The sequence below is a fragment of the Manacus vitellinus genome, unplaced genomic scaffold (assembly GCF_001715985.3).
Source record: "Manacus vitellinus isolate BGI_N305 unplaced genomic scaffold, ASM171598v3 scaffold_16_pilon, whole genome shotgun sequence".
NCBI lineage: Eukaryota > Metazoa > Chordata > Aves > Passeriformes > Pipridae > Manacus > Manacus vitellinus.
Genome location: NW_021939189.1, coordinates 10438871 through 10508939, shown reverse-complemented (window position 1 = coordinate 10508939; position 70069 = coordinate 10438871). Strand labels below are relative to the sequence as shown.

At 37.8% G+C, this 70069-nt stretch overlaps 4 protein-coding genes across 8 annotated transcripts; 3 read left to right on the top strand and 1 right to left on the bottom strand.

Annotated features, from left to right (window-relative positions):
• The first annotated feature begins 6356 nt into the window (after nt 1–6356).
• Nucleotides 6357–12750, top strand: LOC103759091 (transient receptor potential cation channel subfamily M member 7). Its single transcript, XM_008925417.2, has 7 exons — nt 6357–6431; nt 7675–7713; nt 8180–8378; nt 10006–10219; nt 10786–10910; nt 11534–11705; nt 12572–12750. The coding sequence occupies exons 3-7, from the start codon at nt 8235–8237 to the stop codon at nt 12748–12750; spliced, it is 834 nt and encodes a 277-aa protein (XP_008923665.1). The 5' UTR covers nt 6357–6431; nt 7675–7713; nt 8180–8234.
• Nucleotides 12751–15445: 2695 nt separating this feature from the next.
• TRPM7 (transient receptor potential cation channel subfamily M member 7) lies at nt 15446–40148 on the top strand. Its single transcript, XM_029958787.1, has 30 exons — nt 15446–15541; nt 16744–16797; nt 17378–17518; nt 17989–18123; nt 18737–19017; nt 19492–19720; nt 20899–21054; nt 21185–21328; nt 21987–22115; nt 22981–23265; nt 24342–24516; nt 25048–25180; nt 25984–26168; nt 26845–26977; nt 27453–28168; nt 30270–30346; nt 31178–31237; nt 31569–31598; nt 32531–32612; nt 33013–33083; nt 33555–33592; nt 34945–34970; nt 35312–35362; nt 35451–35516; nt 36138–36421; nt 36752–36834; nt 37164–37369; nt 38337–38388; nt 38479–38585; nt 38880–40148. The coding sequence occupies exons 1-30, from the start codon at nt 15446–15448 to the stop codon at nt 39008–39010; spliced, it is 4356 nt and encodes a 1451-aa protein (XP_029814647.1). The 3' UTR covers nt 39011–40148.
• Nucleotides 40149–42871: 2723 nt separating this feature from the next.
• USP50 (ubiquitin specific peptidase 50) lies at nt 42872–47760 on the top strand. Of its 2 annotated transcripts, none has more exons than XM_018069718.2 (7): nt 42872–43091; nt 43654–43849; nt 44240–44435; nt 45034–45222; nt 45712–45854; nt 46780–46909; nt 47493–47760. In XM_018069718.2, exons 2-7 carry the CDS (start codon nt 43662–43664, stop codon nt 47655–47657), a joined length of 1011 nt encoding a protein of 336 aa, XP_017925207.1. In that variant the 5' UTR covers nt 42872–43091; nt 43654–43661; the 3' UTR covers nt 47658–47760. The 2 variants fall into 2 exon arrangements, with proteins under 2 accessions (XP_017925207.1, XP_017925206.1); XM_018069717.2 differs by having other exon boundaries at nt 42877–43091; nt 43651–43849.
• Nucleotides 47761–48483: 723 nt separating this feature from the next.
• Nucleotides 48484–69307, bottom strand: USP8 (ubiquitin specific peptidase 8). 4 transcript variants are annotated; one of them, XM_029958681.1, is made up of 20 exons: nt 69179–69307; nt 64622–64786; nt 63813–63957; nt 63291–63376; nt 60661–60805; nt 59984–60041; nt 59119–59263; nt 58696–58858; nt 57566–57710; nt 57152–57372; nt 55415–56023; nt 54239–54328; nt 53577–53657; nt 52922–53184; nt 52087–52299; nt 51429–51639; nt 50888–51124; nt 50185–50327; nt 49677–49809; nt 48484–49443 (listed from the first exon to the last, which is right to left on the bottom strand). In XM_029958681.1, the coding sequence occupies exons 2-20, from the start codon at nt 64723–64725 to the stop codon at nt 49258–49260; spliced, it is 3378 nt and encodes a 1125-aa protein (XP_029814541.1). In that variant the 5' UTR covers nt 64726–64786; nt 69179–69307; the 3' UTR covers nt 48484–49257. The 4 variants fall into 4 exon arrangements, with proteins under 4 accessions (XP_029814541.1, XP_017925203.1, XP_017925204.1 ...); XM_018069714.2 differs by lacking the exon at nt 69179–69307 and adding an exon at nt 68942–69026; XM_018069715.2 differs by lacking the exon at nt 69179–69307 and adding an exon at nt 68811–68830.
• Between the last annotated feature and the right edge of the window lie 762 nt (nt 69308–70069).

Here is a 70069-nt window from a genome sequence, read left to right as displayed (position 1 = left end):
TAGGGTATTCTGAATTAAATGGATCTGCAAAAAAAAATCCTAAACTACTGAATTATATGTTTTGTAATTATACAGTGAAATAATTCTCGCAGAATCAGCCTGTTCTTCAAATAGCAGGTTGGAATAATTTTCATAAAGTTTAAGAGAACTTTAAAAATCCCTTTTGACAAATCCCAGTTACTCTTTGCATCCAGAACTGCACGAGGGTTCGGTGAGTTCTGTGGTGGCTTTTTTACGTCAGAGAAGAACGTGATGAAACAATAACTACTCTGTTAGAGACCTGGATTGCTGTGAAATCTGTTCAGAGCAAATCTCCTGAACTGTTTAATAAAGAATAGGATTGTTGAAGGTTTGTTTTTGGCACCAGGGGAGCCATTGAGATGAAGATTCCTATCGTTGCTTGCCGCTCATTTGAGGTTTGCTTCCCGTGAGCAGGAGAATTGACAGAAGGCTTTCTCTGACTGCCCTTTTTCCTTCCCTGCTTCAACAGTTTTTTATTTAAATAAAACTAGGACTTTTTTTGCTGTCAAGCAGTGTATTTTCAGGGCTGTGGCAATATTTTCACTAGAGAAGTCTTTCAATCCAGAAAATTGGAGCTGTTTGGTTTCTTATGGGTCAAGTGAAGCCGAGTGAGCTGCTCTGCTCAGAACAGGATCTTCAACATAGCAGAGACACCTTTTCATGCATGATGGGTCTGTCTGAGTTGGTGACATTCTGTGACAAAATTCCCAATGCATTTGGGAAAAAGAGATAAATGAACCAATTTTTTCTTGTAGATGAGGCAAGTAGTTGTTTCAGAATAATAATGAAGTAGTCCTGATGGAGGCAGCAGGTAAAATATCCTCACACAAATATTTTCATTTGTGCTGGATTAAACAACAATTAAGATTAAAGCACAGTCCTTCTCATTTAGAGTGACATTCTTCACAGGGATACATTAAAGCACTGTATAAATATCTTTTGGCATTGTGGCAATATCTGAACCTATTTGTCTTTCTAGTACTGCACGTATCCATACTTTTTGTAGAAGTTAGTACAAAAAATTGATGAGGTTGACTTGTAGTGTACTTAGTGATTGAGGAACAAATTCTGTGGGTGTTTTGTGCATTCTGTGGACATACAACACTGTTGTTCTTCGTCAGAGAGTCTTTTAAATATAGTTCGTAATACTAGCTGGCTAAATGCCTTGTTTCCCCTCCCCCTTTAAAAAATAAAAGAAAACAAAAAACCCCAAACAGAAATTATAGAAATATGTAATTCTAAATTGAAGGGAAAACAAGTAAATTAAATGCCTGGGGTTTGCTGGAACCAAGAGTTTAAAACAAACATTAGTGAATACATGGCATCAAACTACCTAACTTTTTCTTTTTTCTTCCCATCTGCTTATTTACTTAAAGCTAGCTGAAGTTTTGAAGACTTTACTCAAATGATAAATGTTTCCTTGAGGAACTAAGTTTTGTGCTCTGCTGTTTTTTTAATACAAAATTGGGAGAATTTTCTTTGATAGAGAGACATAACTGTCTTTCAGTGGCCATACACAATGGCTTAGTTACTCAGCTCATCCTGTGATGCACATTTTCAGTGTCATTCAGTTAATTTGTGCTAAGGACAAGTCCAGGTGCTTTGCCTGGAGTGTGGTGCTCAGTGCCTTAAAGGTTTGAAGTGCCTGCTGGAGATCTTTGCAGTAAGAACTAGCATGCGTTTTATTTATGGCGCCTCTTCCCACAGGAAGCTTTATGAATTCTAAACTCCTTAATAAGCGTTAACTTAACTGGATGTTGTATTTATCACGGTTGCTTGGCTTTATTTGGTTTTATTCAATGTATCGAGCATAAAAGTGTGAGGCTTTATGAGGTTTGTCTGGAATTTGTGCCTTTCAGCTATAGCTGCAGGAGCCCAGTGCTTGGCCAGGGTTAGTTGTCTGGGCAGGGATCACAGGTCAGTCCCATGGTGTAGCACGTGTTTGGCTGATGGAGTGAGTTCCTCAGATAAGAGATCCTCTGGTAAATCATGAAAAGAGTGTGTGCAGCATGTATAGTTATATAAGAAGCAGTAACTTCGAGTTGGAACATTGTCAGTGGACATTTCCTTGACTAGACAAGCTAAAGGACGCTCTTAGTACAGAATGTCTCTTAGAAATGTTTTGAAATTCATCTTGTTGGCTGTGACCTAGACAGATAGGACTCCTCTGCGGCCATGCTAGCACAGCTATTCCTGCTGCAGAGTTTTCACTGTGTCTTCTTGTTTTCAGGCTTGCTGAAACCTTCCATGTATTTCCTTTTGCTCAGATGGAAAATAAACTTTTTGGAAAATTCGAGGCTGTGGGGAAAGAATATAGAGTCTGTATTGATTTTTACGTAAAGGACAAATAAAATTGGAAGATCTATTCCTTTAAAAACTATTGCGTGTATCAAACTGCTGTATGGTGTAAGCAAAGATTTGAAAGAGGAAATATGAGATTGTGTAGAAAAGTGATATGACTTCTAAATTTGAAACTCAGGTCTGTGCAGTCAGTAACTGAAATCTCCACTGTCAACCTTCCACAGAAGTCACAGTTTGCAAAATTATTTTTTAATCCAGGTTGGTTTCCTGGTTCGGCAGGTCAGGTTTGTTGATAAACTGTCAACAGACCTGTGGGTTGGGGTGCACTGTTGCAGGCTGCAGAGTGATATATTTGGGGTAAGTTAGGTTTTAGTTTTGTAACAAATATTGTTACGATATTGTAACTTACTGTAAATATTGGAACTAATGAGCTACCAACAGTATACAGCATCACAAAAAATAGAAAGAATAAACTGGGATCCCTTTGTACCTGAAAAAGTTCAGGATGGTCAGCTACACAATATATTTATAGCTGCCATATTTTTGTTAATTGAAAACCATGTGAGTCATTTTGAGATCTTGCTGAGCAGACAGGCTTACTTTCTGTAGAGAAAACAGTTCAGACCAAGTTTGTTAGGTAAACTTGGCAAATTTCACAATAGCTTGATAAGGTTTTGCCATACTATTGTGCACCCATTGCTGCCCTGCTAAACTTAGTTGTCTTCTTATTTTTAGTGTGTTGAATGAGAGGCTCTTACAAACACTTAAGTGAGCTGAAGGGGGGAGTGGTTGTTTGGTTTTTTTCCTGAGACCTGATCTCATACTGTACTTTGATTGTTTCCTTTTTTTTTTTTTTTTTGTGAAACCTGCTATATGCAAAACCTTAAATTATAATTTGTGGTAAAAGTTTCATTTTACGAAGAGCCTTGCTAAAGTTATCCATTATGAGTTTCAGCAAAGGTGACATCTGCATCTGGAGCAGGTACACTTAGGTAATTTCTGTTACTGGAGAGCTAAAGCTATTGCTGAATCAAAACCAGCTAATACTAAAATGGCTGTGGTCAAACTTCCAGCTGTTGTAAAAGGCCGTGGGATTATCTTGACATTTATACACTTCCAGAACTCGGAAGTAGTTGGGCACGTTCTCTTGAGCTTGTAGTTCAGCAAATGTTTGTGTAAATTGTGTTTCAAACGGCAATTAAAATTATTTCAGCATTTGTGAAACTGTTTAAGAAAGGACTTATTTATTTGAAATAGTGTAAAGTATTTCCTTTAATCATGATCCCAGGGTGACCATATCTCTTCTAGATTATTGAATCAAATCTATGTGCTTTTTGCTTCTTGGAGTTCTTTCAGAAGTACTGAAAGACACAGTGTCTGCTCAGAAGTCAGTACAACCAGAATGAGATCTCTTGCATAACCAGCTACAGCTTAAAGTCTGAGCCACTTGGGGATGAGGAGTTAGTAGAAACTGTAGCAAACCTTCCAAAAAGTAAAAGTTAAGGATTATTTTGTGTGTAGATGAGGTCCTGCCAACACTGATTGTTAAGAAGTCTTAATGTGGTGAAATTTCTGTAGGTAGCTCACCTGTAGGAAAAAGTGAAGGTAGTTCTGGATGATATTAATTGTATTAAAATTTTTCTTGTACGTCTTAACTTTTATTTAGCTTGAGAGATTGAAAATGCACAGGAGAGAATTTGGAAAGCTAAGGTTTTTTCTACAAGTGCAATTTTGAAAGAAAAGAAAGTAAACAGTTGTAAAATAGCTCACTATATGCTGATATTACTTGTGCTTTTTGCTAGAAGGCCAATGACCTATGTTGCCCATAACTATGGTGTAAAGTACACCTTCTAAAAATACACTGGGAAAACAGGGCACTCATCAGGGGTCACCCATTACTGGAAGCAGAGTTTGAGAGGTGCAGTTGTGTGTCCTGTACAGATGATGAAAAGCTTTAATAAGAGTAGGCAATTTTTCTGAAACAGTCTGATAACTCCTATTGATTTTGGACTTCTGCCTTGATCTCCTATTTTAACTTAATCTTTTGCTGATAAGGAAGTATTTCTTTGAGGTAATTGCTGCAACTGATTTATCCTTAACAGTGTCCTCATGTCATCTTCCTGTTTCTGATCTTCACAGGAACGTTATGTAATAATAGTTCTTATTTACATGGAGGGCAGCACAGCCCGTATTTTTAATGTGATTTTTACGTGTTTATGAGAAGTGTCTCTCACTTACTCTCTTCTTTTCTTGGTTTGTATTTTCTTTTTTTCCTTTTTCCCTCTCAACAGAAAACAAGACCCTGTAATTAGCAAATCCTGTATAAAATCTCCTGCAATAAAGATTAATTAACATACAGGCATGCTTCTGCAGAGAGTTTAATTTTACCAAATGACAAGCTCCCAAGTATGTTTTAATAACATTTTAGAGCCTCCTCTACATAAATAGCACAGTGCTGTACTGAAAATATATTCACTGCTGAAGAATAGAGAGAAATCCTTGACAAGTGGTTAAAACTACATTCTTTAAGAGGAAAATTAACGAATCGTTGGTTGTTTTGTGGGTTTTTAATTTTTTTTTTATTTTCAGAACTGTTTATTATGAAAAGTGGTGTTGCACATTGTGAACCAGAGTTCCTTGTCCCCAGCTTTGATCACCACTTAATAATAAAACAATATTGTGTGGAGCAATTGACGCAATTGCTTGTGGTTTATATTCTTTGGATTTTAACATCTGGCATGTTATGCTGTGATAGCTTGCTTGAAGGTATAGTTTTAGCCAGCTGCCTAAAACATCTAAGTATTAAATTACTCTTTATCTTTTTATATTCTGGAGGATCTGCAGAGTTCATATATGAGCTTGAACTACTGCAACTTTAAAGCAAAGCTTGGTTTTAAGAAATGAAGTACAAAACCACCCATTTAAACCGGGGGGACTCAGCAGAAAGCAGCTTCCAGAACTGGGATTCCCATCACAAGGGCTAAGGCTTAATAGTGTTAAGAAAAATTATGAGAGGAGGCAGCTAAAAATTTGGACCTGTGAATAGTATCTGTCAGGTTTTTTTCCCCTTGTTGTAAAATAAAACAGGTATGAAATTTATCAAATTTTTCTAAAAGTAAAATGTAAATGTAGAACGTTGCTGTTAGCAATGAAGTAATTTTAACGTATTCTTAATAAGGATTTAAAGCAATATTGCATAACATGCAAATTAGCATTCCAAGATTTTTCATGTTTTTAATTACTAAAAATCACGTCTGAGTTCCTTTCCCAATGTATTGCTGAAACTTGACGTAGATGTTGTACATTATGATATTGTTTAGCATGTAATCTTAAGATTATCATGTAAGATAATGTTAATGTGGTTGTTTAAAGCAACTGAAATGAAATTCATGTCCAGTCATTTGAATAGGGAAGCATTTGAAATAGTGAACATCCTTGATTTCATGTTTCAGAGCATGTTTCAAGTCCAAGCTTAAAATGCAGTTCAGAGATGCCAATTAATTTTGTTTACTGAAATGAAAAGTATTTTGATGAAGAAAGAAGTTTATGACTTATTTATTGCTACTAGAAAAGATTGCCAGTGTTGTTAGAAAGCTTCCTTACCCACAATTTCAAGATTAAAATTCTACTTTATTAAAGAGGGAAAAAGATCAAATTACTGTTATCTCAGTGTAGTGCAATTAATTTAAAAAAATTAACTGATTATTTTTCTTAGCAAGATAGGTCACCAGTGTATGGGGGTTTTTTTTGTGCATCTTTATTTGCATATTAAAAGTTTTTGCTATTTGAATGTTAGCATTGAAAAATATTGCTTTGGATTTTAAGGGACTTGTGTATAAGTTACATAATGATTCTGGTTGACTCAGCTTCTGGAGAGATATGTGTGATGTTCTTATAGGGTCATATGTGGTTTAAAGGTTTTTGAGGCAGCAAACCCCTCATTCTAACTCTTGTTACCTTAAGAAGCATTTTTCATTGCAAAGGCTTATGATTTGTATTTTATAACACTGTTATGCTTTTCTTTTTCAGTCCCAGAAATCCTGGATAGAAAATACTTTCACGAAGAGGGAGTGTGTGTACATTATACCAAGTTCAAAAGACCCCCACAGGTAAAAGTGAAATGATGCAAGAACCCATTGCTGCTCTTTAAAATTAAAAAAGTCAATATTGTAAAGAGTGTTGGACTAACTGCTTTGTCTGTAAGAAATACTGTCATGAATCCTCATGCTTTCTCGACCAGGATTTTTAAGCTTCATATATTTGAGAACAGCTTAGAAACCTTTTCTTCTGAGGCTGGGAGAATTTTTGTTTCAGTCTTTTCCATAAAAAAACCCTTATGAATCTCTTTTGTTCTGTTGGGACAGAGTATTATTTTTCATTTAAGAACTTTGTTTTTAAACAGAAAAAGAACTAAGGAAATGCTGTAGAAATTTTAAGTTTTTGTAAATAATTCACCTTGTTCCTTGAAACCATGTGACATGAGAAGCTTTTAGAATTTATAGCCAGGATTGTGGAACATGGAAAATTTGCAAATACAAACCAAGTAATTAGGAAGCTGTTAAAATTTCCAGAGCGTTTAACAAGGAACAAAATGGTCTTCAACACTTGCCCTTTTACTTTAACCTGTTTGTAGCTTACAAGGGACTTTAAAACTTTCCCACCAGGTTCTGCCCTTCAGCTTCTAAAAATCGCCTCCTGTTGTTGGTGAATTGCTCACTGCTGTTTCTGAGTTAGGCATAAATTAATCAAATGTAGACAGGATTATTTGGTCTGCATTGATGATATTTAGCTTTTAGTATAGACAGTTATAATTTAGTAATTTTTAGAGAAGATCTAAAGCTACAGGTCAGTGTTAAAAGCATAAATGATTAATAGCAGTGTAACTTTGACAGCGGGCAAAATTTAAAAATTGTTTATGCACAACGTCTGAGTAAAACTGAAGACTTCTGTCTGACATCTCTTTTGCATGCTGGCTCTTAACCATAATTGGTTAACAGCTGCTTATGAAAGCAGTGATACAAATTTATCTGCTATGCTAATTTTAGATGTTAAGAAAGCTGTTAGCAGGAAAACATGGGAAATGTTTAATATGGAAGATGAGAGAAATTACATAATGAACTGTATGGAAAGACACTACTGTATAAAATACAGACAAGTTACCATGTTGAAAATGGACAAATTTAGGCATCATGTTTTCCGTTTATTGGAGTTCTCTTTTGTTCTGCAATCTTTCTGTAAGCACACAGTGGTCTAAGTGGTCGTGTGTCCTGTCCCATCCCATCCGTGGCCCTCCTTCCCCTGCCCTTGAAATTGAAACTGAACTTAACTCATGTCTTTCAATATTTCTTACAGATGCCTTCCAGGATGTCAGATTTGTCAGCAACTTGTCAGGTAAGAGTTCTTTGTAATTAAAATATTTATGAATATTTTTCCATTAAATAAGTGCTTTCATAATAGGGTTTTTAGAAGTTTTGATCAATATTATGAATGACAAGTTGGTGAAAGGTTAGATATAAAATAAATTTAACTAATGCTTAAAGAACTATCTGCAATATGTAGATCACAAATTTGTGAATATAATATAAATTATTTGACTTCAAAGAATCAGTTTTTTCTCGCCTCCAGCTTGCTATCTCAGTGAGCTTCAATAATTTGCGTAATAATATGCATTGTAATTACCTATTGCCATAAATATTTATGGCAACAAGGCTTGCTCTGGAAAAGAGGTTTTTCTAATATTTAGAATCTTTGCTTTCTAAATCTATTCTATTTCTGTTATAGACAAAAGAAGTTCCTTCCTTTTATTTTCTAATACCAGGATTTACTAAAGTGTTGTACATGGTGTGGTTGGGTGCAGGTGCTGCTGTGGCCGCTTGGTCAGACAACATGCTTGTTTTACTGCGAGTCTGGCTATGAAATACTCGGATGTGAAGCTGGGTGAAAACAGTAACCAGGAAATAGAGGAGTGGTCAGTGGAAAAACATACGGAACAAACCCCTACTGATGCTTATGGTGTCATCAACTTTCAAGGGGGATCTCATTCTTACAGGGCTAAGGCACGTATGACATTCTGTTGTTTGTGGGTTTTTTTGTTACTCTAACTATGTTGATATTCTGGATGCTTCATTTCTGAAATTGTAGGCTGAAGTATTATCACCCATTTTGTGACAAGCCAGTTCCTTCTTCTGTGCTAGTATTTTTTGTTGTGATCTGCATTCTTTCTGATTTTCATTTGTTAAAATTAGTTTTTCATGACTGAAGTTGCTCAGATCTATCAGAATTAGTTGTATTCAAGTACAGCCTTACCTTCAAATTGTGCATGGTAATAAGAATTCATAAACACTTCAGCAAAACATTGCATTAAGAACTAAGTGTTACCATTTCAGACTTCATGAAAATACAGCATAACAACACTCTTACATTTTTATAGGACCTGTTAAGTAATATCTGCTATCTTAACCCTCTAGTCATAATTTTCAAAATCTGAAAAAAATTTATTTAAAATTAAGGACAGATGTAGAATATGCTTCTTTATGAGATTTTTGACAGTCATTAAAGCACAGCTGTACTGAACAGAATAACTAAGTTTTTGGGGAGAGGAGGTTAGTTAAAAGCAAGGATACCAATAAATCAAAATTTTGGAAACCAGTTCTTAATTCCCAAGTGCACATGTACTGGAGAGGCTAAAAAAGTGGAAATTCTGACAGATTCTTCACAACCACTTTGTGAAGGATTTTTAGTTGTGGTAGAAGTTATTTAATGCTTATGCAATTATAGGCTATGAGGGGTTCTTGTACATTGTGGCTCCTGTGGCAAAACTGAAGTGCTTTTGAGGGAGCTGTGTTGTTTATGCAGAACCCCCAAGGACAGTCCAGTGCTTTAAGTCAGATCATCTCTGAAATGGGAAGGGCCCTTAGCAGAGTTCTTTCATGTTGGTAATAGCAGTGTATGGGTTCCTCTGTACTCTTAGTATAGCTTAAAATTGCTGTGAATCCTTTTCTAGGTGCACAGAAATAGCAGCTGCCCACACTCCTTCTGCAGAGTGCAAGTGGGGTTGCTCAAACCAGTTAAATGGAGTAGTGATGGTTTTTTATTTAGAACTTGATTCAGGAAGGGTTTAATTTCTGCACACTATACCCTCCTCTATTGAATAGCTTGTATTGAAGATGTGGCAGTATTTTAGCCAATCAACTAATCTACTTAATCTTATACTGTTAAAGATGGCAAGTTAAAAAGCTGCCAGTTTTGAAGTTTTCTATTAAAAAATGTAGGTTTTCTTCCCACCAGGAACAGGGGAGGACAACCAAGCAACTGTCTGAAAAAGTCTTTGCAGGGGACATGAAAGCCTCTCCCCAGTAGAACTTCTATAAATGCTTCTGAATTTCGTCTAATTTAGAGATCATCCAGTGCTCTCATAAAGACTCTTTTTTCCAAGTCCCTGTGCCAGTAGGGTGGAATACCAGGATCTTTTTGTAGTCGTGCCTTGTCCAAAACTTACTTTCCAAACTGTTAACTGTCTTGTTCTTGACTGTAGAGGACTTGAAGGAAGCTTGTTCATCTACTGTGTTTTGAGAAAGTGAATTACATTTTCCATAGCCAGGAATAGGATAATATATCCTGAAATATGCCCTGGTTCTTCTTTTCACATGTTGGAGCCTTTCAACTCTCTTCTTGTGCCTGCAGTATGTGCGACTGTCATATGACACCAAACCTGAAGCTATTCTGCAACTTATGCTTAAAGAATGGCAGATGGAGTTGCCAAAGCTTGTTATATCTGTACATGGGGGCATGCAGAAATTCGAACTTCACCCACGCATCAAGCAGTTGCTTGGCAAAGGTCTTATCAAAGCTGCAGTGACAACAGGAGCCTGGATTATAACTGGAGGAGTGAACACAGGTAAAGAACTCCTAAAGAATGTGCACAGTTAACTGGATTATGGTTTATAAGAGCCAAAAGATTTAATGGATGCATGGCTTCCTCTTAAAGCAAAGTAAATTTGAGTGAGTTTGGTCAGGTGAAATTAAAATAAATTTTGAGCGTGTGTAGTTGGAAGTGGGCTGCTGTTTTGTTTTGCAAAGAGAAATAAAATATTGGGGAGGTGTTGGTTTTTGGGCTTTTTGTTTTTAGTGGTTTTTTTTTGTTTGGTTGTTTGTTTTCTAGGTTTTGGTTTTGAAACCACAAGAGGAAAAACTTAATGTGATTAAAAACAAGTACAATAATGTACTGTTACTCTCTATTTCTTATTAGGCTAATCCTTATTTTGTTGAATTATTTTGTTTCCTTCTAGTAGATGTTGTGTATGGTGTTTTTTCTTTGGTGGTGTGTCAAATAAGTGCCCGAATCCTTAAAGGCCCAATTACCAAAATAAAACAGTTAAAGGTCCAGTTACCTAAATAAAACAGTTGTATTTCTTAGTAAGGTGCAGCATTTAATACATATGATTTCTTTTTATGCACAAACAGGTGTTGCAAAACATGTTGGGGATGCTCTAAGAGAACATGCTTCCAGATCATCTCGAAAGATTTGCACTATTGGGATTGCTCCGTGGGGAGTGATTGAAAACAGAAATGACCTTGTTGGAAGAGATGTAAGGATGAATTACCTAACTGAAATAACCCATGTACTGATTTACCCCATGTATTTTTTGACAAATCTACTCAAGCATGTTTTTTTCCCTTGCTTTGCATCATTGGAATACTTGCTTTACTGTGAAGATACACTGACATCTGTGACTTATGCAAGATCATTATGTATAAACAAGTTGCAAAATGCAAATGTGCTACAGGAGGAGCTTGTTCTTAAGTATTTAATCCTTTTTTTTCTCCCCTACTGATACTGACTCAAATTACAAAAATGTTAAAGTATTACAGACAATTCACATTTAGAGAGGATGTTAAGTTGAAAAATTTTGATGTGGAGTCTTCAGTGCTACTGTTTGCCAGAGCAAACAAGTTTTCCCCAAAGACATCTTTTTAATGGATCTTTTCTCTGTTATCCCTCAGAACAGCTTCCTTTAGTGAAATAATTATCTGCTTCTCTGCACAAAGTTCAGAGCTACAGCTGTTGGTGTATCCTGACCCAAGGCAGGCTTTTATGTGTCAGTGCTTCTCGTTGAGCCACCAGTCCTTGTGTCTAGACAAAAAGTTAAGTTTCACAGAAACAAGTATGAATCTTCACAAGTAAAAGACATTGTTGTGTGCTTATACTTAGGTGGTTGCTCCGTATCAAACCTTGTTAAATCCATTAAGTAAACTAAACGTCCTAAATAACCTCCATTCCCATTTCATTCTGGTGGATGATGGAACAGTTGGAAAGTATGGAGCAGAAGTTAAATTGAGAAGAGAACTGGAAAAAACCATTAATTTGCAACGGATCCATGCAAGTAAGTAATTCTGCTGCCTGAGGGTTGAGTGTTACTGTGCTTTAATGAAAAAGGTAGTTGGCACCAAACATCTGAATGACAAAGTAGAAAAATTAAGTCTTTTGTTTATGTTTCAAGTCTGAATTTACAAACTTCAACAGCAGCTTTGGACCCTGGAGATCGCTGGTAGATTTATGGCTTCTCTGGGACCAGTGAGGAGAGTCTTTTGAATAAGGTTGTCTATTTACTTTGATAAAGCAAGTGTAAGTCAGTTCAGGTCTTGGTATGTTGTCAGACCTTCCTGGTCTGATTGATTAATGGTTTTGATACCATTCACTTGCAGTTGCACAATGGGGCAATTGAGTTTGTAAAACGTCATCTGTTTGTGCAGAGAAGCCATGACTTATTTTTGGGTGTTTTCCCAATTATGGAGCAACACGTTTGACTCTTCTAGGAATGCTTGCTTTCGCAATGTTTCCCATCAGCAGAGGGTTTCTGTGTACCCATATTCAAATGCTATATGTATTGTCATATGTATAGTATGTCATTGTCAAACTATTTGGGGGAAGTTAGAGGAGGAGTTCCAAAAGAAAAATTTTTCAATTTTCTACCTTAGTTCGTGAATATTTCTGTGAAGAATCTCCTCTCTTCTGTAGACTGTATTCCATTGTATTTACCAGCTTTGCAGTGCTTTCCTCCCAGCCCAAAGTATAAACAGTGCTTGAAACCATGTATTTACAACAGTTCACATGTCTGGCAGGCAGCACTTTAATTTTTATTCAACGAAAGGGGCAAACTTGATTTATTAAATGTGTAAAACTGATCTTAGCATTCCCTATACACCTACAACATTGTCTGGTTTTCATTACTTATTTGCAACTTTCCAGGAATTGGTCAAGGTGTGCCTGTGGTGGCACTTGTGTTCGAAGGGGGCCCCAATGTCATCCTCACAGTTTTAGACTTCCTTCAGGAAAGTCCCCCGGTGCCCGTGGTGGTGTGTGAAGGAACTGGTAGAGCTGCAGACATACTGGCCTATGTGCACAAGCAAACAGAGGAGGGAGGGTAAGTCCCAGCACTGCCAGCCAAACTATCTGTCGTACATAGGTGGGTTTTGAGATCATTTCCTAATGAATTTGTGCAAGAGCCTTTTCTGTTTAGTGCAGAAAACACTTGGCTGTTTCAACTGTCATTTCAAATAATGAGGGGTGTGGTCAGGCTCCACAATACTTAGTGACTTCTAGTTAGTTGTCAGCCTTGCATAAATCCTTAAACATACTGGGTCCTTGTTGCTGCCTCAGACAGGAGGCAGGGGTCTGATGTAGCTGTAAACCAAACAGCTTTGTCCATGGTAAGATCACAGGCAGATTATTAAGCAAAGTAAGTGTCAAAATCTTTTCATCGATGGTATCTCAGAATTCAGTAAGGGAAGGAAAGGGAGAGAGAACTGAGTTACTTTTATGAGGCAGTAGCAGAAAATCGTAGATTAAGCAACCTATACTTTCTAAAGGTTACCCAAGGTTTTGCCACAGAAACAGTGATAATCTTATAGATAGTAGGACTCTGAATAGGCATGTTGAAACTAATTAAATGAGTTGTTGTTCTTTCTGTTCATGTATAAAACAATTGCTTTCCTGTTTGTTTGTTTCAATCTCAGGAATGTTCCTGAGGGTGCTGAGCCTGAAATCATTTCAACCATCAAAAAGACATTTAACTTTGGTCAAAGTGAAGCAGTTCATTTGTTTCAGACACTGATGGAATGCATGAAAAAAAAAGAACTTGTAAGTAGATCTTGCCATAAAATTCTCTATGCAAGGTGCATGCATTTATGGATATATGATATGATATGATTTTTTGTTTCCTTTTTTTGGTACTTTTAGTTATGACTACTAACAAAAGTGTACTATCTCTGCATGTTTTAAACAAAATCACCTCATAGAGTTTTATATGTAGTTCAGGGACTGATGTCTCATTTAGACATCATATTATGTTGGTTTAAAATTACCATATTCAGCTAAATATGTTTGCTGGCAGGTTAATCTCGACCTAGAATGAACTGGAGAGGTAAACAGGGTCCTGTGTTATAGACAAGAGAGTATTGTAATCACAGTAGGAAGAGATGTTCAAATTGATTGAAGAGTGTGAAGGATTTGTGCTCTGCCTTTACCTGTAATGGATTGTCCTGTGTGACACCCAGTTAGGAAAACAAAACAAAAGAGTGCGTGCTAAATGCTTAAATCAAGCGTAGCAGGCTTAAACTGCATCAAAGACAAGGTGTCTTTTATGTCAGGAATTGAAATAGATTAAAAAAGACTGGAGCTAATCACCTTTGCCCGAAAATAACTTCAAAATATGTTTTCCTCATTTTTCCCTTTTGGACAGATTACAGTTTTTCATATTGGGTCAGATGAACACCAGGACATTGATGTTGCAATACTTACAGCTTTGTTAAAAGGTGAGACTTAATTTTAAGAGCATTTGGAACCTCCAGCTATTATTGTTTACTCTGTAGATGATGGATTATTTATACAATAATATAGCCAGTAGCAATCTTTAGTTTTTAAACAAAAAAAATATTTATTGTGTTTTCTCATTGCATAATACCATAATGTGAAATAAATGATAAAATATGGTGTATAACTTCGTATTGGATTGCTTGATTTGGTCTTTTTAGGAAGCAAGAATGTTTATTAGCTTGTATTTTAATTAATTTTATATTTTCTTCAATGTGTTTGCTTCTAAAGGCACGAATGCATCTGCATTTGACCAGCTTGTTCTTACACTTGCGTGGGACAGAGTTGACATAGCCAAAAATCACGTTTTTGTTTATGGGCAACAATGGCTGGGATGTAATGGTCTGGATTAAGCAAAATTATAATTATGATGATTTCTAAAAGAGAAGCACAATTTACTGTAAAGAATGAATCTTTTGACTTTTGTAGAGAGAGACTGTAGAATACTGACACACTTATTTGTGCACACTGCATAGTCTTACAGCTGTTTTGCTGTTATGTATTTGAAAATGGTTCAAAAATTTTAGAAATGTGCTAAGTCTCCTGAATAACTAGCAGAGCAAAGACATTACAAAAGGTGGAAGCTGAATTCATGTTAGTCAGATGCTCTTTATTCCTTGCAGCTGCATGATCATGGAAAGTTATTAAGCAGCATCTACTAAAATGCACTATTGGGACACTGGGAGTGGCTTTTGAGGCAGGGACAAAATGTCTGTTTCTTGCAGTTTGAAAATTAGTTTAAAAACTGCATGGTGGCTCTTACCTTTTCCCCTTTTTACTGTAAAAATAAAACACAAACTTATTGAGTGTGCAGTCAGAAGTATGTACTGTAAGGCTTATTGACTGAAATGGTGGTTCCAACCATTTGTCTTCAAAGCAAATTGTGCTTTAAGTGTGTTATATCTCTGTGTTTCATCCAATATCAATCTGTGAGAACAGCTTAATCATGTTAAACCAAATGTCTACTTAGTCCCATGTACTGTCTCACTAGGAGATACCTCTGAAACAGTTAAAGTCTTAAGAATATTCTCTCATCTTGCAATTGTGTGAAATTCAGGGGATATTCTGAACCAAAGGTGACACCTTTATAGATGTGTAAGGTTTCTACAGCCCTGTAAATGAATGAGGTTGACACATTATCTAAGTGCACTTTTGTGATGCCCTGTTTTACTGGCTCTCTCCAGGCTCTACCTTGTTACTTATTTGTTGTAGGTTGGCTCCCTGGAACAGGCTATGTTGGATGCTCTCGTGATGGATAGAGTTGCATTTGTGAAACTTCTGATTGAAAATGGAGTAAGCATGCACAAATTTCTTACAATTCCCAGGCTGGAAGAACTTTATAACACAGTAAGTAAATGATTGCTTTTTAAGCTACTTTTAGAACAGTTTTTTAGTTGCTCAGCATGTTGGATACTGGGTTGTGTGCACCAGTCTGAAGGTGTGTTACAGCCCTGTTGTGGAACTCATGAAATGTGTAAACCCTCCTCATAGCAGAGAAGAGAACAAGAGAAAGGTAGATGGGTGAAACTTGTGCACAAAATATGGGATCTGTGTAGGGCTTCATAGAATGAATTCTGTCTATAGCAGTTAACATTATCACGATAGTTGTAAAAATAGTTTAATTTGTGAACCTGCATAATTGTAAATATTACTTAGAAAAATTTTGTTGCTCTAGGTGTTGATTTAAGAATTTCAAGGTAGTTTTACCTAACACTTAAGTATTCCACCAAAAATTAGCTAATGTAGTAGTACACATGTACTAATGAATGGTACACTAATTAGGCTTAGGCTTGCATTGACAGTCTCGTTTTCTGCTTTTGCCAAAGAAAAAAAAAGAAAAAAGAACTAATTCTTTAGCCAATAGAGCTCTGTAAAGGAGCCCATGTGATAAGGTTTTTTTATTAGCTGTATTTTTAATTATTTTTAAACAAGTAATTAAATAATTAAATTCAATTATTTAATTAAATAAATTAAATAATTAATTTTAAGACTAAATAATACAATGTTGCTTTTACATGCTTGATGTGCTTTTGATAGAGTCTGTGTGGGAGATGGGGCTAACCATATGTCTGTAAGTGTAACAGTTCATGCACTCACAGGAAATCAGAGAAGGTATTAAAATCCACTTTAGTGAAAAGGGAGATTGTTCAGACTAAAATTTAAAATGTAAGGGAGCTTTTACTATGGGTCCTGCAATACTGTAAACATGACTATCAGTCTGTGTTCCTGGAAATTCATTCTGCTTTTTGTATTCTGGTTTTGTTGGGATTTTATTTTTTGTTTGGTTTTTCCTTTTTTGGACAAACCGTGGGTGTAATATTATGCCCCAAACTAAAACGGAAGTAAATTGCAGCAAAAAAGGAAATAGTCTGTGGCTACTACAATACTGTGATGTATTTGCATCTGTTGCATTTCTGTTTGTTTAAAAGCTAGGGATTTTTTTATTTGAGCCAACATGCAAAAGTATTTGGCTTGTACTGTAATTTTCTCGTGTTGCCGCTGCACGTGAATTTCTCATTCCAAACTTTTTTCTTCTCTTTTTTATGAAGAAACAAGGCCCAACTAACCCAACACTCTTTCATCTTGTTCGGGACGTCAAACAGGTATGCTGTAAATGTACAAATCTGTCAAACCAGCAATGGTAGTTTTATGGAAATTTCTTCCATTTGACTGTCCATTTGATCTGTAGCTCATTAATTAGGTTTTATTGTAAGTAATAAGTTACCTCTTCAGACATTTTGTTGTTTACAATACTTGCTGTTGTATGCTTGGTGCCCTGCTGCCTGAAAGATGTTAAACCTGAAGAATGTTGTCTTCTTCATCTTCCTTTTGAAAATTTTCCTTCTTGGGGGGGTGGAAAGCTGATACTCTCAGCTAGGAGTACTTCTGTTAAAACAAAAGACAAAAAACCAGTGTGTCCCTCCTGCCCCCAAGGAAATAAACATCTATCCTGCTAAGGGAGATTGTATAGAACAGAAGCTATAACCTAGTCTTTCTTTAAAAATAATAACTATTGAGCCATGTAGATATTTCTTCGTTGTTGTCTTGATGTGGTTTTTTTTTTTTAATAATGAAATTTTGTTTGTTTTTGTTATTTAGAACTGTGATAGAACATGTAGAAACACTCTAAGCAAGCTTAAGATTATAATTTGAAACACTAAAAAATACCTTTTGTATTCCTAGGGAAATCTTCCTCCAGGATATAAAATCAACCTGATTGATGTGGGACTGGTTATTGAATATCTGATGGGAGGAACCTATAGATGCACCTACACAAGGAAACGCTTCAGAGCGATATACAACAGTCTCAGCGGGAACAATCGGGTATGTAGCAGTGGGGGAACCTATGTTCTCAATTAAAATGTGTTTTGGAGGAAAATTGGGTCCATGTTGTTTTGTTCCTCTTGTTAATGGACTACTTTTCAAGGCAGTGGCAAGGCCTATGAGGGCAGCTGAGAGCTGGTTTCGGATTGAGAGCAAACAAAAGGATTTGTTCTCCTACTCCTTATTCTAGCACATCCTTACTTCTTCTCCGTGATTCCCTCTTTTCCTACTTGTAGGGGAAGAATGGGCACTAAACATGCAGATTATATAGGGCTTGGGATGCAGACATCTTAGCTCCTTGTGTAAGCTACACTAAACAGCAAGTGTAACTGCCTATTTGGTGACTTCTTAAAAATAACAAAACCAAACAAGAAACCATGTTAAATATCCAGTCAAAATTCTGCTTGTGCTGTCATGTAAGTTCATCAATGTTTCAGTAACCAGACACCTTCTCCTTATCCCTGTTACAGAGATCTAGTCGAAATCCTTCAAGTGCTACTCCTCAGATGTGTAAAAGCCACGAGTCTTTTGGTAACAGGGCAGACAAGAAGGAAAAAATGCGCCATAATCATTTCATCAAGACAGCGCAGCCATACAAACCAAAGGTATGCATGGGAGGGGAGCACGGTGGGGGCTTGTTTCAAGCAGCTAAGACTGGAAAGCCTGGTTGAAATCCAAGTGCTCACTGAAATGTGAGTAGCAGCAGTTGCATTGAGTTTTGTAAAGCTGGAATTTCAACCTTGCTTTTGTACTTGTTTCTAAATGGTAGCTGTTTTACTGGATTCTATAAAGAGTGTTTCTCTTTCAATATAGTTCTGGGTGAGCTTTGATATGCTGGGGACCAAAAAGCTTATCTTTAACACTAGCAATGGGGGAGGGGGGGAGGAACTCAGTAGATTCAGAGCAAGATTTGACCATGTATTACTACTATAAGCAGTTTCCATGAGTTTCCTCATTTGTATGTAGGTATATTAGCTACTGCTTTTCTTTTCATCTATAATTCAAAGTAACTCAGTCTCACAGTTATTAAAATGATTTGGACTCAGCTGAAGTTTTCGAACAAAAGTTCCAGCTGCTTTTCAAGTCTTCAGAAATTCTTTTTTTCTTTTTTATAATTATATGTAATTTGGTATTGGATCAGTCAGCATTTTATTTCAAGTTTATGCAACGACCGAGTATAGAGACTTAAAAATGTAACTTCCTGCTTTTATTTTAAAGATTGACACTGGTGCAGAAGAGGGAAAAAAGAAAAGAACCAAAGATGAAATAGTAGACATAGATGATCCTGAAACGAGACGTTTTGCTTATCCTCTCAACGAGCTGCTGTTGTGGGCGGTGTTAATGAAGAGGCAGAAAATGGCCCTTTTCTTCTGGCAGCACGGCGAGGAGTCCATGGCAAAAGCTTTGGTTGCTTGCAAAGTGTATCGTTCAATGGCATATGAAGCAAAACAAAGTGACCTTGTTGATGATACTTCAGAAGAACTGAAACAGTATTCCAAGTAAATTACGTTTATATTGTTCAAAATATTTTCTTGGCATTTGCAATAAAGTATATATGAACTATATATGAACAAAACAAACTGTTCTATTAGCACACTTGAAGACAATTCCTTTTTGCAAAAAAAAGGATTGAGTGGCACTCTAGTAGAAGTTTCATATTAGATATTGCTCCCTCTTGGGAGCTGTTACAAGTCTTTATTTATAGTTGAATTAGAAGAACAATGAATGTGCCATTTACTTCTGTGTAATTTCTGAGTGTGTTTTAATAGCTGTTTGTAACATGCATGTGTTTTTAATAGAAACCACAGATTGATGTGTTATAGTTACAAATTACCATGTATCTGCACAGAAGGGTCAAATAATAGTCCCTTCAAGTTGTGCTATTGGGAATTTGTACAGGAAAACTCATGCTAAACTGAAGGTCATTTTCTATAGATACTATATTTTGTTTTGTTGTTTTTTCTTCATTCTAGTGAGTTTGGCCAACTGGCAGTTGAGCTGTTAGAACAGTCCTTCCGACAAGATGAGACTATGGCCATGAAATTATTAACCTATGAGCTTAAAAACTGGAGCAACTCCACTTGTCTGAAGTTGGCAGTGTCGTCCAGGCTCCGTCCCTTTGTAGCACACACTTGTACACAGATGTTGTTATCAGATATGTGGATGGGAAGGCTGAACATGAGGAAGAATTCATGGTACAAAGTAAGTGTTGTCACAGTTTATCGGTGTAAAAAGGGCCAATGGAGTTTTATGTTTAAAGGGAAGGAAAGTGTGTGTTTAATGCTATTAGTATAAAGCTTCCACAACTGTAGCTTACATTAATAAATCCTGTAAACCAGTCTCCTATAACATAATCAAAACTGGAAGTATTTGTTGTAAACTCTTCTTTTGACACTCTATTATCTTTTCAAATAAGGTACAGAAATATAGAAGGCAAAAACCAGGCAAGTAGCCTTTAATCAGAGGCTTAAAGAGATCATGTGAATACTAATCCACTACTAAAAACAAAGTAGTAACAAACCTTAACAGATGGAAAACCTGCTGTAAGACTGTAGTTTTGTGCGTTTTGGCTTTTTACAGGGAGCACATAATTCCTATTTTGGAGGAACTGAGCAAAAGCAGGGCACAGAACAAAACAAGGGTAGGCAAATCGGGGACAGGTGTTCCAGTGGTGGCCTTTGTGATATAGATCAATTGAACCAAAATGGGAGTTGCATATTTCTTTGAGATGGTGTGCCAAAACCTGATTGTTGCTAGAAATATAATGAAATAAAACTTTCCTACAAAATATCTACAAGCATCATTTAACTTGTGACCTACTAAAATCTTGTTTGATAACTGATTAACCATTTTCTTGCTTGCTTTGTAACATGCTAATGACAGTAAATAGCTTTCACTTACTCTCTTCATCTATACCTTAGCCCATTTTTCTGCCATAAATTGAAAAAACAACCCAAAACCAAACACACACCACTCCTCTCTCCCCCTGCAAATCACAACCTTGTATATGCATTTAAAATACACCTTAACTGTACACAGCTCTAGAGTTTCTGGGAGTGGATTAAATAACAGAGTGTGAACAGGACATCTCTATCTTCAGTCTTGAAGTAGATTCTTTCTAGTAGCTTTTAGTTTTGGAATTTGTTGTTTTTTTCCCATTTCCTTTATCTTCAAATCAAGAAACACTCTGAATATGTGATCTTAGGCTCTTAAGTGTATGTACAAGTAGTAACAACTAATTATTTTTTACATTTTTCCCCCTCAGTAACAAGCAAGTGAAATTTAAATTATATATTTTCAGAGGATATTCTGTGTGTTGGTGTATTCTGATACTTTAATGTAGCTGTGAACTATTTGCACTTAGTCATCATCTTTTCCAGGTGATACTGAGTATTTTACTCCCTCCTGCTATACTGCTGTTGGAATATAAGACCAAGGCTGAAATGTCACACATTCCTCAGTCTCAAGATGCACATCAAATGGCAATGGATGACAGTGAAATCAACTTCCAGACTGTAGCAGATGAAATACCTATGGTAATGTGGGGCAGGGGGAGGTATTAAAGCAATATTCCTAACAAATAGTTACATTTTTAAGTCAAGAGTTGAAATAAATGTCAAAAGGCATGTGTTTCTGTGTGTGAAGTTAACAGTCCTTTCATTTTAGGAGGTTTTTAAAGAAGTAAAGATCTTGGACAGTTCTTTGGAAAAGCATGATATGGAGACTCCAGCAAAACCTAAAAGACTCCCAATTACGCAGAAGTTTTATGCATTTTATCACGCTCCAATTGTGAAGTTTTGGTTTAATACGGTGAGTTTTTTTCTGTGTGGTGTGTATTTCATTTGAAAATGAAGGTTACATTTTGGTTCTTTTCCCAGCATGTAGCTCTGACTGAATCAAAGGTTAAGCACTATCCAAAAAAACCCTTACCTTGCTAAGCTGGAAATGAGAAGTACCTGATTTTGAAAAACTGCATATGCACATGCCATGCCCTGTGGTTTGGGTTGTTTTGAAGTTCATGGTGTTGGCTTTAGAAATACCTTTTTTTAATTTTTATTTTTTTTTAAGCTAAGAGAGTAATTAGCATGAACGTTTTTATTCTGGTCTGAGTAATTAGTTTCATCAGTTGCTAGCAGGAGTTCTATAACCATCTGTTAGGCTGAAGTGTTCATGCACTGCTCTGTTTCAATTACTGTAATAGAAATGCTAGAATTTATACTAAAGGAAAATAACTGTAATAAGAGCAAAGCTTTGCTAACAATAAATAGCTTGTTACAGCTATTTTTCCTCTTCTAAGATGAAAATGTTTCTATGCCCTTATAAATAGAAACTTGTCTGCTTAAATGGGTAAATACAGTCCTGTAATCCTATTTGAAGTTTTTATTGTGTACCACATCAGAAGATTCCATGCACATCTAAAAAGAACCCTTCAGTAATTATATGTATAATATTTATTTGTGTGTTTTAGTTGGCATATTTAGGATTCCTCATGCTCTACACATTTGTGGTTCTTGTAAAGATGGAAGAATTACCATCCGTTCAGGAGTGGATTGTTATTGCTTACATTTTCACATCAGCAATTGAGAAAATCCGTGAGGTATGCCTCTAACAGTCTGGGATTTTAGCTTTCTTTGTCAGTTAAAACAATATGCTTGAAACTATGATTCAGTAAGCAAAAGAACCCAAGAACTTCAAGCATCAGGGCGTGTGATGCGATACCTTTATCTTAAACTTTGGTATAGACTGGGGATGGAGGACTATAAAACAAGGTGGATTTTTCTTTCTAAATATTAAGGAACTGGCAGTAACATGCTGGTCAGATTTCTTTGGTTAAAACACATCACTCCCTGCCCTCCCTAGCTGATTGCTACTTTTTTTGATTCTGTAACTCCCTGCCAACAAGTTGCAATGCAATGAACAACGTTACTTTTCTGGCTGGTGAAATGTGTATTTATTCATTAGTGTCAGTCAGACTCTACCACTGTGCCATGACCAAGATATCAAAACAAAAATAAAAAGGTTTACTGAGACAGGATAGCTATCATAACTACAACATTCCTGGTCAGCAAGAGACTTCTGAGGATTTTTAAAAGCATTTTTAAATGGGAAAGAGAAAGTTAGTTCTTTAATCTGGTACCTCAGGCCCAACTGAAGGGGCAGATAATGGGGCTCATTTTGTAACAGTAACCTCCTCAAAAGAAATAAAAACCCCACTAAACCTCACCAAACCCCAAATTCCTTCACAAATTGTTTAGACAGAGCGAAACATGCATCCTCCTCTCCTTGTTGTGAAGCTGACACAGTTAAACACTGGCTTTGATTTCTCAGTGAATAAGAATTATCCATTTGAATAGATATTTTATTTTTGCAAGTATAAAAATATTAGTGATTCGTATGTTTCACTGTTGGTCCCTATGCAATAAATATGAGCAGTCCTGACCTTTATTTTTATTTTTTTACAGATTTTTATGTCAGAGGCTGGGAAGATTAATCAGAAGATCAAAGTGTGGTTCAGTGATTACTTCAATATCAGTGACACAGTTGCCATTGTCACTTTCTTCATTGGGTTTGCATTAAGATTTGGAGCAAAGGGGAATTTTGGAGAAAACACTTACAGAGAAAATTATGTCTTTGTTGCTGGAAGAATAACATACTGTCTCAATATAATTTTTTGGTATGTGCGATTACTGGATTTTCTAGCTGTAAATCAACAGGCTGGACCTTATGTTATGATGATTGGGAAAATGGTAAGTACTACTTTTGTTACTGATATTTTTTTACCAACTGAAATTTACAATTTCCCTCATAGTTTCATTTAGCAAAAGGTTGCTTATCCTGGTGAAATTTGTTAACAACTCTGTGTGCAGAATTAGCTTGCTGGAATATCACTTTAAGTGTTTCAAAGTGAGCACTAATTAGAAGGCTTCCTTTATTATGGAGCTTTCTGTGTCACATAATTGTGAGAAACTGGCAAATCTTTCTCCTCTGTTGTGTTTTGTTCTTAGCTGTCAGAGACTTAAATGAATATGATTAAGCCTTTTTCTTGACTGAGCTGGCATCGCTTCCCGTTTGGGCCCGAGATTTATTTATAACTTTTGTGCTCCTTAGGGCAGGACTTTGACTTGTTTTGTGTCCTAAAGCACCTAATGCTTTTGTGCTGTGGAAAATTGGAAATAGATTGTGGCCCTCTTCTTGTCTTATCACGTAAAAAATATTCAAATTGTTTGAAATTAAACAACCTAGCTCTACTGTCAGTAGCTCTTGTAAATGTTAAAAAATATATTCAGTCTTGAGTGCTGTATATATGAAGGTGGAAAGGGTTTTTATGTTTCTTATTTCTATAAAACGGTTCCTAAAAAGTCGAACCTGTCATTCCTTGAAAACGAGGGCATCAAGTCGCTCATGTCTCACTTTGATTTCTTGCAAGAGGCATAGGTTCTGTGTTCCAGCCTTTGGAAAACTACCTCTGGGGTTTGTGCAGCTATTCAGTACATTTAGGAAGGAATGTTTCTCTCTGTCAGCTGCTACTCATGCACGTATTAAGTATTAGAGTTATGAAGGAAATACTTTCAGTTGCCTTTGGCCAGGGATACTAAGTAAGCTCTAAGAAAGGACAGGGAAAAAACCCCAACATTTGTGTGGGTTTTTTAACACAATTCGTTATTTAACAAAAATTTCTGACTGAAATATAAGTGCCCTGGACTTTTTTCTGTATATAATTCTTAGAATTCATCAAGTGTACACTGTCACTGTAAAAGTGTTTCAAGTTGTGAAATCATAGTTATGATCCCATGGATTAACTGACTTTTTTTTGTGTTAATAGGTGGCCAACATGTTTTACATTGTGGTGATTATGGCCCTTGTACTACTTAGTTTCGGTGTTCCCAGGAAGGCAATATTGTATCCTGATGAGGCACCGTCTTGGACTCTTGCTAGAGATATTGTGTTCCATCCATACTGGATGATTTTTGGTGAAGTGTATGCCTATGAAATTGATGGTAAGACACTGCAATTTTGAAACAAATAAAGAGAAAACTTTCTCTGATTAAATTTTCTCGAGATCTTACAAAATTCCAATTTTATGAAGTGAAATGCCTGCTATTGTTGACATTGGTTCCATTCATTGGATTATCTCCTCTTTGTGGGCTGCAGCTGTGTAACTTCTTGACCTGACTTTTTCATTATCCTTTCTAAAGCTTGAATGGCTTAGAATGAAAACTTCTTTGTAATCACAGTTTCTCACAAGGCTGTTCATAGCAAGATACTGGAATCCTTCCCCACAACTGTCATACCCTTTTGGCTGTGGTGGTGTACTCTGCTTTTTAAAAAAATATGATAATATGGTTATGCCATAGTATTAACCAGATACTTTGGTATTTATCTACCATGTCCTAAATACATTTGGAATTGCAGAACCAGTGCATGATGGTTGTTACAAACTTTGTGACCTTTTTTTTCCTGTATCTCTACCTGCTGGGAGTTCTAAAAAATGTACATATCTTCTCTGTATCCTTTTTTTCTCAACACAGTATGTGCAAATGATTCTGATGAAAAAGTTGCTCATCTCTGTGGCCCAGGAACATGGTTGACCCCATTTCTTCAAGCTGTCTACCTCTTTGTACAGTACATAATCATGGTTAATCTCCTTATTGCATTTTTCAAGTAAGTATATGGATAATTGTTAATTTTTGCTAATAATTTGATAAGTTTATATTTCATTGCAATAAGATGACAAGAAAAGAAGAAGTGATCCCAGTTCAAAGCAGTCTCAGTTTTTTTCAGGTTCTAAGTGTGGTCTTTATCTCCTTCTCACTGCAAGCCCATGGCTAAGTTAGGGAACTGTGTGATCTATGACACCAGAGGAATCAGAAGTTTAAGAAAAATTGAAAGCATTTTGTAACTTCTCTTTGTTAGAAAACAAACAACATTGTTTCTTTGTCTTTATATTGACTGTTGTTCCTAAATTCATTTAATGTTCTCTAGTTGGTTGAGTTCAATTGTATTAAATTGCCTTTTATAGTTCTCCGCAAGTGTTTGATTTATGGGCATGAGCAGCTCACGAACACTGGAGAATGGCAGACTGCAGGATTAATGTGGTCTGATAGAAAAATCTGGGTTTAATTAGAAATAATTTTTTTTTTTGTTTGGGAAACCTGAAATTTGATCTCAGTGTGATTTATTTCTGAATAAAGGTACTGAGATGTTACCAGAAGGGAAAATTTTTTAACCCTCTCCCTGCATTAAATCATGTTGTTTTCTTGAATGTGTTTCCAACATCCACCAAAATAATTTTGAAGCAAAAAACAAGTTCATGCTTTTGTCTCTTACTTAAATGACGTCAGAATTCAAGGTTGTTATGGAAGAGTTACAAAACCCCCCAACAACTACTGAACACACACCAACACCTTTCCCCCACCCCCCAAAAAACCACCTTGATGTGTTAATACTGTTCTGTTCCCTTTCAGCAACGTGTATTTACAAGTCAAGGCGATTTCCAACATTGTGTGGAAGTATCAGCGCTATCATTTCATTATGGCCTACCATGAAAAACCTGTTCTGCCTCCGCCGCTGATTATTCTCAGCCACATGGCTTCCCTCTTCTGTTGTATTTGTAAAAGAAGACAGACAGACAAGGCTTCAGATGGGCCAAGTATGAATAGTTATTATCCAAAAAATTGCAGTACCTTTTTTGATATGGTTAAAGCAAACTGTCAGAGAAGTGCTGTGTCCTTGGTTATAATGTATATTTTGGAGAAAGTCAAAGCGGGTCTTAATTTTCCATGTTTCTAATATTGGTTAAGAATCTAATTCTGTTCAGTCACAATGCTTTTATGAAGGGTATAATGCAGTCCCTAAAAATCTCCAGTTAAACTAACTTATGACAAAACCAAAAAATCAGAGAGATTTGACTTCCTGTTCTGTTAATGGAGAAGTTTTTTAGTTTTCTTTCTGTAAAACTTCTTTGAAACTTAAAAAAAAAATTAATGAGGAGTTCCACAGAGAATAAAATCCAGCTAAGGAATCCAGCTTGTGCCTCAGAGAAAAAGAAATTGAAGGGTATGAGTGTAAGGAATGATAATATTGTGCACAGATCCTCTCAGAATTACTATTTTGATTTGATTGTATTGGAAATCTTTGATGTTGAACTTGTTTCTGTCAGTGAGAGAGCAAGGGTCTTAGGTGGCACTCTGGTAGGGTCTTTTTGTTTGTTTTTGGTTTTATTTTGGCTTTTTATTTTTAACACCCTTGGTAAAGTTCTGGCTATTAGTTTTCGGCACCTGTACAGCTTCACTGCATATGTATCATAACTGTTTAATCTCCTTTAGAACTCTTCCTGACAGAAGAAGATCAGAAGAAACTTCATGATTTTGAAGAGCTGTGTGTTGAGATGTATTTCAATGAAAAGGATGATAAATTTCATTCTGGAAGTGAGGAGAGGATTCGAGTCACATTTGAACGGTAGAATATTTGCAAATAAAATTTCTGAATAGAGAATTAGAACTTTTGCAGGTTTTTTAAAATGTACTTTAAGGGGAGGAATGCAGCTCAAGAACATAAGTGTTAACACAAACTTTAGATGGTATCTTTCCATTGCTGTACAGAAACTAACAGTGTGATTGATGCTTCTTGATCTGCAGCAGCACCCACGAAGCTGAGGCAATTGTATTATTTAGTTTCCCGTGATGTTTTAACAAACTGATAGATTTGAAAAAGTGTTGTGGGCACTCTATTGATGTGTATTTTAATTCTAAGAGTCAGAAGTATGTACAAATGTAGTATTGCCAAACAATCCAGTAGTATTGTGTATACCATCTTATAATTTCAGAGATTTCTTTCCTCTGATTAAGTGGGCAGAAAGTGTTACAGAGATGTTTCTTTTGCATATTGAGAAAAATACTTTTCATAGCTACTTCATAATTTTGATTTTTCTTAGGGTGGAACAAATGTGCATTCAGATAAAGGAAGTTGGTGATCGTGTCAACTACATAAAACGGTCATTACAGTCTTTAGATTCCCAGATTGGCCACCTCCAAGATCTGTCTGCTCTGACTGTGGATACCCTGAAAACACTGACTGCGCAGAAAGCCTCAGAAGCGAGCAAGGTTCACAATGAAATCACACGGGAACTGAGCATTTCAAAACATTTGGCACAAAACCTCATTGAGGACGGCTCTCTAAGATCATCTGTGTGGAAAAAGCACAGCATTGGAAATGTCTTTGGTTCTTTCCCACAAGGAGGCCTTGAAAGTAACAATGCTTTACTCTGTAACATTTCTATCCGTGATGAAAAAGAAGCCCAACACAAGACAATTGGTCAGGAGTTGGCTCCAGTTCCCCGAAGAGAAGAAAAAAACTTCCAAGAGGCAGGTTCCTCAGGCAGTGCCTTATTTTCAAATACTGTTTCCCCTCCAGAACTTCGCCAACGAATACAGGCTGCAGAGGTCTCAAAGTCCACTAGTAAAAGTAAAAAATTAGGCAACTCATCCAACAGCATGCCACACGTAACATCCCCAACAGCAAAGTTCTTTGTTAGCACTCCATCTCGACCCAGTTGCAAAAGTCAGCTGGATTCTTCAGCAAAGCGTGAAGAGACTGTGTTCTCTAAGGCTACAGAAGGAGATAATAATGTAGAATTTGGTGCATTTGTGGGTAAGTATAACAAAGTAGATTCTGAGTGTCCTGAAGTCATTATTAGCTGCTCTTATCCTTTTGCTTCTGGCTCTGCTTGCCTTGCTTTCACCCAACCTTGTGTTGAAAATGGAGGATACGTTAATTGTGGTTTTATTCATGATGAGAGTGACACTAATGATAACTACAGCTGCAGAGTTGACAAATGTGATCACCAGTCCTCTGTCAAGTTATTGAAGAACAAGCCCCAAACGAAGTTCTCTTTGTCAACTGGCGACTTGATGTCAACAGTCAACTGTGGCGGCTCACATGGAAAATTGAATATTAAAGATGAACTTTCCAAAAGTCAGCATGTCCCTGCAATGGAACTACAAACCCGAGATTTATGTTCTAACATCCTTATGGGACTACTTCATAAACTGTGGACCAAATCTAAGCCACAAGGTTTGACTTATCAAGAATTGTATAGTATTTTGGGTGTATTCCGGTTGCAGGTGACTTCATTCTACCATTTTGCTCTGCTTTTTTTTTGCTTTTAACATCTCTAATTTCCCTATGTTGCTTGAATGTTGTTTTTAACCTACACTATAATTTCTCCATAATTCTGTCACATAGACAATATTTTTCTGCAAAACATTACCCAGTTGTTAACTTCAGCAGTTTTGTGCAATTAGCAGCTGTATGACTTGGTATGGGCATTGTAGGCAAATATTTGTGACTCATTCTAAGGCTCATACCTTCTCATTGCATAAACCAAAAATATTGTCTATTCCTTGACGTAATTACAGAACACTTTTTAGGCTGATGGAGTCCTGGACAAATATCTCTGTGGTATCTGTGTCAAGCTGAGGGTTCCTCCTGTACTGTATTTCTAAACACTGTTATAACTGGGATCTTCCACTGTTGCCTAGGATAACATATGTTTGGGTACTCATTTTGGAAGCTTCCAAAATTCTTTAATTCAATACAACATTTTACCTCCCCTCAAGTTTTGCTTAACAGTAAAAAGGTGGATGTTTTTGATTAGTTACCTACATACTTGAACGGTAAAACAGTGGCAGATTCATTGCAAAACAGAGGTGTGGGTTTACTAACTGATTCCTGTAAAGTAGATAATACTTTAAGTACGCTTAGTGTATGGCAGAAGATGGTAATCTGGAATTGTCAGGTTGCCTGCAGAGGTATTATCTTGCCCTAATTGTTTAGGGATGTCTCAGTGTTTTCCAAAGGTTTGCTGAGGATGTAGAAATTTAAATCTCTAGACAAGGGTTTATTCTACTGCTGTGAAACTTGGATTTCTAAGAAGTTCCCTACATGCACTAGTGTTTTTAGATTGGCATATGCATAGGAAGAGTATCTCCAATTTGCACATTCATTAGCTATTTGTTTACAAGTGCCTCAGGTTGAAAAAAAAGGTGTGTTTTTTTTTTTAAATTCAGAAAGTGAGACTAAACAGAAATAACGGTCACTGATTGTATAACTCTTATCTAATCTTTAAATGTACTTCACCACTAATAACTTTGAATACTAACTGTACTTATTTACTGGAGCCAGATTTTTTGTGTATGGTCCTCTGACATCTCTAGCATTTACAGCATACTCTTCATTCCTCCTGCCCAGGATTTGTAAAACTTGTGGTACCGTGCAGGTTTCACTTGTGAAGCCAAGTAGATTTCAAGTTATTATAAAACCACATGCTTGGGAAAATTCTGAAAAGTATTTCTTGCAGCTGTGAGGATGAAGAGTGTACTGTAAAATCTACCTCCAGAAAACTCTCTACTTTTCCTTCATTTGTCGTACGTACATAAAAGTGTTGTAATTCAGACCTTGTTCCTTCCCTGTGAGGAGAACATGTTGGAGTAAAATTTTGAAATATTAGCTTTACCTTTTGAATTGTGGTAATCCACACCTCGGTGTGGGAAAAGCAATAGTTTCATATCAATGCATCGTCACACTGAATTTTTGCTTTAGTGTGTTTGTAATGTCTTTTCTAGTGCAAACAGGCACAGAGACCTTAGGTGGTTTGTAACCCTTTGCTGTGTTGATGCAAACTATTGGCATGGTCAGAACACTGGAGGTTGCTTTGATTATGAATACTCTTTTTGAATTCACTGTGTCAAAGGTCACAGAGACAGCATGGACTTGCAGCGCTTTAAAGAGGCAGCAAGCAAAATTAAAGACAGAAGTGCCAACATCGAGGTAAGCGTGAAAGGCTTTGCCAAACATGTTAAAGGGGATTGTTTTCTTTTGAACTGTAATCTTTTGAAAAAGTCTTAAGAGCAAATATAATCAAAGAACTTACATGTTCCTTGCAGACTGCACTCTGGTTATGATTGAAAAAAAAGAAATCTAGTGAAAGCTCGTGCAACTTTAACTGCCATCAGATACTGTTGCTTCATAATAGGATACTAATGAAATAATAAACGAGATCTGAGGTTATGAAAGCTGAGATGAGTACAACTGTGAATTAAGATCAAATTAAGTATCCCATAATTAGTGTTTCATGAAATGTTTGACACTCATAAATTTCAAGATCAGCCTTTAGGAAGGCTAAAGTGACTTACATTATAATTTATGGAGCAAGATGACAGTGTATATGATTTTAAAAAGGGACCAAACTTGTTCGTTATGCTTCCAAGAAGAAAAGGCTTTTCTAATAAACTTGTCATAAACTAAAATGAATAATTTCCATTTTCTTAAAGAGTAATAAAAATAACTAAATAGAAAGTGATTAATCATAATAAACCTGTCCTTCAAGTGCCGTAGTGTATATATATATGTAGAAAAGCTAGCTTTCTCCATGTAACTGTTAAGTTAGTAAATACAAGTTATCATTTGCAGTTACCCCACCCCAAGGGGAGAATATGCCTTGAGAATTGCATTATGACCATTTGCAATGTTTCTGTTCTGCTGAGTTGCTTCTTCTGAACCTTCTGATAAGTATAATATGTGACCAAAATGCTTTTTATGTGTATTTTTGGCATGGGTTTTTTGGTGGTAACCTTTGTGTTTGCTTTGGTTTTTTGATAGGAGCAACAGGAGGACTTCAAAAAAGCTATATTAGAGGGCATAGAGACAACCAGACTTCAAGTAAGTAAAGTTTCCATTTATTAGGGACATTATTTTGAACAGATACTGAATGCATTCTACAGTAAAGACACACAACTCAGTTTTATTATCCCATTCTCTGTAAGCTGGATGTCCTTTTTATGTAGGTCTAAATAGTTTTGGTGTTTGGTACTATTGGGATACAAAGTCCAGTAGCATTTTCAAACAATACTGCTGTTCTTAGATGCTTAGTGATAGAGCTGTCCCATCTTGACTTGGGACTGGTTTGATTCTTACTTTTCATGTAGGCACTACAGTCATTGATTGTAAGATGCTGAAGATGTGCCGAACACTGAAACACGTATAGACCTAAAAACGGGTCTTCAGGAGACACTTTCAGCAGGTGCATTCTCTGTGTTGCCTTCCAGTGAAGTGTTTGTTTAGGGATGTAAAGAAATAGTCTTTACACAAACACACACGTGTGTATAGATACACACATACATACACAGAGGGCTGTATGTATGTGGTTAGGTGTGTGGGGTGTATTCCTTAAGAGGGAAGGGTCAAAAAGGGTGGTAGCAATTTCCTGACTGTTATAGATCTTGAAATCAAAATAGGGCATAGTGAATTCTTGCATTTTATTCAGGTAACCGTTAGAATTAATACACTGGTCCAGCCCTACACCACTCTACATATAGTCCAAGTTTGTGATGAAACTGCCTTTCTCCTTTTTTGCAAAAGAAAGATTTTGTTGTCAAAAGTCCACCACCTCAGTATATATTCCAAGAATATGTAATTACTATTAAGGAATATGTCCATGAGGAAATTCCATTCATAACCTATAGGTTTTTATGTGGCAAGAGTTTTCTACATTTTGTTCCTATTTTAAGTGGGTGCAAACTGAACTTTATCTTCTCCCAGAGCCACGTTCTTGATAACCAACAAAGACATGTGCTGAAATAGCTGAATTTCGTGCTTGTAGAGATCCAGTGTAAAGTGCATTTCTGTAGTTGTATCCTATTGTAATGTTCCCTTGTAAAGAACCCTTTTGGTGTAGGTCAGGAGTCTTAATGTGTGCCTGAAAATGTTAGAGCTGATGGTTATGGTGAGGAGCATTTTAACTGAATTATGTGCTCAGCTTGTACATTTTGTCCAGCAAGGTATTTGAGGTACATCCAGAATTTTTTTTGAAAAAAGAAAGAATCCTAGATAGTCCTAAAAAAGAAAACTGGGCAGATTGTCTGCCAAGAGTGGTAGTTGAAAGCAGTAATGATAATGATGACTAATGGCAAATGTCATCTTATTTTCTTTCTTTTTTTTTTTTTTTTTTTTTAGGGTCTTCAAACTGACTCTGGTCTAAGACAATCCAGTTCCTGTGGTGGGTTCACTGACCCTCTGGCAGTCCATTCAGAGCAACGTAAGTTTGTTGTCTCTTCAGGTGATCTAATTTTGTCCCTAAATTGTGTTGCTAATGGATATTCTAAGAAGGTACAAAGGAAACACAATAAGTTAAAGCATCTTTAAATATTTTCATAGTCGCTGCTACTTGAATCTGCTCCTCCAGCTTCTTATGGTTCTTCAGGTCATGCCAGTTCAATTCTGTTACCTTGTATTTGCCACAGACAGCAAGAGTCATAAAAAGCTAAGTGATCCAGTTAGGACTGTGCTGGAAACCTTTTTTTAAAGATCAGATAGCTGTGGATCAGGCTCTTGTTATGAGAGCCATGTTAAGCTGTCTAGTTGCTCACTCTGTTAGGAAATAGTTAACAATGACATGTGCAGTTCTTTGTCCAGTTACAAATCTCTTTCCTTTGTAGTTTACAGCAACAGCAGAAGAGCATCCAGTGAAGACACTCAGCAAGTGGACTCTAAGGCAGCCTTACTGCCGGTTTGTATCAAGCTTTGATGGCATTGTTGAGCAGAACTACAAACTGAACAAATAAAGGAGAACAAACAGTGTAAAGAATAATTCTAATTTGTGGACTCAGTTGTTCTAGGAGGTAACGGGAGACCTGTTTTGACTAAGGGAAGAAGTTGTGTATGTTCTCATTATGAAAATCTATGCTGTTTCCTATTTATAGAAAACCCCACAACTTTTAAAGAAAAGAATTATTTATATAATCCATGAAACAGTAATGAATATATAGCCTTATCTGTTTTAATTGTAGTTACCATTTCTCTGTTGTATTTGAGTCTTTCCAGTCAACTGAAGTTCAGTACAACCTGGTGAAGTATTTCTGATAAACAGGCTGTTCTGCAAAATCTTAAAACACATTACCACCCCACCTCCAATTAAATATACTATGATTTCCTTACAAAACTGAAGCCCTCTTTGTTTTTCCTCTCCTTTGTTTTAAAGGATTGGCTACAAGGTAGACCTTCAAATAGCAGTCAAATGTAAGTAAGCTTTCTACTAATAGAGCAATTTTTTAGTCACTCTCTATTTTTGTTTTTCTTATTGATTGTCTTTTGATTATAGTGGTATTTTAATTGAATTTAATGAAAAAGAAAAAGAAACAACTCAAGGTTTAAATTCTTTTTCTAACAAATAACCAAATTTTAGTGTTCAGTGAAATCATAGGATCAAAAAAGGATGGTTTGGTTTGGAAGGGACCTTAAAGATCATCTAGTTCCAACCTCTCTGCTGTGAGCAGGGACACCTTTCACTAGATTGGGTTCATCAAAGGCCTGTCCAACCTGATCTTGAACACTCCAGGGATGGGGCACCCACAACTTCTCAGGGCAACCTGTGCCAGTGTCTCACCATGCTCATAGTGAAGAATTTCTTCCTAATGTGATCTAAGTCTGCCTTCTTTCAATTTAAATTCATTACCCATTGTTCTGTCACTACATGCCATTGTAGAATGTCCCTCTCCAGCTCTCTCGTACCCCCTTTAAGCTGCTGTAAGGTCTCTGTGGAGAGCTGCCTCTTCTCCAGGCTGAAAACCCCATCTCTCCCAGCCTGTTTCTGTAGCAGAAATGCTCCAGCCCTCAGAGCATCTTCGTGGCCTCCACTGGAGTGGCTCCAACAAATCCATGCCCTTCTTATGTTGGAGACCCCAGATCTGGACACAGTCCTTCATCTGGAGTCTCATGAGAGCAGAGTAGAGGGGCAGAGTCACGTTCCTCAACCAGCTGGTCACAATTCTCGGGGTGCAGGCCAGGATTTGGTTGGTTTCCTGGGCTGCAGGTGCACATGGACGGGTCATGTTGGGCTTCTCACCATGCTTTGACAAGTTCCATTTAGATTAATGGCATCACATGTCAGAGGGCAAAACATGTCCCTAAATGAAAATGACTTTGTTGACACTTAGTGAGGAGCTCACTTCTTTACTCAGCCTTTCAAACTGTAACCACCTCTGAAATTGTGCAGTCATTGCTCTTGTTAACAATTATCCCCTGAGTTAACTGTTAAAGCCATTACCTTATTTATCTGATAACAGAAGGGTAAGCTGTTGTGAACACGTTTTAATTAAAGCACCTCTGTGGGAACGAGCTCTTGTGATGCAAACTTTACATAATGTTGTACGTGACTTGGTGGTATTTAAAGTGTAGCTCTAAAAACATGAGATTACTTAACAGCTTTCCATTACTGTTTTGTAATTAAGAAAACTTGTACTGCCCTTGAAAAATAGGATAAAAGCAGTACTGTGGGGTTAATAAGGTGACCTAGGATAATGTGTCAAAATCAGGGAATACAAAGTAAGTTTTGAAGAAGCAATGACTGTTGGTTTTGTGGCATTTCACAGGCCATCAGAAGAAGATGCATTGAATGGTAAGTTTTCTTTCTCTTGTAAACATGGTGAGATCTTTTCATATAAGCAACTGTTTGGGTCTTGTATAAGAATATATTTAATTACTGGTAATTTAGAATTTAATGGACACACAATACTGTGATTTTTATTTTTTTAACAAACAGCCTATCATTAAGCACTATAATTTTTATTTTTTTCCCCCCAAAGTACTGAAGAGCTAAGTGTAATACTTAATTTTCTGCACAGCAGATCTTTTTCAAACTCTGGTTACTTGGCGGGTGTTCTTTGCATGTGATATTTTAGTACATAATACAGGTAGCAAGCAGTATCTTCTTTTTTTCCCCCCTTAATCTCTTTTCAGGTATTGCTTCTCCTTTCAAGCCTATCATGGATATCAATTACTATTACTCAGGTCAGTCATTCTTATGAACTAATGTTTGTATTTTTACTGATGCTTATTAGATCCCTAAACTTCAACAAATGCTGTATTTTTCCTCCAGCTGTAGAAAGAAATAACTTGATGAGATTATCACAGAGCATTCCATTCACTCCTGTGCCTCCAAGAGGTAAGAATTTTATTTCCTGTTGCTGGTTCACTGTGGGAGAAAATAAAACCAAACCTTATATAGACTCTAATTTGGCTTGATCTTTCTAATATAGAATTATCAAGGCAAAGTTCACACTTGCTCACAGCAAGTGTGAAAGTCATAATAAACTAAAAGAAATCCAGTCTCTGTGTTAGAACACTCCAAAATACTTTTGACACCTTTTCTAGGGCAACTCACTTGATTATGAAATGTAGTAGATTTAATTATAGTTGTCCTCAGAAATGGTGATACAGTGATGGTAGTATTGTGCTAGCAGTTTTATTACAAACAAATTTTGGAAGGATTCCTTTAAGTTGTCTTGACTCGTATAAAATATAAACAAACATTTATTCAGTGTTTGAACAGTGTCATAAATAGTTCTAATTAGGAGGACAAAGCTGCTGTACTTTTCTGCAGCTGTGTGAAAAAAGTTGGAGAGGGGTCTTCCTACTGGCTAGTTAAAATTTTTTGTTGATTCAGGATGATAGTAATGACTTAATATTGCAGCATGTTGTAATCTAAAAGACAGTAGGTTTTCAGTGCTTTTAACTTTAAACTTGGAAAATTCAGTGCAGTGATTTCTGTCCGTTTGTAACGCAGGTGAACCAGTCACCGTGTATCGCCTTGAAGAAAGTTCTCCCAGCATCTTGAACAACAGCATGTCCTCCTGGTCACAACTAGGACTCTGTGCTAAAATTGAGTTTTTAAGTAAGGAGGAGATGGGAGGAGGTTTACGTCGAGCTCTTAAAGTAGTGTGCACGTGGTCAGAATATGATATCCTGAAGTCAGGGCATCTTTATATCATCAAGTCTTTTCTCCCTGAAGTTGTGAATACTTGGTCAAGCATTTACAAGGAGGACACTGTGCTACACTTGTGCTTGAGAGTAAGTTTTATCTTTGTCAATTATTATGCATAGACATGCATTATATGTTAAAGAGAAATAATTTTCCCACTCAAGAAATAGTATATACTTACTACACAAAGGAAAAAATGGTTAGTCTGGTGTTCTGAGTGAATCTAAAGGGTTAAAAACTCCGCTCCAGGCTTACTTAATCAAAGAGCTCAAACTCTTAAAACATAGACATAATTTAAAAAGCAAGTAATCTGTTATGCTGTCTTGGGGGAATGGACACTGTTCCCAGTGCCTGCTTGGCTCTTCACTGTTCACTGTTCCCTGCTCTGCAGTGCAGCTAATGAAGGGTTTGATTTGTAGGAAATTCAGCAGCAGAGAGCAGCACAGAAGCTCACCTTTGCATTCAATCAAATGAAGCCCAAATCCATCCCATACTCTCCAAGGTGAGTATTTGAACTGCCATTATGGTGCATGCTTTTGGCACAGGAGGTTGCCTACAGGGTTGTTAACAGATGCATCAACTATATTAAGGTAATGATATGTGGATGTATGTCTTGGAATATTACTGTGAATATGTCAAGCAGAATTATCCTTGGCAGTATTTTCCATTGACACTTATTGCACTGATTCTAACCTAGTGTGATAACCTAAATGGCTTTGTATAATAGTTTATAATTATGTAAATTATTAATAAATCAAATAAAAATCTAATAGTAGTGATATATTTGTCACTTGTCTTGTAAATATATTCATTGAATATGTTTTTTACTAGGTTCTTGGAAGTTTTCCTGTTATATTGCCACTCTGCTGGTCAGTGGTTTGCAGTTGAGGAGTGCATGACCGGAGAGTTTAGAAAATATAACAACAATAATGGTGATGAAATAATCCCAACTAACATGCTGGAGGAGGTTATGCTGGCTTTCAGCCATTGGACATATGAATATACAAGAGGAGAATTGTTGGTGCTAGATCTGCAAGGTAATGTCCTTATTTTGAAATTGGGATTGGGGTCAAGATAGATATATGTGAGATTTTTTCTTGATAGCATTTTGTTAAGAATTCGTATGCCTGTAATAAATAACAAGCATTATTTAGTTCTTCTTGGCCTAATTAGTTTGAATCTATGGTTTTCTTATTTAATCACAGAATCATCTAGATTGGAAAGGACCTCTAAGATCATTGAGTCCAACTGTTAAGCCAGCACTGCCAAGTCCACCACTAACCCATGTCTCCAAGTGCCACACCTACACATCTTTTAAATCCCTCCAGGGATGGTAACTCCACCACTTCCTGGGCAGCCTGTTCCAGTGCTTGGCAACCTTTTTAGTGAAGAAATTTTACCTCATGTCCAGTCTAAACCTCCCGCTGGTGCAACCTGAGGCCATTTTCTCTTGTCCTATCGCTTGAGAGCAATCCCCATCTGGCTACACCCTCCTTTCAGGGAGTTGTAGAGAGTGATAAGGTGCCTCAGACCTTTCACCAACTTTGTTGCTCTTAATGTAGCATTAAATTGTACAACAACACAGAGAATAGAAATATATACATATTTTCCTAATGAAATGTGCTATAAAAATTCTATTTTTGGTGCATTTGTGCCGTGCCAATATGATAAGCTGTATTTATTCTGAACTGTGTGCCAGATATTCTGGCTGTGGGAGCTATATAGGGAAATTTTCTTACAGGTAAAAACTCAGGTTAGGAATTGCAGGCAGATGTAAAAATAAGTGAAAGAAATCTGAGAAGTACAAAGTGCTCATTTAGGAGCAATTTTGTAAGGATAGAGAATCAGATAGTTTGGGTTGCATTTGTTGGGCATTTTTTTCTGCTTTTATTCTTGGGGAAGCTGAGAAGTCATAGCTAAGGATTCCAATGCTTTTCAATATTAATGCATTTATGTAATCAGAAATGTGTCAGATTTAACTTTTTCTTCATGTTCTCTCTGAAGGTGTTGGTGAAAATTTGACAGATCCCTCTGTGATAAAAGCTGGAGAAAAAAGGTAAGGTTAAAGAAAGACTTTAAGTATTATAAAATTTTCACTAGACAGAGAACACATGCAACTAATGTTTATGATCACTTTATTTCTAAGGTCTCATGATATGGTGTTTGGTCCGGCCAATTTGGGAGAGGATGCAATAAAAAACTTCAGAGCAAAGCACCACTGCAATTCCTGCTGCAGGAAACTCAAACTTCCTGGTAAGAGCTGCTGTATTTCTTCTTCTGAGACACTTATGTCATGAGATGTTGTATGGTACATAATGAAATAGTTAAGTCATGCTGTGGAGGTGGAATAAGTAATAAACAGTGGTTTTGTAATTTGACTTTGGGTTTCTGATTACATGTATGATAAAAGCATCCCTTTTTTGACACTACATATCTAGGAATTCTTCTTTACATTTGCATACCCAATTCTTCGCTACACTTTTATGCCCCACTGATTCTACTAGCTCAAGAAATAGTAATCATTATGACTTCATTCTGTTTGTACAGATCTGAAGAGGAACGATTACACACCTGACAAGATGATATTTCCTCAGGATGATTCCCCTGAATTGACAATTCAGCCTGGAAGCTGCACCAAAGAATCCGATTCAGCTGGTTCTATTCGTCTGATGCTCTAAAGATGTGACCAAATCCATGGCTCCACTCAAACTTCATGGAACATCACAAAGTTGTCACTTACCTGTCCTTCACTATAATTAAAAGAAAGACATGTCAAAAGAAGGATTACTGTCTCATAAGTGGGATTTTGGCTGGTCCATAATCTAAGGACCTTACAACTTGTGATAACCATCTACAGAGCAGCATGGCAGCTGATCATTCTAAAGGTGGAATAATGAGAAGTATTTAAGATGTGTTTTTAAAGGGGCTTTTTAAACAGAAAGTTTTATTTTTTATTTTATTTTGGTTTAGTGGAGGATTTTCCTTCTGTAGTCCTCTGGTGGGAAATATGGCTTCCACCAAAAGGATTTTAGTAGTTGATGTTTTAAGGTAAAGCATTTGTCTTCTTGGCATTTGTCTTACTGTCAATGAGCAAAACCAGGAGAAAGCACCTACCTCTGTAATGCCAGAGTATTCTTAGAGTGTTTTCAGAAGTGTTCCACTAATGTTTCCTCACCAGGTGTCTTTTAATCTGGCCTTTTGAAGAGGACAGAACCAAATGAGGTGTATATAGGATGCCAACAGAATGAAGTTGAAGGTAGGAACTTGATCTGTTCCAAAAGAGAGAGAGTCTCCTGAATCAGGATTCATGCAGCTTCATGACTGTAAAGCTGGGCTTGGTTGTTTTGTGGAATAGAGCCCTAATTGTGCATAATAAAAATTTCTTGTTTTTACACATTTCAATTTTATCAAGTCACTGTCAAATAGTAACAAAGCCATGATAGACTGGTATAATCATATTTAATAGAAGAATTAGTATGTGCTGGTCCAAATAAGTTGCCTTGTAAGAACACAAGTTGGAAGTGCTTTTCCTCGTCCGTACGTAGTGACTGCTTCAGAAGCTCTGCCTTCCAAAGATCTCGTAAAACCAGTATATCGAAACCGAATGTACACATAACTTGTAAATGTATTTAAAATTGTGTAGAAAACATCCTTAATGTTACGTTATTTGTGGTACTTACTTAAGAGAGACTAGGGTTGGATTAGCATTGTGTAAAGTACGGGAGATTGCAATGCACCTTCATGCCAATAAAATGTAATTTAACTGTCCCAAATATTGTTGAGCATTCAGCAAGAAAAAACTGTTGTCCAACTGAAGTTTCATGCTGCGATTTTATTTTTTTTTTTTTGTTACATAGGTACTAATTTGTAATTTTTAATTAAAAGGGCAGTATATAGCTCTATAAATTTTTTATTGAGTAGTGTATCTTATAGATACAGACCTAAGGCACGAACACAATAGCTGTTTAAATGGTGTTTTATGTTTGATGGGGAAAGGTAAAATGTTATAAGGATATAATACTGTATACATTTTGTATATCATTAAATCTTTAAAGAATCTAAAATAAATTTATTCTTGTTTACAGACTTCTGCTGTCCATCTCAGTCTGAAAGGTTATTTTGGTGAATTTAAGTAACTCTTTATGTGGAAAAGTAGACTTTGCCATGCTGGATCAAAGCAGTTGTTCGCCTTTGAGGTACCGCAACTTTGGCCAACTCCAGAAACTAGGGAGGTAAAAGAGTGAAAGCTGTCACAGACAAACACATGTGAGGGGATTAATGAGCAAATGAGACAAAAATAACTCTACAATGTTTAATTAGGAGCTGCTTCTTAGATGTCTGACTGTATCTCCTCCTGTTACTGGGAGGGAATGGGCAGATATTCAAGGTGTATTTACACCTTTTTAATGCCAGGTAACAGCAACAGTTAGTCTGGATGTGTGACCGACTCTGCAAATTGAGAAAGATTCCTAGAGGAGCCTGTGTAATTTTGAAAATGCAACCAAATTCATTGTATGAAATCGGAAAAACATTTTGAGAAAATTGCAAGTAAAAGTTGGGAAAGCTTTTGTTTCCTGACACACACAGTTTTTACAGCCATGTCACTGGTCTTCAGGAGTTTTGCATGTGACTAATTTCTTAGCAAAATAAACAGATGTGACTGTGTGATGGGTGTGAGTGACCGTGGGGAGTGTTCCGTCTGCTCAGTGTTGCAGTGACTCAGACCTGAAGCTTTTTCAAAATCAGAAGGAAAAAACATGGTTGGGAAATTCCTGTAAGCCTTGGAGTAGTTAACACTGTTCATATTTCTGTCCATCTCACTGGCACAAGCACTGGCTTAACTCTGTTTGACTTACAGCTGGAATTACAATGAGAAGCGTTTGTCTAAATTGAGGGGTGGAGAAATGTATAACTTTCAGAAGTGATCTGCTCCACACTAGCAGAAAAAAATAAGAAATGTCAAGTGTCCTTCAGGGAAGGCATTGGAAAAGTGTGGTGGCAAAGAAAAAAACAAGTTGGTCTGAAGAAGTAGCCTGACACTGTTTGGATAGTGCCACATCCTGCTGGTGTTGGGCTGTAGGAGCACGAAATTTAATTTGTTTTGGAACATCAAGTGTCACTTCTCTGTTGAAACCTTTAGCATTTTAATTTCCTTCAGATTACCAGAGAGAAGGAAAGTAGAAGCAGCACTGGAACTTCTGATAATATCCAAGAACAAAGTATTAGCGTATCTTCTTAGAACCTGGTTTTTAAATACAGGAATATAATTCACACCTTCTCTATTTTTTAATGCAAATCTGAAATGCTTCAGTGACCTTCCTATTACAAGGGTATTTAAAGAGTATTTCTCACACAGGGAAGTAAGTAAGCTACATAATTTAATTATTTAATCCACCCAATTCAGCATTGTTGACTGCTTTCTTGCATTATTTAGATGCTGAAACATTTCAGAGAAAACCAATCCCAAATATGTTGTGACAAAATACACAGCTCCTGAGGGAGCTGGTTTTCTAGCTGCTGCTCAGCAGCTGTGTGATTTGGAAAAGGAGAGGTTTGTTTTTTAAGCCTGTGACAGTGGTTTCCTACACTTTAATTCTTTGTGTTTGCATCTCACTTAATGCCATAACACTTAACACTGCAGGACTTTGGAGAGGGGAAAAGACTAGACTACAACTGGAAAACTGGTAGTAACAGTTCATATGGAATGTTCCCAAAAGATCAGTTAAAAAAAAATTGCATTTTTTTACATGTAACAATGCTTCTTAAAAAAATACTGATAATTTAATATTTCTTTTTACAATTAACACTTTACCTTGCAAGTAATGCATTTTGTGGTGAAAGTAATGTAAGTTAATTCTCAGCCCCAGAACTTGCAGTAGGTAGCACCTATGTGAATTTGTGTATCGTGTTACATTAAAATAGTGAAAGTCTTGATTCAGATTCCACAAAAAGTAGGAATAAGCATATCCAGTTCTATTTACAAAAATGTAGACCAGATTTTCAGTAGTTTGTGTGGGGGTGTTGCTTTTGTATCTCAGTTTGCAGGTAACCAGTTTGGGGGATTAACAGCAGTGACAGCTGTCCCAAGAGTGCTGGGAGACATCCTTTGCTTGAAGTTTAACAAGTAAAATAATTAGGGATTTTTAAAAATGGTTTCCTGGGCCTCTTCTGAGAATACTTGTTACTTCCCTAATTGTATGTTAAATAGGGAAAACCTGCTGCTCTTCTGTGTATGGCGTTCAGACATTAACTACACTGTCTTAGCTAAATAAAAGCTGCTTCTCTGCCACTACCCTTTTTTTTACTTTTCCCCAGGAAAATCTTCATAACACAAATAGACTAATTAAGCGTGATGTTTTGAGGTAGTTGAATGTTTTTATGGTCAACACTATCATCACTGCCCTTCCACCAGAGCATATGAGCAGACATGGATAAAGGTGGGTCAGGCTGAAGCTCCCTGCTCAGTGCAAGGGGTGGGTGCCCCTCTCTTCCCAAGGTTTTCTGTTCTGGGTGGCACATAAGGAGGAGATAGAGGCAGGTTGGGCCAGGCACGTTCCCCTGCCTGAGGACCAACGTAACCAAGTGACATCACAAAGGGAATGGGGCAGGAATAGCTCAGGTGACAGGATGGAACACAGGAGGACACAACACCCAAAGCATTGCTTGGCTTGTTCTACAGAGATTGCTGTGGTTTCTAAGTTCTCTGCCCTGCCTCAAAATAGAGTATCAGCCTCTAAAAATTCAAGAACAGCAACATTGGTGAGCACCTCTGCGTGGTGTAGTGTTTGTGTTCAGGTTCTCTATTGCCTGACTGGGGATGGGGGACAGTTTCATGCAGCAAGAAAAAAACCTACTAGAATTTTCTTAACATAAGTAGCATAGCAAAAATCTAAAGAACAGCCTGTTATTAGTAGCATCTGGACTGCAACCTATGGTTTTAGAAAATATATTAAGTACCACACCTCAGAATAAATGAAATATAATATGCATTCTTTAGGGTGAAATGCTTAAGGGAGCTATTTTGAGTAATTGGATATGAAGTCAAAGACTGAATGGAATTTTAGGAATAGCTCTAAAACCTCAGGTATTTAAATAATACCTCTTAATGATGTATCTTACCATCTTGGGAAGAGCCTAGTGTGGCAGATGGAGAGTCTTCACCACTGTATTAGCCCAATGAAAAGTAAACGTCTGTGTAGTTTATAAAGATCCTGAAACAGCAAGAAATGCCTCCTGAAGAGGCATTTTAAAGAGCATAACACAAAAAACACTGTAGCATTTTAGATTTCCACTGCTGTGGGGTTTTTTTTTTTCCTAGTAGGTGGAAGGATGGCTTGGAAATGGAAGTATTCCCACAAGGAAGAGATGGAGGACACGAGCAGCCGTCACCCAGGGCTCACTGGCCTGCAGAACCTGGAGAACACGTGCTACATGAACGCGGTTTTGCAGTGCCTGTGCAGCCTGCCCCAGCTGGTGGAGTATTTCCTCTCGGGGAGGTGGAACACAGCCCTGCGCACGTGAGTTGGTTTGTTTCTTGCCTTGGCACGGCTGTTTTTCTCCCAAAGGATCCATGTTGCCATGAGAATGTGTGAGGCTCCAGCTACCAGCAGTTACAGTCAAATACCACAAGCTGGTTTCCTTGTCCTTTGAGACCCTGGGTTTTTTCCTTGCTGGGTACCTTCAGCATTACACTTCTTTTGTCATTTTGATGGTAATACCTGTTACAGTCACTGCTGCCTTGACCATGATCCCTACTACTTCCTGGGATCCGCAGAGTCCCTCAAACCCGATGACAGGCTGTCAGAGCTGTGCTGTACCTGCACATGTTTTCTAAGTTTCTTTCTGTTTGAAGGCAGAGACACTGTTTTTTCATACTCTACCTGAAACTTATGTGTATTTTTTCCAAGGGAGATTGGAGAGTCTGCAACTGCCTTTGGCTGTTTGATGTCTGATATGTGGCTTGGAGAGTTTGACTATGTTTCCCCTGAGGCTTTTCATTCAGTCTTTGGGAAGCAATACCCAACATTTAGCAGGAGGACTCAGCACGATGCGCAGGAGTTTCTGATCTGTGTGCTGGATGACCTCCACGAGGCTTTCAAGGAGGTGAGTCCTGCTGTGGTGTTTTGGAGACTGTAGCAATTCCCTCTGCATCTCATGATTTAGCATTCCATGTAATAATTGTCTGTCCTCCCTTCTGAACTCCATGATGGGGCCACTAGTAATTGCTCTTTTCTACCTTTGTTTCAGACCCATTTACACACAATTATTAATTTGCTTCTCATCTAATGCTGTATCAAATTGCATCCCCAATTTAAATGACAATGCTGTCTGTAGCTTCATTGTCCTAACCTCTCTCTCTCCTTTCTCCTTCCACGCTCAATGTTCTACTTTCTCATCTGCCTGAGATCTTCACATATGCATGCCCTCACGTCTTTCTCCTCTTCAGATCCACTGATAAAAGAGCTTCTCAAGCAGTTAAATCCTGTCAAATGTCCAGATTATTATATTTTTGTTAAATTTCTCTGTGAAGAAAGGAATTAAGCTTACTCTGCTTGTATGAAACATCAAGAAGATTTTAGAGCCAAGTTCTATGACAAGACTAACAACTGACCTACCCAGGCAGTGGCAGCAACCATTAAAACCCAGTGAAGGCACTTAAACAGTTGCTTATCTGCATTTTAATTTTTTTTCTTCTGTATAGTCAAGCCGACGCAGAGCTGGTGCAGAAGCAAGAGGGAGTGGCAGTGGCACATCCATTATAACACAGTTATTTGAGGGACAGCTCAATTATGGTATCACATGTCTGAAATGCAACACCATCACTGACAGACCTGAGAGCTTCACTGTCCTTTCCCTGCCCATCCCTTCTAGGAGAGTGTGCTCTCTGCAGGTACAACTGCCAATGCATTCCTGCTGGGTTCTGCTTCATATGGGAAGAGGTGGCTTAGACTAGTGAATGTTATTGAAAAGATGCAGGGTTTTAGTTACTTTGGGTTTCCTGGGAGCTAATGGATAGTCTTGGATCTGGTCCTTAGAGAAGTGCTGTTTCTTCACTGGTCTCAGGACTACAGAGGCTGGTAGGGTTACAAGAGCAATGCTTGTGAGTTGCAGGGGATGAGGGACATCAGGATTGCTAAATAGCAACCCTGAGGGTTTCTTTCACTCAAGTATTTACTCACTTGGGGAAGAAAGGAAGCCAATGTTGGCTGCTTTGTCTTTTAAGTGTATTTGTAATGACAGCCTTGCTGCATCACACCTCCAATTAAGAAGAGAGCTCTGAAGTATGGCAAATTCATCTCTTACTTTGCTTAGGATCTTCAGGGGTGGAGGGAGATCAGTCTGATCAAGTGGTTTTGATTTTATTTTTTTCCTTTGACAGGAGTGTCTTGACTGCTTCTTTCAGCCAGACACACTGACTCGGAACAACCAAATCCACTGCTACTGGTGTGGAACAAACCAAGATGCCACAGTAAAGGCCACCATAACCAGGGCACCGCAGATCATTATTTTTCACCTAAAGAGGTACAGTCTAAAATGGGGTAGGACATGGCCAGTTCCTGGGATTTGTGAGATGTGAAGGACAGTCACTTGCATTTGCACAGAAGGAAAAAAATCACTGCACACCAGTGTTTTTAGTACTTTTGATACCTGAAAGCTAAATGGGCAGTAACAGAAATACAATTAGTGCAGCAGCTCATAGTCAGACATCTCTGGGAATCAAGAGTTCCTGTGGTCAGTGGGAGAGCTTGTAATTTGGGTTCTAAGTGCAGGACTGACACAGAGTGTTTTTCTTGTCATTACTGCAGCTGAGACACTATGCTTTGGTTTTATCCCTTAACTCAATCAGGCCTAAGCACCTGAGGATACTAAACAGAGAGGTGCATCAGTGTAAGAGCTCCTGGATTAGCAGACCTCACTAGCTACATGTGGCCAGATGCTGAATTTACTCTTAAGGATTTTTTTCTAAACAACTTTCCACCTATAGAGAAAACTACTCTGGGATGATTTGGCTTCCCAGAACTATGTTGTCTGAAGTCATGATTTAATTTTCCATTCAACATCTGCTTTTCTCAATGTGCTCAAAGAACTTGTGGTCCCCAGCTGCAGCCCTTGGCCACATTTGTAAATGTTTAAAAGTGCAGTTTGTACTGATAGTTACAGAGGGAAGAGGGATGGAGCCTGGCATGAGAGAAGGGCTGACAATGGCAGTGCAGTCCAGTCCAAAATGTTTAGGTCACAGTGAGAGCAATGCTGGACATCTCTTGTGGGTTTAGTGCACTTTCTGTCAGTATACTGTAAAACACAAGGTTAATAGAGATCTTTCTCTTTCAAACGCTGTGTTGTCAATTGTTGGTTTTCCCTTCCCCTAGGAAAAGTCAGTTAAGCAACCACTACAATGCAAAAGTAAGTCGAGGGTTATTTAAAATCATTCAAAATTTCATTTCAGGTTTGCCTGGCAGGACAAGCACAGAAGGAAACTCTCAACCACTGTCGACTATCCATTACAGAATCTGGATCTCTCTCCCTACAGCTCCACGTTTTTCTACAATGCAGTGTACAGCTTGTGTGCTGTAGTGGTAAGCTTTGCCTTTCTTGCTTTTAGTTGGAATGCTCTCTCTCATGGAACAGATGATGTATGTGTTAGTTTGGACTTTATGTATACTTTTTTTTTTACCTGCCATGGACATAATCCAATAACAGTATGTAAACCAAGACGAGAGAAATCGTCATTTGTCCTTCTTCCCCAACATCCCCAGTTTAAAAGCATGCACTCCTGACACATAATGCCTGGTTGGAGCCTCCTCAGAATAAACTCACAGGCTGATCCTGCATGAATCCTGTTTATAAATAAGGACTAGATGGTCTCTTTTTTTCCATTGCTCACAGCAAATGGGGCCCTCTTATAGTGACCAAAATCAGGGCTAATAGTTGGGTTGCAAATGTAAAATTGCAAAATAGAGAAGCATAATAATAATCCATTTGCTCTGTTTTAAAGCATTAACTTGAATTAACATTCCTTGCTGTAGGCCAGTGGGGGCTATAACCCTCTCTCCCAACTTTTCCAAGTGCAAACAAAAAAAATGATGGGCAATTCCTTGGTTTGCCTGTGAGGAGACAGAGCGAGACTCTGGTTTTAACAGACTGTGTTGTTTGTTACAGAACCATGCTGGTGATATAGATTATGGCCACTACACAGCATTCTGCAAGCACTCAACCACCAAACACTGGTACAGCTTTGATGATGTCCAGGTCACCAAGATCTCAGATTCTGCAGTGCAGACTGACACAGCTTACCTCCTCTTCTACACCTGCCAAGGCTGTTGAGAATCTGCTGGCCCTTGAAGACCAACAGTGAGTAGGGCAGCAACTAGAATTCATCAGCAGCATTAGCCAAGTCCTATTTCATCAATAAACTACAGCATTTGCATTACTGATTATCTGTTGTGGTCTTTCAAGAAGTAATTCCTAGAGAGAACAGTTACAGCCCCTGAGCCTGCACAGGAACGTGAGTCTGCTCCATTTGCACAAGGTCTGATGGTTGTTTTCCATGACAACCCTCTTGCATCCCTCAAAAGAACACAAATGTTGAGCATACAGATGGACTTACCTGAAATTTCCTGGTTTTCTGCTGGTTAAGAATATTATGTTGTTTTAAGCTGCCTTTCAGGAACTGACAGTAGGATGCCGAGGCGAAAGCACAGAACCAGAGCATGGAGGGTGTGTTTCAGAAGAGAGCAGAGGATGAAGTGACCAGTAATATATAAGAAAGAAAAAGACATTATTCTAGTAATGTCATTTTTGTTCCTCTAGCACTGCAAACTTTTTTGCAGCTTGTAGGCTTCTGGAAAACAATCAATTCTGGTCTTAATTCCATCAGCAGGACACCCACAAACAGGTAAAAGCTCAAAATGCATGATGCCAGGTTTCTGAATGCCAACCTAATCAGCAAGGGAAAATTAACCCAAATCCACAGCAGAGAAACACATAAAATACAACTCAAGTAAGTTTCTAAACTAATCAGTTCTATGCAAAATAGTACTTTTTTTCACCTGGAGAACCTTTAAACTGTGTGACTATGACTCAGACTGTCATTACATAGAATCCTGACTATTACACTACAAGCTGGGAATGAAAACACCAAACCCAAACATACATTTAACAGGATATATTTTTAAATCATTTCTTCGTTAAGGTTTTTAATGCATGTGTACATGAAAATTTATATTAAAAAATTAAAAAGGAAAATCTTGTTTGTTTAGAATAACTCTGAAGTGCACAAATATTGACAAAAGCTAACAGAAAAAAAATAATACAGCTCTGCTTTTTTATTAAGTAGTGTTGCAATTACTTAGAGCTGGCAAATAAATGCAATCCTCTGAGTTTTAGAGATTCTCACAAAAAGGACAACATTTTATTATATACATAGTTCTGATGTGCAAGTATGCAATCAATATGTACACTTACATTCCTAACTGTTTACATCGTTCTAGAGTATTCACAGTAGAATCAAGCTTAAGGTTAGAAATGTGAAAAGGCCATTAACAGTGAAAGAAAAAAAATAAACCAAGATATGCCTTGGGATTTTAAGACATTTTAAACTACTTGTTAATAGATTTCAGATGACTAAGCTAGAATTTAATTTTGGAGCAGACTAAAAATATAGTTGTTTTTTAAATAAACAGTAATGCGAGTATGCCTGTAAATGGTTCCACAGATGGCAGTATTACCACAAGCGTTACTCATCAGTCTTCTGATTGTTAAGCACTACTACGGACCAGAGCGAGCCTGCTTGCAGAGACACTACTGCAGCCATCCCCACACCTGGGAGTGACTATGTCTGTCAGAGTTTTGCATATTTATATGCATTCCCATGCCTACTTTGCTCCTAGAGAAAGAAAACCAGTTTCCTTAACCCGCAACTACTTTACGTGGCCATGTCCACTGCTCGCTGTTCATAGGAAGTATAAAAGAGAATATAAGCAGCTGAGGACTTCACCGACGACGCTGAGATCTCAGAGACTTCATGGTCATCAAACTTAAACCAGCGCTGTTTTGAAGCATTTTTGCAGTAGGCTGTGTAGTGCCCCCCATCCAGCCCACCATAATGATTCTGTGAAGGTAAGAAAAGAATTAGTGGCCTCAAAAGCTGCCATTTCTTCCCTGGTAAGGGAAATAATCTAGAACATGAGATTTTTTACTAACTACCAATCAATCTTTTTAGAAGACAGCTTAATCTGCAACTGGATAGGCAGCCTGGAAACCTGGATGAATCACACAGGCTGTGTGACCCTGAGTCATTGCATAAAGTCCAGCTCAGTTTCGAAATGTGCCACGGTTACTTACCGACACCGAGAACAGATTGTATCTCTTCAAGGTATTCTTTGGACCAATAACATACTGTGAAAGGTCAAGTGTTTCCAATGGAAAATCTACAGAAGTTTGAAGCTTTTGTTTCCATCTTCCATCGTAGGAAAATCTAGAGAATTAAAAAGCATCATTAAAAGTTACAAGTTATTCACAAGGTACTTAAGAATATTAAGCATGTTTGTTTTCCCTTATTTAACCAGGATGTGATCTCAATTAAAGCCCCCAGTTTTGTTAATGTGTTAACAAACACGTTAATAGGTGTTTCTTAGCAAAAAATGAAAAGAGGTCACTTGTAAAAGTGCTTTGTGAACTACAGCTTTATAAAACAAGCATCAGATGAAAATAAAATTCTTGCAACATTACAACTGGAAATACATCCATAATTTTCTGTAATTAAAAGTGGTCAGCTACTGTCCTAGAACAATCACTCTCCATCAAAGCCTGATCACTTCACCCTAATTTTCATCCATCACCATTTCCTTACCGTTTCAAGTGCACAAGGAGAACAGGTGGTAATTTCCAAATTTCTATTTTTTTCAAAGAATCCCTTCGAGTTTTGCAATGGCTACAGTAAAACCTATTATTATCAGTAAGCTTTTCCTCTTTGGAGAACAATCTAAGGCATTCCTAAAACAAAACACAAACGCAGATTGTGAATGGCAGGTGCTTATGAAAGTGTAGCAAAAATGTTTCCTATTTGGTTGTTAACCTGCATCAATTATCTGCATCCTAAATTTCATAAGAATGAGGAAAGGTGAGTTAAATTTCAGTGTAGAAGCAAATTTTACTATATTAATTAGTATATTTTAATTTATATATATTTAATTTTAATATATTAATTAGCTGCAAGTCCTTCAAAATATATTGACAGTGTTTTGTTTAAAACCACAAAATACTTATACTATGACCTACAAAAGCAAATCCTATTCGTCTGCTCTGCTACTACAGCTTCAATATTTCTATCCTGCTTGTATTTTAAAACTTCTGATGGATGACCTATTTTTTTTAAACTTAAAAGGAATTAAAAATTGTGAAGATTCAGATCTGTTCACGTTTTACATTAGTGTAAATTAGACGGGAATTTTGACCAACCCCTTCAACAAGAGGATAAGCAGAAGCAACATCCTAATGAAGTCCCAGAGAAGTGTTTGTGCCTCAGGAGCTGCTCCTCTCTGGTTGCACCGTACCTGCAGAGTGCATTTACTGGAGGACGCGAGCGGCAACGACAGATACATGAAAGCCTCAAAGGTTCGGGACTTCTTGTGACACGTGAGACACTGCACGGTGGACTTGAACTGGCCTTGGAAGAGTGCCACAATAATGGATTCATTGAGCTGTTTGTGCTTGTGCCAGGCTAGCTCTGCTGCTCTGAAGTCATCAAGGTGATCATTGTTTTCTTCCTTGTATCTTTTCCTGTTGTCAGCCTGGATAACAGAAGTTTAAATACCACGTAAATCAGAAGTCTCATCTATAGGCAAATATTTTCAAGTATATTTAAACATGTCAGTGTAGCCATCCAGTTCTTATCTAGTTAGGTTTCTTCTATGGCTCCCTTCAGTACATTATACTGTTTCATACTAAATTCCTAATTAAATTCTGAATACTTGCATTTCTTTCTATTCAAAGTTGCAGTAACATAACCTTCTTATAAAATAAGAAGGTGTTTTTAAAATTTATTTCTCTTGATCATCTGACAGATATATAATTTGTTACAAGTGTATTGCTTACTTTATTTAGGTCTTCATGCAAGCCATCCATTAGAAACAGAAGCAATTCTTGGGAGTCCTGTTGGCTATATCCTGCAAATTGGTCATTAATCTTTCCAATTGTAATTTTGAAGTCTTTTGGACTGATATATTTATACTGTCCTGTCCATAAAGCTTTCATTATTACGCCAAACTCTTCTGCCACTTCACCTTTATGCCCCAGGAAATTTGACCTATAAAATAAAGACAAAAAAAAAATTGTGAGCCCTTCCAATAACTGTTTTTTAGTATTACTGTTTTTAATTCAAGACATTATCCCAATTTCAAAATAATTTATTTAGACCAAGAAAAACTGTCTGTTAGATTGAGCTAAAATTTTTGTCTACATTAGCATTGTAATTTGATTCCATATTCAAGACAGAAGGTACAGCTGTTTTCAGCTTGTTTTGTAAATTTAAATACAGAGATTGGTTTTAGGAGGCACTAGTACGCTTGTATTTATGAATGTGATGACCACAGTTTAATTACAACTGTCCAGTAAAACCTATTTGGTGACACACATGAATTTTGAAAATGTTGAGGCTCCTAAAAGGTACCATTTCTCTTCTACTTAAAAAAAAAAAACCCACTAAGTGATCTTTTTGAATTGGCAAATATAAAGGCAGATAAGAGATTGTTACCTGTTAATATCATCCTGATACAAGTTTCTGTTAAAATAGTCAGCCAGGTGAGGTGCATTGCACAGACACTGTAATATGGAATTCATATAGCAAGTGTTCCCAAGGTTACGAAGTCCTGTGAGAGCTGGTCCCGATCCCCCAAACACAGGATTAAGATTCCGAATCTGTGATGCAGAGAGTCTTGAAATTTCTGCTTTAGTGTAACAGATGGGTCTGTAAGGAAGAAATTGTTTTTTAGGAGTCTCAGACTTGACAAGGTTTATGTACACATAAACCAAGACACCCCCTCTCCTCACCCCACACCCCCAGGGACTGAACTATCCTTGCACAAGATGTCACCAAATGCAATCATTTAAGGTATTCAAAACTAATCAATGCAAGCGAGATATCCATATTCACTGGCCTATAATGAGGCTGAGTTTTAGGCTTTATCAGTTGTGGAATTTATGGGGGTTCTTTTGCTTTATTTATTTAATTCAGAGATGAAAAGTTAGCTGTTGATTTAATCTAGTTTAAAGTCTCAATACTTTGCATTTCACAAGCTGTGAGAAGACAAGCATTTAGCATGTTAACACAAATACCACAACTTAAAAAGCAACTGTTGTCTAATTACATGGACTGTGACCTCTGAAATTCCTTTTAATACATAACAATTACATTGATTCTCCAAAGATAACTGCCATAATGAAATATTTAGCAATGAAATTTCAGTCTATCCCTCTGGCATCCTTTCAAACCTAACTAGAAAATATTAATGAATTTTGGTTGGTTAAACAGAAAGAAGTCCTATGTGCCATCATATTGCATGAGTTGTGCTATAAATTATAGAACATACTTATTGTCACGATTGACTGCAGGAGTTACAGGAATTCTTTTCTTCTCTTCCTCCTGAATGGCTTGGGTTATATCTGGGGAAGAGTAGGAGCGCTTCAGTTTGGAGTGTTCTCTCTCTCGTTCAACAGTCACCTGTGGCTTGGGTTTATGAGTTGGAGGGGTTGATGGAGGAGTAGATGAAGGAGCCATTTCTGGTGGATACATATGAACAGTATTTGTTGGCGAGTGATAGTAACGAAAGGTTCCAGTGATTGGATCCAGAAACTTGGGGAAAAAAAACAAATAGTTTCAAAACCAAGTAAAAATCCTTCATTAACTTACTTACCTACTTATAAATTACTGTAAGAACAGTGCATGAGTTTTTCAGACATTGAGATGTTAACAGTCATGACTGGCCTCAACATTTAATAGATTAGATTTACTCAAAGGGAGCACTTTCACCAAAATGTCTATTAAACAGCAACGGCTTCATACCAGGAACAGCAGATGAATTCTCCTAGTTTCATTACAAATAATAATAAAATTCAGAAAGTAACCATGTGGAAGTTGAAGAGGAGTGAAAAATAAACAAGTTCTAACTTAGAAATAAGACACAATTGAAATGCAGGACAAAACTGCACAAGGCAACTTGATTTTAGTATCAGAAGAGGAGTTACCTTTGCCCAACCTGCAGGCAGCCCTGGGATTATCCTTCCCATTTCTTCACTTCGTGCTCTCATTAATGGCTCCCGCTGAGACTAATAAACAAAGAGAAGTGTAAGGTACATACAGTTACCTAAACAGAGCAACAGGCTGCCTGTGACTTCCCTAGGGGGTTACATGATTCAATGCAAACCAGTACTATAAGAAATTCCTTGGTTATAGCTGGAAATACAGTTTATTACAATAGTAATTTAGTACTACTCCTTTCTGTCACTCAATCTAAACAAAACCCATTTGTTGACAGTCAGTATTACAAAGGTCTCACAGTTCAATTTCTTCCCTAAAGAATTAGGAAATATTAGGGATATGTGCTTTTGTTAAACACACAAGGATGAGCTTTCCTGCCTCTCAAAGCAGTGTGCGAAGGAATGTGCATGAGATGATGAACGCGCATAAAATGCTCGTTAATGCCATCAGAAACAGTTCAAGACTTCTAATGAAAGCTTCAAATATTTTTTCAGATGAATATGACAAATGAAAAAAGCAAACAAACAGCTGTAAACATGGCACAGTCTTAAGATGATGACTTTAAAAATTGAAATGAGGTGGAATTTAACATAATTATGAAGCATCTGCACTTGATTATTTTGGCTACATACAATACATTTGTATTTACTTTAAGTTTTTCAGTATCTTGTTCAGAATCCTCTCTAAGGGGTCCTGGCTTTTGAGCTCCACTGTCTGGTTGTCCTTTAACCCCAGTTTGCTGTAAAAGATTTTGAGAGAAGGCTTCAATTTTCATCTAGCATGCCAGTAAAGAATGCTGATAAAGCAGAGTTATACTTTCTTTTTTGGCTGTTAAATGCATGTGTCATAAAGAAGTGGTTAAAATAGGTCTTTTTTATTCTTCCTACTCTATATTATAAGCAATTGACTGGAATAGTTTTTGTAGCTGAATGTTGTATTACAGTTTCAAGAGCTCACAAATAAAACACAGAAGTTCCACCTACACTACTTTCCCCCTGAAAGTTGTTTATATATTTCAGACTTTTTTCCCTTTGACTCCTCACTGTGGCAAAATCTCTCCATGAAAAAAAAGGCAAACTGTGAAGTCAACCTGAATTTATCATAGGCAATCATTTTGGGATTATGTGAAGTTGCTCTGTCAGTCAAAAGCTCATGAATGACTGTGCTAATGTTGCCCACAGGAAGATTTATTTTGGTTTACTTGTGCATTTGGATTAAACAAGCGTGAGAGTTTGATCAAATAACAACTGCAATTGCAAAAGAAGAGAAAAATATCCTAATGCATGTTCTTGAGAAATGGTTGTAAAGACGTGTTCCATTGTTAACTCAGCTTCACAAATGGCTCTTGTTTCATGATCAGATGACTTCCACACTCTGAGAAATTTTGCAATTTTTTTCAAGAATGGGGAAAGAAGAAACTGTGACACAATCCCCCAGAGATTTGGAAGTGGACTGTTCTCAGCAAAAATACTAGATTAGGGTGTTCCTTTGCTTCCTGTGCCAGGAAACAAAATCCTGTTCTGTCAGCATTTACACAGCTGGGGGCACTAAAGTGTTTGTTATGACAGCACCATTGTGTCTCTAACAGTGTAATATACAGTCCTGGTTGCCCACCTACCAGCAAGAAATAAGGCTGTCTTGGGGAAAAAAAACCCCAAAATCTATTTGTGTCTTGGTTTTAACTCTCTCCTCTACTTTTATGTAAAAATGGTCTAAATAAACTTCAAATTATGTATTTCAAATTTCTAGATTGATACTAAACTATTCAGGATGATTTGAGTGCATAACTACTCCACATTTGATGATGATTTTCTTTTTCACTAACCTTGCCTGAAACAAAGGTCTGAGATCCATCACCCAGTGCCCTTCTCGGTGTTTCTGGTGTTCGAGTTCCTTTTTCTTCCAGGGATGTTTTGTCCATCTCAATCCTTTTTGCACCAATGTTTTCTGGTTCATTTTTATTTTGCTTTTTTGCTTCAATTGCTTCTCTGCGGGCTCTTTCTTGTTCCTTCTCCTCCTGTTCTCTTTTTATTTGTTCATCCCTCTCCTTCTGTTCTCTTTCCTCTTTGGATTGCTGTAGCTTTTCTTTGTGTTCCTTTTCTTTCTGTTCTTCTTTTGCTTTCTGCTCCTGATGTTCTTTCTCTTTTTGTTCTTGTTCTTCTTTTTCTCTCTTGAGCCTCTCTTTCTGTTCTTCTTGCTGCCTCTCCCGGAGTTCTTTTTCCCGCCTGTTTTTCTCTAACAGAGCAGCAGTTTCTGCGTGTACCTGACTTTTTTCTTCTTCTGTCAGAACACTCTTCACATCCCATACCGGCTTTGTGGAGCGGTCTGGAACCACTCGTCCATTCTCAACAGGCTGGATGTCACTGGCTGTACCTGCAGCTTTTGGTCTGGTATCATCAGAGATTTTTAGTGAAGGCTTTTTAGTACGATCCACCTGTAACACAGGTGCAGAACACAAAGTGTAGAACAACAATTTACTATAGCTACTGCCACTCTGTTTGCTGAGGTTTTCCTAAGTGAGATTTGTAAGAGAATAAACATGATAACAAGCTGACTTCTGCCAAAGAGAGTGATCATTAAATCTGATCTTGTTAGCAGAATTAGCAATTCACTTATCTTCCAGATGTGAGATAATCAATGAGATCATCACAAGCCCTACAGAACCACAAGGACAGCATTAAGCACTGATTACCACAACTCTTTATTTTCAAGCTTTCAAAGGTGAACATTCTAGAGCAATCAGGCAGCCTAATTTGGGCTTGGCTCTCTCAATCATGTGACTGAGCACGTGCTTAAGGCAGATCTGCTTGATGGGAAGGGGTATTTAAGAATGGCTTAGAACTAGGATAGCAAGTTGGTTTTGATGCTGAAGTGAATGTTCTGATGGACTATAAACTCATCTGGTTCAGGTAAGAACAGAAATAATGTCTTTAAATTTTAAAGTTTAGCATCTCCTGGCTGAAATCTGTACTTAAGCCTGTATGCAGAATGGTGAAAGTGAACAGCTTTTAGCCTTCTCTCCTGAGGAACGCTATTTTAGTATAAGAACTCTCCAAAAGTGTCTTTAGAAAGTTTCATTCATGTCAAAGGAAGAAACAAATCTCTGTACTTTCACTACTGGGCCAAGGGTGATGAACCACCTAAATATTTTGTTATTTGAAGGAAGATACATTTGCTAGAAAGCAGATCTTTAGAATAGCCAAGGTAAACCATGGCCTAACTGCACTCCCTGTATTTCATCCCATGTGTTTTGAGTATAAAAGTTTGCTTATAGACTTTCTGAATTAATGATCAACTGGTGACCTTTGATTTCTCAGGTGCTCACATAAAAATATTCATGAAAAGTTCTGCAATTCTGTTAAGTATATTTAGTTCATAGAGTTCTGGAGGTCAGTTCCCATGGCTTCACAGACCACCAATAGTCTCTATATCAGTATACTTGTGTACAAGGCTTGAACAAATGTATTGAGTATGTTTGCTTGTGGATTTAGAGTTCTGCGTGTGGCAGGTGTCTAACAGATTTACTATATATTAACTCTGAAAAAAAAGGAACACAACTTACCTCAGGGATACTTCTTGTAATTGATACTGGATTAACTACCAATGAACTGTCAGATTTTGGAACAGCAGCATCTTGTATGTTTGATCTGTTAAGTGATTTTAGTCTCTCTTCCAAATTATCTCCTGTTTCTTCATTTTCAATTGCTTCTGTTGAGGATGGCTTTACAGCAGCAACAGGGGGAACAGAAGTTGGCTCTTCCAGAGATGGATATGTAAAATCCACTGCAGGAGGGGAGAGAGGAGGGAAGCTTAAAAGAGCTCTTAAAGCAAAAACACAAAAGCAAAATAAATGCCCAAGTTCCAACCCAAAATTTAGTTTTTAGTCAGAACAAGGCTCTCCCAAAAGCATCTGAATGAATTAAAGATATATCCAGTGATTACAAAAGCTTGGTGGGGTGTCATCCTTTTTACTTACAAGAAACAGTCACTGCTTCACTCCTGCCATGCTGGGGTGGAGTTACTCTAGCATTTGTTGTGTACTGGGGAAAACAAAGGAGCCAATTTTCATAACCTCCTTCTAGAATTAAAGGTTCATTCTGCAGTATGGTTTTGCTTTCCCACTGTATGGAAAAAAAGTTTGAAATTAACTGATTTAAAAATAGAAAGGAAACTTTTACAGCTTGATAGCGTGGTTGAAATTTCTGTGTCTAGTCATTAAATTGTGAGGTTATTTTTGAGATTTTTAAGTAAGAATTAAAGAGGCTGCAAAAACAGGGATCCTCTCTGTGTTTGGAGAATGTTCAACACAGGTTCCTGGCTCTATTTACAAGAGGGTGTGAACATTTTCAGTACAGAAAGATCCACTTATTGCTACTTCACATAACAATCCATGCAGAAAAATATTTTTATTATAATATTTGCTTCAGTTTCTTATCTGGTTAAGTTTGCTGAGTGATTAGTGCTTTAGAAAGCACAACATTAACTTTCTGAAAACCTCTTGAGAGTTCAGGCTCCAGACTGCCCTCCTCCTGAGGGCCTCCCCAGTATTAGAACATGAACAAGGCACAGAGGGCCCAGAGAATATTCTGTAAAGCAATAAACAGGGAAAACTCCCTGAACTATCTCTGAACTCCAGTCTTGAATGTTTAGATAACAGAAAGATGTGTGATCTTTCACAAGAGCTACCTCTATAGAGAAGAGGGACAACACAGCAAAAGCTAGAGTTTGACTTGAAAGTGTTGGGCATTTGCTTACTATAGAGTCTATAAACTCCCTGCACTGAAGAAGCTCAAATTTAAATTCATACTTATCTAAAAGTTATATTCAATAATGCAGAAAAGTTAACCATGCTCAAAATATTTCTGGAGCCTCCCTCACTCTGCTGTTAACCTATTTAATAAAAGATGCTGTCCTCTACTAGAGCACGAGCATGGGAATGGGAAACTTCAGACTGCACTTCTGCTATTAAAATAAGCAGGCTTTGAAAACTGAACCAAGATGCTTGCCTGAAGTGTCATTAAGGTTTCCACATAGTTTGTAAACACAGGTGCTTTAAGACCTTCTGATTTATTGAGGTGATTAGTGTAAACCACGAAACTTGCCAACCTTAAATAGCGCATCTTTCAGGCTCTGAAGAGTTGTTCCTAACTTTAAGTCTTCAGCAGAACTAAACCAGTCCAGCAGTATAACATAATGAAACTGTCCTCTCCTCTTCCATGGATCTCTGGAGTCCTCTGGGAGTCTAGCTTCAATCCAATTAGCAGTAACTCTGAAATGTATTAACATGCATTTAAAAACAAATGTACAAGTAACCTTTTATCCAACAACATATGATCCATATATGTTTATGTGCCTGGACAAAATAAATATGGTTTATGTTGAAGTCAGTATGTGCAAGAACAGAGCTGTCCAGACACATCTTACCCACTGGTATACAGCAGGGACTCTGAAACTAAGTGTACAAGCTCTAAAAGCATATAATTTTTTATAAAATTAAATATTTCATTATCATTTAACATTATGTCATACCCAGGACTGATAGCTTCTTCTGGGACACTGATAGATCTTGGAATACAGGATTCCTGATAATCCTTCAATCTTCGAGCATCCATTATAAGCAATTCAATATTTTTGTCTGACATCATTGCAAACAGTTTCTCAGGTGTGACTGCTCCTTGAAATAGAGAAGCAAATAGATATAAGAAGCTACATTATAAATGGAGATAGCTATGATATCTGACTGGTGCAGTCAAGACTGCAAATAGATGAAATAGAATTAAAAAGTCCCACAAAGTCACAGAGGTGAGACATTATAAACAGATTGGACCTTTTGCTCCTACTGCTGTAGTGATTAGCACCTGATCTGCTAAATTAGACCATACTGAATATTTCAGTGATAAACCAATTTAAATTTTTGTGGTCTCACTTAAATCCAGCTATATAGGCAAGCATTTGTAAAATATATACTGCTAATGCTCCTTCTCAGTTAAGAACTCTAGAGAACATTTTCACATATTTATTGCAAGAACAAGAAACAGAAGGTTGTGAGGGGAAAGGAAAAATTTCTTATTTAGCAGAGAAATATTTCAGCCTTGCCTAGATTTTTCTTATCAGTTGAGGAGATGTTTTTCTTCTAACTTGAACACTTCAGAACTAGTTCAACTTTAGTTATTAAACAGTTGAAAAACTAACTACAGCTTTTTAAGTTATAAGTGATTATAGCTGCAATACAGAGCCTAATTAATTTATAATTTGCTATAACTGAAATACAGGATACTAGAATTCCATCAAATTCTGTGAAATAACTTCTTAAAAGAATTGCAACTGCTTAGGTGATTGGTACACAGTCATATGGAGACCTTTTCCACACCTGTGACAGCACTGCATTTCTTACCACTCAGACTGTCAGACTGATCCTTTCTTTCCAGCGAATGCTTCCTCTCACCATTAATCTGTGTTATAAGGGGGAAAAAAAAAGTTTAATATGTAATACTCAGAACCAAGGTGGCCAACAGACACTGACTCTCACAGACCTTGAAGGAAACTGGTGGCTGTTAAGACACAAGAAGGAACCTAGCACAAATAAGCTGCTTTTGAAGATGTGCTGACAAATGTACTAAAAAGATACCAAGGCTGCTGCTCTGCCTAGACAGAAAAGAGTTAAAAAGGCACTACAATCTAGGACAGCATCACCTACTAGATGAAATTCATGCAGTATTTGTGGAGAAGTAAGTTTGTTTCCACACTTCCTGCAAAGTCAACCATCTCCTAAAAAGCTTATTTAACATCAGTTTATTACCATTACCTTGGGTTTCTTGCACTAGGTAATTCTAGTATAAAATAGACTGAGCTTTCTTGTACAGTCAAATTCTATCTTATGCAAGACTTGGAGGTTGTGGACTCAACATATTCCCAAAAAATGTCAAGAAGGATTACAGGGAGTGTAAACTAATCACTAAAAAATCCCCCATCATGATTCTGAACTGGACATAGTTACTAGCAGAGACCAAATGCTAGATTGAAACTATATATTCAGACTGAATTAAAAAGTTTGTAAACATCTTCAGTTACCCTTTGGCTTTTTCCTTTGGAATCCACAGCACTGTCTGAGGAGTTTTTGGCTGAACTCTTTCCATCATCCTTTGGTTCTTGCTTTTTCTGCAGCTCTTGTCTGTCCCTCTCTTCAAGTTTTTTCCGAACTTCAGCTTCCTCATATCTATTGAAAAAAAGAAAAAAGTCTTTTTTTCAGTATTGTGCTATTGACTAACCTTGGATTATTAACATCAGAATCATTAAGTCCTCAGGAAGAAATTTAAAAAAAAGTATTGAAAGTTTTAAGAAAGTGAAAGTATTGTCAGTTTTTGTATTCCAACAATTCCCATTTTCCTGCATGACTGTGTGATCTTATTTTTTCCACTTTTTGAGCTGGTTTTCCTATTCTGAAATCCTGTTTTGAGTCCTATTTCATAGCCACTGCTTGTAAAGCTATTTTTTCTCCAAATCTGAGGTCATTCTTAGCTTTGGTATCACTAAATGTTTTTCATTTCCCACTGGAAAGGATAAGTACTGGTGATTTACATGGAAACTTCAATATATAACAACAGTCATCCCAGGTATTTTATTTTAGTTTGCATTGGAGCCAGTTAGGAGTAAGTTAGCTCAGTTATCTAAATGTCCTTCTCCTGAAGTCAGATCAGAACTCATTATGTGCCTGGTGCTTGTTTGAAACACTGGACCTACAGGGAAGCCAATGCAAGAACTGTGTACACTCGTGAGTTTTGATGGACCTGGGTCTTGCTGTCCTTCTCATAAAGCCTCAGACTTGACAATTAACCTCCCAGCCTTTTGCTGTTGGAAGGACAATCATGGTATTCTAAGCCAGTGACCTCCAAACTGCAGTTTTTAGATCAGCCACTGGAGGTTTGTACAGTCACGTCACTGTTAAGTAGCATTTGCTTATATTTAATACAACTGAGAAGTTTAAGGGTTACTAGGGTTCCATAAAACAAAGAAGAAGGTTTTGAACTAATGATTTTGATTACTCAACCAAGCAGTGAAACATGAACACTGAACTGTGTTGACAATTGCTTGTTTGAATCAGATGTTGCCTCATCAGAGTTAAAGTAACAATGACAATACAGCTGTATTTTGTATCAAAAAGTAGTGTTAATAAACTAGATAATTAAATCAAATTCTGCCTCCAAGTCTACTTCACTAACTGACCACTAACAGGAAAAAAGCAGCAAGTTTGTAATTTTATCTTTTAAACAGGCTTCCTAATTTGGCACAGGCATCGTAAGCTAGAATAAAGCATTTTGTTCCCACTTGGAGTTAATGACACTAAAGCATATTTCATATTTTAGTTTAATTTGGTCAGTATGGAATATTTGCCCATCAATTTCCCCTTTTATACCTCTGAAGCACATAGTAGGTCATTCATGTAGGTATTCCTGCTCCTATACAAGTGGTGTTTCAGCAGCTCCACTTTTAGTTAACAATTAACATTGAAACTATTTGCTGGCCTAGTGCCTGGGGAAGAAATTATACAAATAACTTCCCTGAAACCGCTTCTGTAGTTACGTAGGAGTCATGTTTCATTTCTATTCCCTTTAAATATTTATACATTTTACCCAGAGCAGTTGAAAGTTATTGTGTCAACTTCAAAACTCTTTTCCCTTCATAAAAAGCCGAAAGTCACTAAACAAGTCTCTAAATTTTGGGTTTCTGTAAGTCTATCAGTGTTTACTCTTACAGTGAAATCATAGCTCTGTTGAATTGCAAGACTCAACTAAAAACAAAGAAAATCTAAAGATTGTTTCATATACAGTATCATGAGACATCTTTGCAAAGTCCCTCTTCATATAGGTGTAACTACAGTCTTATTGTTCACTGAAACTAACTTTATAGATTAAGCACTTGGAAGGGCATAAAATGCTTTCACAAGAATATTTGGGAAGGGCAGGGTGGGACATGAGACACAGGAAGGGAAACGTGTCCAGCTGCAGAGAGAAAGTTAAAAGGGCAAGAAAGAGTTGCTAAGCATGCAAGAAGCAGACAAGGCTGGAAGCAACACACACTGCACTAAATATCATCTAAAGACAGACTCTATCTTATGACTTCTTACCAACACCACTTTGTGGCTTATGGCACAAAGATGTAACTTGACAGCTGTTAATCAGGTACCCAAAAGTCCATTAGCATCAATTCAGTTACATACTGGCAAAACCATGTATTGCATGGTTTCTGCACACAGCAGAGAAAAGGTAAACTATAACCACACTAGGAGGATTTTTTAACATATCTGATTATTAGGAACATTTACTAATAGATTTGGTTTCAGATGACCTTATGATTAAGGAGAAAATCACTCTTGATCATCTCTAGTGTATGTATCACTTAGATCATATGGTTTATTTTTATTAGTCAATACACAAAATTAGAAGACCATGTCAACAAATCATAACTGCCAGGAATTAGGAGATAATGTATAACGTGACAAATTATTGGAGTGTGTGACAGTGAAAATTATTTCTAGTAACAGACTTCTGGGGATAAACAGTTCTAAGGTCTCGAGTTTCAGCTATCTATGGTCTACTCAAGTGCAATTGCTTATTACTAAATAGCATGAAAAACTGAAATTGCACATGTATGGGCTTCAGGTGTAACAAATAGAATCTTATCTATCAACTGTATGCACGTACCTGAGTTTAAGGCTGTCTGACAGTCTTTCAGCTTCTTCAACAGCTTTTTTTAAATTTGTAGGTCCCAGAATTGAATGAAAATAATCCTAAAATTACAAGCATCACATTGCATATTAATAGTACAGCTTAAGAATGCCTACTTCTGTGCATATTAAGAGTCATCAATATACAGAGAATTGGTATTATAATGATATTAATACCAACAAAAGGAACTGCTTTGAATCAAAATATTTTCCTCTCAAACATGAGTTTGTAAGTAAAACTGTCTGAATGGGAAAGATGACAAGAACACCTCTCCATGAAAAAATATTCCCAGATTTGACAATTTATACAGTTTATGTATTAAAAGCAAACTGTAAAAAAAAATTAACAGACTTGTCAAAAACAGGAAGGAAGGAATAGTGTCATAAGTGAGGCAGTTACTTAATACCAGTGTGATCCTTTGAATGTGCATTAGTGTAACTCTCTGTACTTCTCATACTTTTACCAATGCAGAGGAGGTCAGTCAGAAAACTTTTATACCTGTTGCTGCTTAAAATCAGGTCTTTTTTTAATAAAGTTATAAACAGTCACATATTTCATATATAGGATGTAAGCTTTTTCTTCATCTCGGTCCAATCTGCTTTCTTCTGCTGCCTTGAAAATCTTAAGGGCACTCTGCACATAACTGAAACCAAAGAAGAGGATAAAGCACATGATTGTTGACTTGTCTCCAAACACCTTTGCATTACAACATGCCATATTAAGTGTTTATGGCCTCTGCTCATATATTAAGCATTTGATTTTACCATCTTAATATAAGGTTTTCATTAAACATGAATTACAATCATGTTCCTCCAAATAAAGTTCATTTTTGCTAGCTTGTTTACTAGCCTTATTTAAAGACTTCCATAATTAAACAGCATACTGAGATAAGAAAAAAAGTACTGTTCCCTTCTAAGAATAACTTTTTTTTTTATAGGGGAAACTAATTCATAGTAAGACAAAATGAAATTGTTGATTATCTAAAAATGCTAGAGGCAAAGCATTTTCTGTTCACATATTTGCTGAAGTTTTTATAATTTTTAAGAATTTGCATTTATGTAGCCTTTCCTCCAAGTATGCAAATCTTCATGGGCATCATGCTCTGTCCAAGCTATGTTTCGGCACTATGTCAAGTGACCTCCTGAAAGCAGTAAGCACTCCAATGCAACAGCTGAGATCCATACATAAGACTATCAAAGGTTTTAAAGCTAACAGAAATACTTGAGGAAACTTAGATCCACAACAAATTTGTTCCGAAACCACTAATACTTTTAATATCGGTTCAAAATCAAATATAACATATATACCTCTTTGTACTTGTCTTTTCAGGTTTTATTTCTGTCTTCTTGTTGAGATCTTTCAATGAAGTACAGAGATACAGCTCCTTAGGTACAGATGCCACAGCAGGCATGTTGTTACTTATGTCCCTCCTAGGATGGTACCGCTTCTTAGAAGTCTCTATCAATATTTTTCTGGAGGGGGGAAAGAGGTAGGAAGAGCCTAATTATATTCCAGTGACTTTTAATACACACATAGAGTTACCTGTGTGGGTTTATTACCTAACCTATCTTACTTTATGTGAGCTAGCACTAGATGCCAACAGAGTGGCTGAACACTTAACAGTATAAATTAATTCTCCCAAAGTGACAGAATTGTTTGAAACCACTCTAGGTAATTTATTAAGGATGTCCAGCAAGATGCTGCTAACTAAAGAATAAAAAATAGTAAGTAAAGAAATGCTGACTTAAGAATGTTGAAAAATCATTGTATCCAGCAGATTTATTGTACTGAAATGCCAGTAAGTATACTATAAAAAATTAGCTGACTTCTCTGTACTCTGCAAATACACACCAGCCTCTTGGAAAAGTGACTTCTAATGTCTTGGTAAGAGTAAGCTGAGAAAAGCAAGATTGCTATGGGTAAAGTCAACTTGAAACTTCTTGGTCTTCAGCTCCTTGGTGCTGTTGTCTTTGTGCTTTCATTTGAAAGTGCTCTCCAGGTAGCCCTGAAATAGTTAAGCAGAGCTTGGCTAGAAGGGACTGTTACATCATCCCATCTGACACAGAGAAGTCCATTAAGTCTCCTGCAGATAGTCTATCTAAAACTCTTTTCATCTAATACACAGGAAGCTATTTTAGCCCTTGGAGGTGGTGGGGGAGGAACTGAGCTCCCTCACATGTAAGTGGTGAGACCTTAAGATGTGAGCAACACTGAAGAAACTATGGGGAATTCCTTAGAAGAAAGGTGCTCAAATGATCCCAACAAATCAATTACTTCCTAGCAGACAAAAAACACATGGATTTTGACAAGATGAAGGTAGAGCATTTCCCTTTCACCCTCAAGGTGATGATCAGCATGACAAGTGTGACTAAAGCCACCATCAGCCAGTGACTTCAGAGTGAAGTTTCACCCCACTGAATCGATCTGTAGCTGACTGCCACCAAATTAGGTGATCCCGATTTCCCTCCCTCTTTCTCATGCTGGTCTGGTGCTTCTCCAACCTCTTATTGAGCCAATTCAGCTTGCTGAAGAGGCAGAAAGGCTACACAGCTTGTGCAAGGACAGCAGTTGGCATGTGCAGTCAAGAAGGAGAAGCCAAGCTGGCAGTGTGATCCCTTCCCATGGCACAGAGCTGTTGTATACCTTGAAGCATCAGTATACAGACACTCTTCCCCAAAGAAGAGGAAGTGTAAAAGCCTCTTAGCCTAAAACAATGTTTTACATCCTCATAGCTTATAAAGAAAGCCTTCACTCTTAGTAAGATTTTAGCATTGCTTGTCTAATTGTCCTGTCAGAGCATGTCTTTACCTGGCTTTTTTTTTCTCCTTAGAACTGTAAATAGACTTTTCCTTTGAAGCTTTAAGTCCCTTCCAAATATATCTTCAATGTTTGCTCTGTTATGTAACCAGTATTTTCTTAATCTTAAGTGGCAGCATTTGGTTGTGTTCTGACAGAATATTGTAACTAAATATGTAGTCCAAAAAGATCTGAATATAACACTAGTGTGATGTGTGCGTATGAGCAAAAAAAGCCCCAAGGCTATGTGGAAGATGAACCATTTAATGATCTCAGTAAATTCTCAAGTGTTGCTGACACACTTTGAAAAGGGCAGCTCTTCTGGAGCCTCATCTATACAAGTGTAGAACTAATGAATAAAAGCCAACTCTGAGCTTTGGCCTGAAACAAAAAGGGCTTTTCCATTTTTTTCCTATGGTTACGAAGTTATTACTGCAGGTCTTTAAGTTGCCAGGCAAGCTCAATGCTGAACTTTTATTTCCTGATTTAAAGAAATTTCTATACCGTTTTTCAAAACATGAGCTTCTAACCACAGTATCTGATGAATGAGGTATTACTCTTTGAACTCCCACAGCACCATATTCACACAATATGCTGCAGTGAAATGAGTAAGAACGGATAAAGAATAACATTTTCTAAATTTTTTTGAAAATCAAATTCTCAACAGCCTACTTAATGGAATTACATACAATGTATGCCGCAAATTGATAGATTTCACCTGCAGTTTCTAATTCATTCTTCTATACAGAATCTTAACTTTGGAACTGTAACTAAAATTTTCAGTTTTATGCATCAAAAATCCCCTAACTTGATTTTGAATACTACAGACTGACAACTAGTTGCCAGTTGACTGCTCAGTCTTAGCTCATAAGGACCCTTAAAACTTCTTAAGCTTCTATGAAATTTCAAGATGTGCTTTACCTTAATTTTTCCTTATACTCAAATGAACAAGTTTTTTTCCCTTCATCTTTGAGCAGGCTTTGGGGAAGACTACAATTTCAGAATCCAAATCACCTCCTTCATAGATAAATATTACCATCTGATTTTGAACACAAGTTTTGCAGATATTCAATTCCTAACTGGCCTAGTCTCAATGGGAGAATCTGGCAAAAGAAGTGGCACAAATAAAAGAGTCTGGGAGTAGTCAGTGTCCATCAGGGAAATGCACTGAGACAGACCAGCTACTGCAGGTTATGGACAAGGCCTGTAGTTGTTTCCTCTAGGGGAGCTGCAATAAATTGCAGTCTAACCAGAATCCCATCCACTTTATCAGGATAAAATCCCACTGCTCCAGCCTGTACTGACTAGATTATGCTCGCTTTTGTGGAGCATTCCATTTCCCTCCACACTTAGAATCACTATATGAATACAATGGCAACACTGAGGCATGAATGAACCCTTCCAATTACATCTGTGGTCTTTCATATATCCCTAAAGAAGAGCGAGATCTTCTTTCTCAGCAAGAAAAGAAAACTGGATCACAAAACCATGAAAACAATAGATTGAATAAGCCGTAATAGCTAAATCTATGATTAGTCAACCTGTGACAAAGAAGAAACAACCTATTTCAGGCTTGTCAACTCTTTTCTTAAAGATTAAGGTCAAATTCAAGACTTGGGATCTTTTCCACCCCCAGCTGAAGTATTATCTCAGGCTCCTTTTTTGTACTTAGGAGTGCTGAAAACAAGGCTAATATCCCAAAAATATGAGGGAAGTCACGCTTGAATGATTATGGGCATTTGACATACTTGGAATGGATAGTTTTACCCTGACAGGGAAACTGGTAACAGGTTTGTCAACATCTAATTATCATGCCAGTTTTACTAAGGATATGAGTAAGCTTTAAGTGGAATGACACTGTAGCAGTTACGTTGCAAGCAGCACAAACTAATGCACTCTGAAATACATTGACATGGTAAGTACTGTGCATCACCAATTCAGGTATGTAATAAAGTATTATTCACTTATTTTTGTCTCTGACAAATGAGCAAAATGAGTAAATGAGAAATGGGTTTCTCATGAGAATTAAGTTCCTCAATTCTCTTGGAATTACATTTTACTATCTGCATTTGGTACACAAGAGTTGGCTTTGTTAAGATTATCAGTGTTAGTCAGATAGAGAATTTTAAGATGATTGACCTACAAAACCCACCAGCATATTTAGCTCTGGGAGGCCTCTAGCTCTCTCCCAGGCTCTGGTACTGTTAATACTACAGGCCCTGGTTCCGTAACCTAATGTGTATAGGCTGATTATAACCATTGGGGCTTCTTATAGCAAGCCCATTATGTTCACGCAGGGTAGCCAAACTTTCACCATTGTGCTGGTCACCACCAGGCACAGGGCAGCAACACAGCACGGCTCTGTCTCTGCCCATGGAGGTGCTCAAACCTGCCCTGCCAGGCCTGGGAACGACTCTCTCCGCAGTGAGAAAACCCTTTGATAGCTCCTTCATCCAACAATTTACCTGACACCGAGGTGGGGGGGAAGATATTATAAAGTTTCTTTTAAAAAAAATATGCTGAGTTTTCTGCAGGAAGTTTAAAAGTTACTCAATCTATGCAAGAACACAAATAGTTCCACTTCTTATTTAGATAAACGAACATCTGCAAGGAGTACGCAAACAGCAGAGGTGATAAGAAGCCGGGGAGGTCGCAGAGAGGCAGAGAACTCCCCCAAGTTTATAACCGGGCGGTCAATACCGCTGCGGCGGCCCGGGGCCGTGGCAGTCTCCATGACACCGCAGGAGTGCAGCACTCTGGGAAGCGCCGCTTCCCTGCCATCTTCCTCCGGCCGCTCCCGGGCTCCGCGGCGGCTCCCCGGCCCCACTCACTCGCCAACCCGGCCGGCTCAGGCCGGGGTGCTGCGGACCGCCCAAGGTCACACTGCCGGCCCCGGGCCGGGCCGGGCCCGATCCCCCCGCGCGGCCCGAAGCGGGTCCCCGCCCGCCGCAGCCCCTCGAGGGCCGCCCCCCGGCACGGGGGCTGGGCCCGGGCTGCCCCCGGGCGCCCCGCCCGCCGCTGCCTCCTCCCGCCGCTGCCCCGCCCCGCCTGCCCGGCCGCGCAACTACCGCCGCGGGACTCGCTGCCTCCGCCCGCCGGCCCGGGCAGGCCATGTCCCGAGCGCGGCTGCCGAGGAGACGCTACGCGGCCATGGCTGCTGGGGCGGAACTCGGCGACGACCGTCCCTCCCTCCTTCCCTCCCTGCCTCCGTCCCTCCCTGCCGGGCCCCCGCTCCCCGCGGGGGCGGGACTCTCACGGCCCTATCCGTGCCACGGGGCTGGGCTCGGGCCGCGGCGGGGGCCTGGCTGCTGTCGTGAGGGAGCTGCGGGGCGCGGCCGCGCTGGGTCGGGCGGGGACCCACAAACAGCCGCCGTGCTGCGGGGGTGGCGGTGGAGCGAGAGGGGAGGGACAGGCGGTCACCTCGGCCCGACGCCACCCGCCTGCCCCGGAGAGCGCGGGGCTCCCGGCCGTGCCCCGCCTGGCCTCGGGAGATTTGTTACCGAGGCCAAGCCACTGCGAGGGGCCTCTGGGTCTGTCACATTCTGTGAGGCGTCCAGTACTTTGTATGGGCTGTTAAACTGGCCCACTGCTGCACTTTGCGATCAGGTGTGGGAAGGCAAGTCACCTCTCCTTATAAAAATATCCTGTTTTTGTCTAGAGAAAACTGGATTGACAGGGGACATGGTGAGTTTAGATCTCGGTTTTTGCTGTGACTGTTTTCTGTGCAGCTTGTGATGTTATTACAAGCGTCATACTGCAGGGATGGCAGGTACGCGCTGACACACTGGTATAGCCATGCTGGGAGAAAGGAGGTGAGAGGCAGGTCGTGCCATCCAGATCTTACACAAACAGAAAGATGCTCTGTACTGCCACAGTCCTGGCCTGCCCCCAAACTGTGTCAGTGGTAGGGGAGGGGTTCAGTTACTCCAACCTACTGCTCCATTTTGCCAGTGGAAATG

What these genes read in the sequence shown, in the direction of transcription:
- USP8 (XM_029958681.1), bottom strand. Translation starts at nt 64,725, where the DNA reads ATGCCTGCTGTGGCATCTGTACCTAAGGAGCTGTATCTCTGTACTTCA. An exon ending in AAGATACTGAAAAACTTAAA is followed by an intron (nt 53,658 to 54,238) that starts GTAAATACAAAT and finishes TTTGTTTATTAG; the next exon opens with TCTCAGCGGGAGCCATTAAT. An exon ending in ACAATCTGTTCTCGGTGTCG is followed by an intron (nt 49,444 to 49,676) that starts GTAAGTAACCGT and finishes TTACCTTCACAG; the next exon opens with AATCATTATGGTGGGCTGGA.
- TRPM7 (XM_029958787.1), top strand. Translation starts at nt 15,446, where the DNA reads ATGGATAGAGTTGCATTTGTGAAACTTCTGATTGAAAATGGAGTAAGC. An exon ending in TCAGGAGACACTTTCAGCAG is followed by an intron (nt 31,599 to 32,530) that starts GTGCATTCTCTG and finishes TTTTTTTTTTAG; the next exon opens with GGTCTTCAAACTGACTCTGG. An exon ending in AGAAGAAGATGCATTGAATG is followed by an intron (nt 34,971 to 35,311) that starts GTAAGTTTTCTT and finishes ATCTCTTTTCAG; the next exon opens with GTATTGCTTCTCCTTTCAAG.
- LOC103759091 (XM_008925417.2), top strand. Translation starts at nt 8,235, where the DNA reads ATGAAATACTCGGATGTGAAGCTGGGTGAAAACAGTAACCAGGAAATA. An exon ending in AACTGGAGGAGTGAACACAG is followed by an intron (nt 10,220 to 10,785) that starts GTAAAGAACTCC and finishes ATGCACAAACAG; the next exon opens with GTGTTGCAAAACATGTTGGG. An exon ending in ATGACCTTGTTGGAAGAGAT is followed by an intron (nt 10,911 to 11,533) that starts GTAAGGATGAAT and finishes GCTTATACTTAG; the next exon opens with GTGGTTGCTCCGTATCAAAC.
- USP50 (XM_018069718.2), top strand. Translation starts at nt 43,662, where the DNA reads ATGGCTTGGAAATGGAAGTATTCCCACAAGGAAGAGATGGAGGACACG. An exon ending in TGGAACACAGCCCTGCGCAC is followed by an intron (nt 43,850 to 44,239) that starts GTGAGTTGGTTT and finishes ATTTTTTCCAAG; the next exon opens with GGAGATTGGAGAGTCTGCAA. An exon ending in ATTATTTTTCACCTAAAGAG is followed by an intron (nt 45,855 to 46,779) that starts GTACAGTCTAAA and finishes ATTTCATTTCAG; the next exon opens with GTTTGCCTGGCAGGACAAGC.